This window comes from Oryctolagus cuniculus, chromosome 11, assembly GCF_051225735.1.
Source record: "Oryctolagus cuniculus isolate XC-2025 breed Fujian yellow rabbit chromosome 11, ASM5122573v1, whole genome shotgun sequence".
Taxonomy (NCBI): Eukaryota; Metazoa; Chordata; class Mammalia; order Lagomorpha; family Leporidae; genus Oryctolagus; species Oryctolagus cuniculus.
This window is the reverse complement of record NC_142877.1, coordinates 29,413,132-29,483,761: the sequence shown is the minus strand read 5'-3', so window position 1 is coordinate 29,483,761 and position 70,630 is coordinate 29,413,132. Positions and strand designations below refer to the sequence as shown.

General features: G+C 53.9%; 1 protein-coding gene and 1 long non-coding RNA gene across 2 annotated transcripts; one reads left to right on the top strand and one right to left on the bottom strand.

Moving 5' to 3' along the window:
• Positions 1 to 19,269: 19,269 nt before the first annotated feature.
• LOC149123398 (uncharacterized) lies at positions 19,270 to 42,536 on the bottom strand. Its single transcript, XR_016215892.1, has 2 exons — positions 42,126 to 42,536; positions 19,270 to 20,463 (listed from the first exon to the last, which is right to left on the bottom strand). It is a non-coding gene; the product is annotated as an uncharacterized LOC149123398 (long non-coding RNA).
• On the top strand, positions 38,760 to 57,164 carry ADRA1D (adrenoceptor alpha 1D). The gene is given in 2 exon segments (NM_001082678.2): positions 38,760 to 40,029; positions 56,560 to 57,164. Coding segments are annotated over 2 exon segments (1,731 nt in total). The 5' UTR covers positions 38,760 to 38,903.
• The last annotated feature ends 13,466 nt before the right edge of the window (positions 57,165 to 70,630 follow it).

Sequence of the window (70,630 nt, the reverse complement as noted above, 5' to 3'; positions counted from 1 at the left end):
ATGCAAAGCAGAGCAGAGCAGGGGGAAGGGCATGAGATGGGTCTGAGAGCAAACCAAGAACAGGCATTCCTGGTGACCAGGAGACCGCCTGGGGGTCAGAATGCTCCAATCCCTACACTTTCTATGTCATGATTGTTTTAACAATTTATTTATTTGAAAGGCAGTTACAGAAAGAGGGGGAGAGAGAGAAGAGCGAGGTTCTATCCACTGGTTCACACCCCTTTTGTCTGCAACATCAGGGGATGGGCCAGGCCTTAGCCAAGTGCCTGGAACTCCACCCAGCAGAGTGTCAGGGACCCAAGCACTTGGCTGGTCTTCCACTACTTTCCCAGGTGCATTAGCAGGGAGCTGGATGGGAAGTGGAGCCACTAGCCCTCCAACTGGGTGCTCATATGGGATGCAAGCATCGCAAGCGGCACCTTAACCCACTGCACCACAACTCCAGCCCCTATTTTATGATTTTAAAGATTTTATTTATTTATTTGAGAGGTAGAGTTACAGACAGTGAGAGGGAGAGACAGAGAGAAATGTCTTCTGTCCACTGGTTAATTCCCAAATTGCCACAGCAGCCGGAGCTACGCCAATCTGAAGCCAGGAGCCAGGAGCTTCTTCTGGGTCTCCCACATGGGTGCTGGGGCCCAAGGACTTGGACCATCTTCCACTGCCTTCCCAGGCCAACACAAAGGCCACCATCTGCCCAGGACAGCTTTTTGAATGCAGTGTGCAGCCTGAAATTGGGGCACTAGAATTTTCACTTCTCTGAAGTCCCTCATGCCTGGTCTCTTATCACTGGAAAGGGGGATGTGATGCAGCATATCAGGTGAACTTGCAGCCAGAGAGCTTGGTCGATATTATTACAGAAAAACCAATAAAAGCGAGGAGTGGCAAGGCTCCAAACAGAAACAGCAACAAGGAAATGGAAATGCTAACTACCTGGTTTGATCCGTTTACATTGTACCCATGTGCTGAAGAATTACACTATGCCCTATAAAAATGTGCAAGTAGTACACGTTAGTCAAAAAAATGTTTTAGGGGCAGGCATTGTGGTGCAGTGGGTTAAGCTACCGCTTGCATCACCAGCATCCTATATCAGAGTGCTGGTTCAAATCCCAGATACTCTGTGCTACTGATTCAGTTTCCTGCTAAAGTGCCTGGGAAGGCAGCAGGTGTTGGTCCAAGTTGTTGTGTTTCTCTCTCTCTCTCTGACTTATTTATTACAGAGGCAGAGTGAAAGAGATAAAGAGAGAAAGAGATATTGAGATATCTTCCATTTGAGGGTTCACTCTCCAAATGGCTGCAACAGCTAGAGATTGGCCAGACTGAAGCCAGGAGCCAGGAACTTAATCCAAGTTTCCCATGTGGGTGATAGGGGTTCAAGCTCTTGGGTCACCTTCCACTGCTTTCTCAGGTGTGTTAGCAGGGAGATGGATGGGAAACAGAGCAGCCAGGACTCACACCAGCACTCTAATATGGGACGCTGGCATCCCAGGTGGCCGCTTAACCTGCTTAACCTATGCCGGCCCTGGAGCCTCCTTTATCTGCCAGCAAACTTGGCTCAGCCCCACGGGCCACCATCAGGGCATTCCCCACCTCCTACCACCTGCAGACCCCACTTCTGAAGCCCCAGAGCTGTCAAAAATTGCCTTTCTGCCTCTCTCCCTTCTTGCTGCCTGCCGTGCTGGTCCGTGGCCTAAGAACTGCCATTCTTCTGTCTGGTTCCCTCATTCAGCCCTGCTCGTTGAGAACTGATACAGACACTGCAGCTCTTCCTTCTGCCCTACCATGAGAATGTGGCGGCCCAGCCAAACAGGAGCTGTGAACTATTACCCAAGGCTGTTAGGGAGTGAGAATGTCTTGATAAGTTCCTCTTTCCATCCTTGCCTGGAAATGAAAGACCTCAGTCAAGGAAATGATTGTAAGGCTTCAAGCATAGAAGAGATTGGTGTTTTGTTTTTTGTTTTTTGTTTTTTTTTGGGGGGGGGGGTGGTGAGGAGGTACCTCTGGAGTTGGCCAGTGGTTCTAGAATTTGAACGATGCCGGAAGTCCAGCTCCTTTTTAAACTTGCACGTGTACAGATGCTCCTCTGGGACCCAGGCCCATCAGGCCAGGGACACTAAGTTGGAGGACTCTGCAGGGAAGTAGGCAGGATGGGGATCAGATGGCCCACCTCTCTGCCAGCTGATTAACTTGCAATTAGTGTGAAAATTCCATTTCCTCAATTCTTACTAAGTTGTTTCTCAGATTAAAATCCAGTCAAGGCTAGTTGAAAAATATTTTTTTATGATCCCAGAGCAGGCAAGTGCCTCTAAGTGGATAGCCAGGAAAAATTATTATCTTCATATGCTGCTTGCAAGCCAAGGGAATGCCTGGGCTCTGAATGCTTCCTCATTCAGGAAGAAAAAAGGCATGGATAAGCCATGTGTTGACTCATAAGCCATGGTTATGAGAAAAGACTTGAAACCAGGCAACAAGACCCTGTGGACCAGTTTGAGATGGCCACCATCAATGACTAATCTCTATTACCATCAGAGCCGGGGTGAGGGGACTTCCTCCATCCCATCACCACCATCCTGACGGAGGCCTCCTACTTGTCGCTGTCACCTCTGTGAGTTTCACCTTTGTCGTGGTCAGCACCATCAACAATCAGCAGCAGCGTCCGTGATGTCCCTCATCCCACTCCACGCTGAAGCTCAGCTCAACATCACCTTCCTCAATCTTTTCAGGCACAGCTGTCTGCTCCAAAATGGTATGCTTGGGGAGAGGGGTCCGCATTACCTGCCGCTTTGTCTCTGCCACCAAGCCGGGAGCTTCTCAAGAACTAAACTGGCTTTCAATCTTCGTCTCCCTGGCCCCCAGCAAGAGCACAGAATATAGCAGGTTTTTAATCACTCGCAGAATAAAAGACTGAGAATGGATTTCAATAACATGGGCTTGAGAGTTTCTCAGGCATGGCAAGCCAAGACACTGTGGCAAAAAAAAAAATGACCCACATGAAAGATCTCTGTGAGTGAGATCCCAGGAAAAGAACAGGCCATCAAATAAGGAGGTACCTTTCTCTGAAGGGAGGAGAGAACTTCCACTTTGATTATGGCCTTGTCTAAATAAGGTCGGAGTTGTGAACTCAAGAGGCTTCCACAGCCTTAGCAGCTCATGACAAGAGACTCGGGTGATTACTGACGTCACAAATAAAAGTGTCAATTGTTAAATCAACAACGGGAGCCACTGTACACTTATTCCCCATGTAGGATCTCTGTCCTTAATGTGTTGTACTATGCGAATTAACGGTAAAACTTGTCTTCAAACAGTACTTTATACTTTGTGTGTCTGTGTAGGTGCAAACTGTTGATATCTTTACTTCGTATGTATTAAGTTGATCTTCTGTATATAAAGATAATTGAAAATGAATCTTGATGAAGAATGGGATGGGAGAGGGAGTGGGAGATGGGATGTTGTGGGTGGGAAGGAGGTTAAGGGAGAAAAAACCACTATAATCCAAAGGTTTTACTTTCGAAATTTAAGTTTTAAAAAAAATCAGTAACATGGGCTGCTTCAGACTTCTACGTGCCTCATCTATGCAGCTCTAAGTAAACCCTTCCTCCCTTCCTCCCCATATCCCTACCACAGCTGCAGTCCTCGGACAAACCAGGTGCCTATGTCTTTCTGTATCTTCCTAACCCAGAAAGCGGTCAGTTCAAGGTATGGTCTATCTGGATTAATGGAAAAAAAGAGGGATTTGAGGATAAACACCAATAAGGCTTGAGAGTAGGCTGGATTGAAAGGAATGAAGATGAAGGTGAGCAGGTGACCAGAAGGTTGCTGTTGACACAGAAGGGCCAGGTAGTCCAAAGGAGACTCCAGCATGGGTGGGAGCAGGGAGGAGTTCAGGTGGGGCCAAATTGGCCTTAAGAGGTCAGCAGTGTTCAGGCAGAGTTCCAATAGGTCAGTGGACACACAAGACATGGACCCAAGAAAAGCGGTGTGCCCAGAGCTGCTCAGGTAGAGTTTGGAGTCACCTACATTGAGACGAAAATTGAGGGCACTGGAGCTGGCACCGTGGCACACTAGGTTAATCCTCTGCCTGCAGCACTGGCATCCCAAATGGGCGCCGGTTCTAGTCCCGGTTGCTCCTCTTCTAGTCCAGCTCTCTGCTGTGGCCCAGGAGGGCAATGGAGGATGGCCCAAGTGCTTGGGCCCCTGTACCCACATGGTAGACCAGGAAGAGGCACCTGGCTCCTGGCTTCGGATCGGCACAGCTCCGGCCGTAGCAGCCATTTGGAGAGTGAACCAACAGAAGGAAGACCTTTCTCTCTGTCTCTCTCTCACTGTCTGTAACTCTACCTGTCAAATAAATAAATAAAATCTTTTTTAAAAAAATTGAGGGCATACAATTTTATTCACATGAGAGTTCTGAGGACAAAAGAGTGGGCACAAGGGAGTAGCAGGCCCTGGGATGGGCTTTGGGGGTACCATCTCATATGGAGGGGAAGGTCATGGAGGTGGGGACCCCAGGAAAAGTTGACACAGAAGTGCCATATGAGAGCCTGAAGCAAAAGAGAAATATCAGTCTGATCCTGCCTTTAAAAAATTTTTATACTTTGTTCATCATGAATTTCTGTATTAATTTTCATTTTTAAAAAGTATTTCATTAAAATATTATTTGAGAGACAGGCTAGGATATAACTGTCCATTAATGGCCTTCTCAGCATCTGGAAATCAGAAGGCAACTGAGTGCTGGCACCGCAGCTCACTAGGCTAATCCTCTGCCTTGAGGCACCGGTACACTGGGTTCTAGTCCCGGTCGGCGCGCTGGATTCTGTCCCAGTTGCCCCTCTTCCAGGCCAGCTCTCTGCTGTGGCCCGGGAGGGCAGTGGAGGACGGCCCAAGTACTTGGGCCCTGCACCCACATGGGAGACCAGGAGAAGCACCTGGCTCCTGCCTTCGGATCAGCGCGCTGGCTGCGGCGGCCATTAGAGGGTGAACCAACGGCAAAAAGGAAGACCTTTCTCTCTCTCTCTCTCTCTCTCACTGTCCACTCTGCCTGTAAAAAAAAAAAAAAAAAAAAAAAAGAAGAAGAAGAAGGCAACTGAGCCTGAGCCTGAGCCTGCTGTGGGTTGGATGAGTTTCCTGGAGGCCAGGTACTGGAAACTTAATCTCCAGTTTTATGTGCTGCTGGTATTTGGAGATGAGGCCTTGGGAGGCTGAATGAGATCATTCAGAGAAAGAGCGGGAACCTCACGATGGCATGAGTGGCTTAGTAGGAAGAGGAAGAGAGTCCCAAGCCAGCAACCTTGCTCTGTCTCCTCATGTGACACCCTCCAACATCTTATGATGCAGCAGGGAGGCCCTCACCAGAAGCCAAGCAGTGCCAGAGCCATGCTCTTGGACCCCACAGCCTCCATAGCCAGGAGCTCAATTACAAATTTTCTGTGAATGACCCAGTTGGTGATGTTCAGTTGCAGCAACAGAAAGCACAGGGTCCAGCCATCTTGGGTTCAAATCCCAGCTCTGGAGTGTCTTGAGTATGCAATCTCAGTCACCCCACTTCCCTGACCAGTATCCTCACCTGCAACAGGAAACCTTTCTGGCAAAGTTGTCGTTGTGCCTGTCCTACACAGGTGATTCCTAAAGATCTGTCCCCACCCCCAAGCATGCAAAGCAGTGAGGACAACTCAGGAAGTTGGACCAGGAGGAAGATTCAGCTGAGGGGAAAGTCGGGGTGGGAGGAGTGTGGGTCCAGCCAGAAACCAGACTCCACTCCACGTGGACACCTCATTACTGTCCACACTTCATATATTGCATTACACTCTGGTTTTTTAATATCTGCAACTTCCTTCCATGTGTATAGGGTGGGGAATCTAGACCTTGATTTCCACCAGGCAGAGCAAGCCTGGTGCTCCAAGCAGGCTGGAGCCCTGCCACACTCTGACCCAGCCCATTCTCCCACCCTCGTCCCCAGGAACCACCATCATAACCCCTTTGATCAGCGTCTGCATGGTGACAGCAGAGCCGCTCCCACGTGGCTCCCCAAGCGCTGGGGCGAGGCCAGCAGGGGCGGGCGGTCCTGCCACAACTCCCTCCTCAGCCCTCTCTCTTCAGGAGCCTCCCAGTCCACAGCGTTTGCTCCCTGGTGGAAAATGTCCATGTTTGGTGTCTGCCCAAAGGAGAATCTCTATGGAAAGTTTGCGAAAGATTCCCTCTGGCTGGGAATGTGAAAAAAGCCTGTGCCTTTCCCATTTGGAAAAAAAGGAAAGAACACACTGGAGACGTGGTTATTTTTGTCTCAGATTCAAAAGGAGCTGATTTGGACACTGCTTGCTTGGCCTCCATTCCCATCGCTTTGTTTGCAAAGGCAATGGAACCAGCCTCCCAGAGGTGACGCCGACCCTGAAAGCCGTCTCGCCTCAAGAATCCATTTTTTTTTTTTACTCTTTTATTGAGGTATAGCTCACAGACAATAAAGTGCCCAGATCTTGGAACAGCACTGTGGTGCAATGAGTTAAACCACCACCTGTGAAGCTGACATCCCATATCAGAGCGCTGCTTTGAGTCCAACTACTCCATGTCTGATCCAGCTCCCTGTTAATGTACCTGGGAAGATAGTGAATGATGGCCCACCATGTGGGAGACCTAGATAGAGTTCCTAGCTCCTGGCTTTGACTTGACACAGCCCCGACTGTTGCAGGCATTTGGAGAGTGAACAAGTGGAAGTACGATTCTCTCTGTCTCCGCCCCCCCCCTTTCTTTCAAATTTATTTTTTGAGTATCTTTTTTAAAAAGTAGAGTGTGTACATCATAAGAATACTATGTATGCAGTCTGAAGACCTTCTACACAGGTGTATAACCACAAAACCACCACCCAGATCAACCAGAAAACCACATAACTACCACCCAGATCAAACAGATAACTACATAACCACCACCCTGTTCAAGCCAGGAAACCTTGTGCCCCAGAAGCCTCCTTTGAACACCATCCCGGTCAGCATCCACCCCGAAGCTAAGCACAGCAGTCTTGCTGGTTCTTAAATTTCACATAAGTAGAATCATGCGGTACATATGATTTACACCGAGTTCCTTTCGCTCAACATTACATTGATGCGACTCATCCATGTTGCTGCAAATGGCCTTCCTTCACTCGTGCAGTCACAACAAAATACTGCAGACTGGGTGGCCAGGACGGCAATTTTGGGGGCTGGAAGTCCAAGGCCAAGGTATCAGCAGGGTTCATTTCTCCTGAGGCCTTCCCCCGAGGTATGTACACAGCCGCCCTCTCCCTGTGTCGTCACACTGTTCATGCCCTCATCTCCTCTTCCTCCCAAGGACACCAGTTGTGTTGGATGAAGACTCACCCAATGGCCTTGTTTTACCTTAATTCCCCCTGTAAAAGCCCTCTCCAGGTTCAGTCGTGTTCTGAGATACTAGGGGTAAAGGCTTCAATGTATGAATGGCGGCGAGTGCAGGGGAGTGGGGAGGAGAGAGGACAGAACTCAGTCCATGATATATATAATACAAAATCAGGAGCTTTTTCAAAGCTATGTTTAATTTATTCATTTGTTTGAAAGAAAGAGAGAGAGACTGTGTGTGTGCTCTCCCATCTACTGCTTCACTCTCAAATGCCTACAGAATTCGGGGCTGGGTCAGGCCAAAGAGAGGAGCAAGAAAGTCAATCCAAGTTATCAACATGAGTAGCTCGAACCCAAGTATTTGAGCCATTACCTGCTGCTTCCCAGGGTGCATGTCAGCAAGTAGCTGGAGGCATCCCAGGAAACACCTATTTTTTCAGTTGCTGGATTAGATTTCCCTATGTGACTCTACCACAATTTATTTATTCATTCTCTCATTGCTAAGCATTTTAATCACTTCTAGTTCAGGACTATTGAAATATTGCTGTTAACCACAGCTCAAGGACACACGTTTTAATGAATGCTCACACTCACTCTCGTGCATATACACCCAGGAGGGGAATTGCTGCACGAAGCAACATGGGTCTGTGTAGCTCTAGTGGATCCTGCCAAATAGTTTTCTAAAGCAATTGCACAACATAGCTGCACACTCCCATGGCAGCCTATGAGAGATCTGCTTGCCCCACATCTTTGCAACTCTGGAATTATCACTCCCTTTTATTTTAGACTCTCAGAGAACTTGAACCTGGTTTCAGAGCAAATCCCTCTGCAGAAGCTACACTCCTGGGAACTGTGAAGAGCGTTCATCCTACACATCCCTGGACAACCCCAACTACCTTTGTGCCAAGAGCTCTGGCATCTGCCTGCACCCTGCTCCCGATCAGGGAGGAAAATCCCTGTCTTGGGATCTTTAGTGGGAAGGCTCCTGGGAGTGAGACTGGCACAGGGATGGCCCAGATCTGTTCTGAGGTACTAGGGATAACGGCTTCAATGTACGAATGGTGTCAGGGGTAGGGAAGAGGGGAGGAGAGAGGACAGAACTCAGTCATTGATATATATATATATATATATATATATATATATATATATATATATATATAACACAAAATCAGGAGCTTTTTCAAAGCTATGTAACATAGGCCGGAAGCAGCTGGCCATGGAGAAAATGAAGGCTATAACTGTACCTGCCCAAGACTGTTGAGGAGAGCCCACTGGGAGCTTGTGCAGTGCTTCCTGGATGCCAGTTCTGGTCAGCCCTTGGGGAGACAGAAATCTTTAGCATCCTTCACGTGCAGCCCCGGCAAGGAGACTTCTCAGAGCAGATCCTCCAAAGCCGCCATCCCTCTGAAGGTCATGGATTCAGGAAAGACCCTCCACCCCTCCGTCTCCTCTCTTACCCTACCACTGCTGGTGCTGGGAACCCACACACACAGAGGTCACTGCCCTGGGTCACAACATTTCCTGGCATCTGCAAACCTCCAAGTCTGTCCAGGTTCAATGGGAAGAGGAAGATAAACATGGCTTATCCAGGTCCCCAAGTGTGAATCCAGCTCCTCGGAGCCAATAGCACAAGGGCCTATCTGGAACATCATAAAGCAAATCCTTATCTTACTCCTTAAACCAAAATAAAATCCATTTGAAGAAAATATGTAAGCGCAAAAAAGAAACCATAAAAGTAGCAGGAGAAAAAAATGGTGAATGTATTTATAATCCCACAGTGCACAGTCCCTTCTAAATAAGACTAAAATCCCAGCAGCCATCAAGGAAATGACTGACACAAACGGCGACATAAAAATCATAACCTTCTGAGGGATGAAAAACGCCACCAAGAAAGCCAAAAGATAAGTAGCAGACTGGGGCCAAACTTCGCCGTACATATGTCACAGGGCTAATTCTCCAAATTCACCCAAAAAATGCCTATCAGAACCAGCCCCATAGAGAAAAAAAAACGCAGAAAGCGGTAAGATCAGAAGGTTACAACAGAAAAAAATGCTACGCCCAATATATATAAATAATGTTCTACCTTAATCTTAAATAAATAAATGCAAATTAAAGCAATGGGACACTTTTTTAAAACCATGCGTTCGTAGGCGCCACTACAATGATGGGCTGGGGAAAAGCACGCGTGTGCACTGCTCATGGGTGCAGAACTGACGGAATCCTTCTGGAGGGCAACTTAGTGGCACCACCACATCGTACGATTCCTGCGGCATTCGATTCAATCATCCCACTGTTGACAAGCAAGCCTCCAGAAACACTGCCAAAAGTGTCTGATACAAATGTTCAAAATGTACATTACACCTCTGCTTTGTGGTAGCACGAAATTAGAAGCAATCTATAGTTCAGCCAATAAGAAAGTATCTCCACTGGCACTGAGTATGGTGTGCCCATGGAAACAAAGTAATAAGGCAGACTTACGTGTATGACATAAATAAATCTCAAAAATATATCAAGTGAAGAACGCAATTCACTGAACAGTGAGAGGGCTTTTGTCCACATAAAAAGGCCGAGCGTACATAGAAATGCTTTTATCTACAAATACCCAGACATCTGAGTAACAGCAGTTTCCACTATAAAGATGTTTAATTACCTCACATAGCAGGAAACCTGAAGACTCTGAAGATTCCCGCGTTGCGAACGAAGTAAGGACCCGTATTTCTACTTCTCCATTTTCAGGCTGTTTCATGTCTTTTGGTCACTTCCTGTTCAAAGATGGCTGCTTCTGCTCTAGGCACCATATTTACATTTAGGGTAGAAAGGCAGTGGGATATTTAACGGCAATTAATGCTCTGCTTGCGCCCGTCTCTTACATCTCATTGGCCACATCCACGTCACAGCAAGATTTTCTGAGAATGTGAGTACTGGCAAAAAAGGAGCATATATCATGCATGATCAGCTCTGCTATTACTTTAGCCAGTCAAGATCTGTCTTCAGAGGCTGAGCACACTGCCACTCTAAACAAGCAGCAGGGATTATCTGGTGTTAACCTGCATTTTGTTAGAATAACAATAAATTAACTGTAAAAATGTTTAAGATGAATGGGTGAAGGAACCAGCAAACAGACTAGCAGTGTGTCATCTAGTTAGCTGTACTGAGAGCCAAAGACAGATGACGACTTAAGCTAATGACCCCAATTGGGGCTATCTCAAGAGTCTACCATGCGAGCAGACAGAACACCAATTCCCAGAGGGCATGGAACCTGTCTTAAGCTTCCAGAGCACTCATGGAGGCCTCACAGGACCCAGAATTGAACGGTAGCCTGCCCTGTTTGGGGGCCCACATGGGAATTCCCCTAGGACCCGTATGCTGCTCTGATCAGGGTGCTCACGTGCTCAGGTGAGTCCTCCCCCACTCAAGCTACGGCCTGGCACTCCTTGCTGGAGAAAGGGGTGGTCCCGCAAAATGCCCCAGACCAAGGCAGGATCTGGGTTCTTGCTGGCCTCTCCACTCGCTAGCAGTAGGGACTCAGTCTCCTCGTCTGTAAAATGGAGCAAGTAGGTCCAGACACTCAGACATCTTCCTGGTCTTTAGGGCAGCATTTCCACCCACCCCAGCTCTTGTGGGATTCGCTTTCAGAGATTCTGGGGTCTAGCACACTCGGATTCAAATTCCTACCACCGCATTTCAGGCTCTGTGGACTTGAAGAAGCTATGTAGTCCCTCTGGATTCCTTTACTCTTCTAGGTAACTGGAAAGAGAAGGCATTGCCAGGGGTGGGGTGGGGGGGCTCGCCTGGTTTCAACTCCTACGTGGAGTCCCAAATGGCCTCCATGTTGCCATGCCCAGTGGGCACTGCTTTGTCCTTATCTTATGTCCTTGCAACATCTGACAGTGACCCTCACCTCCTCCTCTTCTCTTCGAGGCACACCCCCACCCCACTCTACTTTGGCCCCAGTCTCTCTTGGTTTTCTCTGGTCACTGCTTCTCATTCTCACGTATGAAACTGACTTCTCCAGTCGCTCTTTAAATGCCAGTGTTTAGAAACTCATGAAAAGCTTCACTCAAAGCAAGAGGGATGCAAATTAAAACAATTAGAGATCATTTTTCACCCATTAGCGCAGCCAGACATGAAGACTTTGGCAAGAAGCTGTGGGCAATGAGGTAAGGAAATGGACACCACGTGCCTGTACAAGTGTGCACAGTAAAACCTCTTTAGAGGACAATTTGGCAAGATCAAAATTTTAAATTCCTGAGAGGACTTAATCTAACAGTTTTGTTTATAAGAATCTGTACTCAAGATAAAAATCTACTAGACACATACCCAGTGCCCATTCTCTTTCTTTACAACAGAACCTGATTTTGTTGGCAGAGCAATGAGTCAAACTGGAAAACATTTCTCAGCCTCCCTGGAGAGAGAGGCAATTGTTTGACACAGGTCTGGTCAATGAGATGTAAGCAACACTTACTTGAAAAGCTTTCAAGAAGTCTTAGAAGGGTAACAGCCTCAACTGGGGAAGGCACTCATTGTGTACGGACATGGTGGATGGATCTAAAGAACCATCTTGTAACCACAAGAAAAATGACATACAGCACTTACCTTGTATGATGCAATAGTCACTAAACCAATGTCTGTATTTGCCTACCCCAGATCTCTCATTACATGAGAAAATATAAATCTCTATTTTTGTTCAAATCCCTGTTGTTTCAGTTTTCTTTTTCATCCAGCCAAAATTCACCCCTAAATGATATTTGTATATACAAGGATTTTTTTTGCAGTATTGTTTATACAGTAAAAGCCTGCAAACAGATTGAATTTCTACGTGTCTGGTACTGGTTAATTCAGTTGTGAGATATGCATATGATGGAATATTATACATGTGTATAAAAAGAGGAAGTAGATTCTTAGTACTGATAAGGAATGACCTCCAAGACATTTAGTCATATTTTAGAAGAAAGATGCAGAAAGGTAAACGTTGTGTGCTGACATTTATGTAAAATTTCTTTTTGGGCTTAGGACATCTCCAGAAAATGTCTGCAACCAGGCTGGGGGTGTGAGGGATCAGAAGAGAGGGAACTCATGCCACTGTCTGCCCTCTCCTAGAGTTTAAGTGTTAACATGTGTGTCTTTTATCCTCCCAAAAGGTTGCTCATTAAAATGGCATTGCTTTCTCAAAAGAGAGACAGAGAGGGGTAAGAAGGAAGACCAACCACTTCCAGGACCCATTCTTCTCACTGGATGACCCCATTCGATGACTTCCACCACCACAGATATGTTTAAGGGACCCAAACTTGACCATGTGGCCAGGAGCTCTGGTGAACACCACACTTAACTGTCTGACCACCCACTAGCATCACCACGTGGAGGATCTCCAGGCACCCAACTCAGCGTGTCCAAAGCCCCAATCTTGACCTTCCCCACCATACACACACACACACACTGTGCTCTCGGTAAACGCAGCCGGCACTGCCCACTCCACAGCCCTGCCAGCTGCGAGAGGAGGAACCACTTCAAGCCCTGCTTCCCTCCCTCTGCCTCAATGCCCCTCCCCTTGACTTCCCTGGAGCCTACACCAGTCCGAACCCTCTGGATGCCCAAACCTGTACTCAGTTCCCTTCCTCGCCCGTCTGCAGCACGCAACGCACCTGCCAATTCTTGTTCTCTGCTAAGCTGGGATTCCCATGAGAAGATGGGCCTAATCTGTGTCTTCCTCTGCAGAATTCTTCACATCAGTAACTGGACCTAGGACTAGGAGTCCCGCAATTTCAAAAGCCAAGAGCAGTGGTCACCATCTCACCTCCCACATCCAATCTGTTGAACTTCCTGAAACCATTCACTGGTCTCCAGGCCACTGTTCTAATTCAGCTCTCAAGGGGACTCCTTAAATCCACTGGTATAGAGGTGCAATATTTAAAGTTATAATCTTGCCATTTCCCCCAGCAGATAAACAGATGTATGTATAGGTGGATCCATGGATCAATGTGTGGAAGAATGGACTGATAGACAGAGAGGTAGTGAGGAGACAGATGATAGATAATAGATGATAGATTTATAGATGCTTGATAGATTTATAGATAGAAGATTGATAGAACTGTAGATAGATGAGAGATGCCAGTGAGAGAGAGAGAGGATCGATGGAGCAAATAAGTATTGCCAAGTCTCCCGAGTGATGAGACCCCAGTACACACTCCGCGTTTCCTCAAAGCCCTCCTGCCTCACACCTCTGAACCCGTCTCAAAACCTTGACCTAAGCAACATGGAAGCATTCAACAATGGCATTGCTTCAAGTCTCTGCCTGCACACACATTCCTTCCTCTACATGGAATACTGTCACCACTTCCCACTCCACCCCATTCATTTCCCCTTTAGTTAAGGTTTTCAGACACAGGTCACAGGTTACCTCCTCCAGGAAGCACCCTGGGACTACACCCAGCCTGACAGGGAGGCCCTTCCTCTTAGTGTCTCCCCTCTGGACTGGGAGCTCTTGGAAAGAAGAGCTATGTCTCTTGATTTATGACCCTGGTGGCGAGAAAATGGTGCCTAATATGTGGGAGGCTCCAGGAACTATCTGTTGAATGATGAAATAAATGAATGAATCAATGGATTCTTCCTGAAATAAAATGAGAAGTCTGAGTTACCTGAGATCACACCAGGGACACAGGTGCCCAACCAATTCCGTCTCTTCCTCGCTCCCACTCTCTGCGATCCAATTTCCCCAAGTCTTCCCAGCCATGGAATGCCCTCCACAGGAAAGACGTACAGGTGGCTGACGCTTGGCTCCACCCACTCAGGAAGGTCACCCCCTGCCCTGCTTGCTTGGTGATTCCCAAGAGTCCCCAGAGGGTCCCCAGAGGGTCTCAGACTAGCAGTAGGCCGGCTGCTGTAGCCCGTCACATCTGCTCCGGTTCCGCCCCAGCCGCACGTCCAGGACTCACAGGACAGCTCTGTGGGCCCTGGCCCCTTAACTCACGCCAGCAGTCCCTCGCTCCACCACGCAGGACATGAGCCTGGGGCAGGGCCGATGCGTGGGGGGGGGGGGGGTGCCCCAACCACACTGCCCAGCCACTGTGCCTTCCCAGCTCCACTTCTCACATCCACGGAGGCTCCTCTCAGCCCCTTTCCCTCCTTCCTGCCTACCCCCGCCCCCCAGCTCACTCCCACTCTCCCAGTGCATTTCGGCCTCTGGGGCTTGGCCTGGGCTCCTGGGGCCCTGGAGGCACAGCTGGGCGCTGGATCCCCACAGCTGTCAGGAAGGAGGGCGGAGCCGACACAGTGCATTTCCCACCGCTGCCTCCCTCTAAATCTGAACCGTGACCAAGGGAATAAAAACAGAAGAGAGACGAAAAACCATCAGGACAGGACGTCCTTTTCAGCTGCCTCTCTGATTCTGTCAGGAGCTTGGGCCAAAAGAGGCTTTAATTGGTCAAACTATGTGTTTTTCGCTGAAAGAAAATGCCATCAAATGAAATATGATTCACATTTGGCACAGCGCGGTGGGGGAAGGGGCCTCTCGCTTTGTCAGGCTTTCAAAGGGAAACTGGGGCGGGGGAGGGGAAGGAGGGCTCAGCACCCCGGGTCTCAGGGCCACAAGGAGCCTGTGTCCCGAGTGGGGCCCTGGTGACCAGAGCTGTTGGCCTCAGGTTCCGGGCTGCCTGCACCCTGAGCCTGTGGGAGAGGGCAGGGCACATGCAGCCCGGGAGCTGGGGGCCCCGGGCACGTGGAGGAAGCCCCAGCGGCCAGTGGAGGCTGCCGGGACGGCAGCAGCTGCACTCCCGGCCCTCCGTGGGCTCCCTCGCCAGCCCCCCATTAGGTGGTCACCTGCAGTCCCTCCAAGCTGGCGAGCGGCTCCCTGGCTCCCAGGAGATGAGCGTTAGAAGAGAGGTAAGCTGAGGTGACCAACACAGCGTTGTCCAATCAGCGCTGCTGGGCACACATTCAGGTCCCACTGCAGGGGCCCGCGCTGTGGCATAGTAGGCTAGGCCTCTGCCTGCGGCGCCGGCATCCCATATGGGCTCCGGTTTGTGCCCTGGTCGCTCCTCTTCCGATGCAGCTCTCTGCTGTGGCCTGGGAAAGCAGTGGACGATGGCCCAATTGCTTGGGCCCCAGCACCCATGTGGGAGACCTGGGAGAAGCTCCTGGCTCCTGGCTTCGGATTGGCGCAGCTCTGGCTGTTGCGGCCATTTGGGGAGTGAACCAACAGATGGAAGATCTCTCTCTCTCTCTCTCTCTCACTCTACCTCTCAAATAAATCAATCAACCTTAAAAAAAAAAAAAAATGCGCCCTGGCTAACTTCCTGGCTGCCAGAGAGGCTTCCTGGTGGCCAGCGCCTGGAGCCATCCTGGCTCCAGGTCTGGAAGACCCGGATGGAATCTCTGCCCAGAAGGCTCCAGTCAGGTGAGCAGGGAGTGAGGGAGAGGACGCTGGGAATCCACCGTCTGCACCTGCTGAGGAGGTCAGGGAAGGAGGGCAGGAGTGGGTGGACAGCAGGCAGCCGAGGGGAAGCCACAGAAGCAGGAGAGAAGCATCTGGAAGTGGAGACCGTAAGTTCCCGGTTCTCCCACTCCTGCACTGGCGGCTGGGTGGATGGGTTCAAGGTTAGACGTGTTTGGGATGATATTGGTGGAGAGACGAGCAGCTAAGGATCTTAAGGCCCCTCAACAGGGAGAAGAACCAGACCCGCTCGTTCTCAGCCCCCAGTGCCTGGGAGGGCCCGCGGGCGGCAGGAGCGCAGAGGAGGAGGAATTTGCGTTGTGAGTGAAATCTGGAAGAACTCAACGCAAGCTTTATTCTTGGTGGAAGTGACAGATCACTCAAGGCTAGATGGTCAAGGGGGGTTTCTAGAAAGAAACTAACAACGCGAGGACTTCTGGCAACCGGACTGCCGCAGGTAGACAGTGAGAGAGGGCAGCCGGGTGGGGAGGGGGAGGGGGAAGGGTGCGTCAGCGAGACCCTGTGGAGGCCTTGCCTCGCACCACAGCTCCTGGGGAACAACTACAAAGAAGAATTCATTAGGATTGTCTTTGCAGTGATATTAGGGAAAATAATCATTTGGTTGCTTGAATAAGTACGGCCCCCTATCATTAGGTGAAACTATTGGAAGATAATGAAGCACTTTGCATTTGTTATAAAGAAAGGAAGGAGAGAGAGAGAAAGTCAGCATAATGTTCTCTTTCTCTCAGGCCAGAAATGCAAACAAATAAATTACCATTAGGAGAAGCCTGGGAGAGGGGAAGGGGAGGGCAAGGCAGACTGAGAAAAAGGGAGAGGCTTGGGACTGCAACCCAGTCCATCAACCTCCCAGCAAGTCACAAAAGCCTCAAGATCAGGGTGGACCTGAGCAATCAAGAAGGGCTTCCTGGAGGAGGCGGGATGTGAGCAAGTCTCCTGTGAAAGCACACACATTTATCCTGAGGCCTTCAAAGTGGTGCTGGGGCGAACAGTTCTCACATCCGTGAGCAGAGAGAGCTGTGTCCCAGGAAGGGGCAGTGGTGGGGGGAGTTCCCTTGGGAACAAAGTGGATGGGAATGGGGGCTGGGACAGAGTGCCTGGGGCTAGGACAAATGGGCGGGGTCAGATGTGGTGGTCTGCTGCAGGTCCCAGGGCTGGCCGAGATCTCAGGCCCCACTAGTGTCCAATGCCCGGATGTTAGCTTTCCCCTCCAGAGCCTGAGTCCTTGAACCCCAGCTGGCCCTACCTGAGGGATGCCAGGCCCCTGACTTTAGGCCTCGCCAGGCATCCTCCGTCTGTCTGTCTGTCTGTCTGTCTGTCTCTCTCCCAGTGCAGACAGAACCCTAGCTGAGAAAGGCCGAGTCTGGTCAGGTACACCTGAGTCTCTCCATCCTCCACGGAGCAGCGGAAGCCACACTCCCAGTCCTATCTGGGTCCCTTTGGGGTGTAACAAGGCACATGCGCAGGGATGCTCAATGGGAATGATCCCCCATTGGGAGGGTTTATGATGATGATTATTCATGTCTGATTTTGCCACCTCGGTGGAGCCCCAGCTCGAGTCTGTGCCTACGTGATGCCAGAGCAGCCAGTCAGACCCATCAGAAAGCCACTCAACTGAGAGGGGAAAAGTGCCAGCGAGGCTGTTGTGTGCTAGCAGGAAAAGCAAGCCAGGGGCAGGTCAATGGGGTTTCTGAGTGCGTGCGGTGGGTTGTTCTAGGTGCTGTTTGAGTCTCTCTAGGGTTTTTACCTCTCATAACCACAATAATAATAATAATAATAATAGACAATGGAAAAATCAAAGCCCTCCATGGCTTCCCAGGAATGGGCATGGCCTCCGGATGCCGCGCTCAGGGGAAGAAGGGGAAGATGGAAGCTCTCGTAGGAGAGGGCCCCGTTTCTCTGGGCCCCCTCGCTTACTGCAGGTCTGGGGCCAGCAGGTCGTCATCGGCTGGGGAATCGCCTTCAGAAGCTGCCGGGGTGGCTGAGGGAAAGAAGGGAAGACACATGGGTCATCAGCCCGACCAGCTCGGGCTCCTGGAGCCCAGGCCCAGACTCCCCTGGTCTGGACCCAGCAGATGGGGTCCCGGGTATGGGAGTTGGCATCTGGGGAGAGAGAAGATTCTGTGATAAGAAGATGTTTTTCAAAAAGCAATGTCCCAAGAGGGTTGCTTCCAAGTGGCAGAGGACAAACTCAAGCCAGTTAATTTGCTCCCTGTGAGCAGTTCCACTGGGCGATTTGCTGGAGGAAAAGATGGAATCTCGTTTTAAGAAGAGGGTTGGCCGTCATCCATGGTCTTATTTATGCAAGCCTCCCTAACACATCATTCTCATCAGAAAGTATCTGGCTCTAACATGAGGTTTCTGGACGGAAACGGGAATGCGCATGAGTGGAAAACCACACTGCGTCCTGAATTTAATTCTATCAGGCAACAGGTCTGTCCCCAGCATCTGTGCATTCCCAGGCCATTGCTAGAGGCAGGTGGGAGGGGGAGGGGGAGGAGAAGGGATGTCCCAGAGGACATGAGCAACAAGCATGGGAAGGGCTAGATGAGGCCACGCCACTGGGTCACAGGATCTCAGAGTGATGTGGGCTGGAGCCACTGGGTCACAGGAGCTCAGAGCTGGTGTGGGCTGGAGCCACTGGGTCTCGAGATAGACTGTGGAAAGAGACTTGAGGAAACATTGAGCAGCTCCATCCAAATACAAGGGTACATCAGAAAGCACTTGGAAAATGGAATTGAAAAGTTGGTTTGTTTTTGGTGCAAAAAACTTGGAAATCCGTGTATACGCAAGGTCTTCAAAAAGTTCACAGAAAATACGGCTGCTGAAAAGACTAGGGATGGGCCAGGCTCTTTGATACTGTTCTATTGGAACGTGGTTGCTCTTTTGACGGACAATTCTCATCTCGGAAAGCACTGTGTTTGTTATGCCTTGGGTGGGGGCTTCCTCTCCTTCTGCTGGGTCCCATGCTTTCTCTTCAGGAGCCACCATTCTCCCTTCCCATTACTTACTTTCTTTCTTTTTTTTTTTTTTTTTTTTTTTGACAGGCAGAATTAGACAGTGAGGGAGAGAGACAGAGAGAAAGGTCTTCCTTCCGCTGGTTCACCCCCAAATGGCCACCACGGCTGGCACACCGCACCAATCCAAAGCCAGGAGCCAGGTGCTTCCTCCTGGTCTCCCATGCGGGTGCAGGGCCCAAGCACTTGGGCCATCCTCCACTGCCTTCCCAGGCCACAGCGGAGAGCTGGACTGGAAGAGGAGCAACCAGGACAGAATCCAGCACCCCAACCGGGACTAGAACCCGGGGTGCCGGCACCGCAGGCGGAGGATTAGCCAAGTGAGCCATGGCACCGGCCCCTTCCCATCACTTTCATCCTTGACCTGCTGCATGGCATCCTGGGAGATTTCTTAAATTGTTATCCACCACCACTAATTTTACTTTTTAGAATGTCACTTAGGTTCTTTAATACTCTTAACACGTAGTTTTTAAAATCTTACAATGATGCATTGCATTTTATTTGAAAAGTATAGTGGCAGAAAGAGAGAGACAGCAAGAGGAAGAGAGAGAGAGAGATCTTTGATCTGCTGGTTCACTCCCCAAATGGCCACAATAGCTGGGGCTGGGCCAGGCCAAAGCTAGGAGCCCAGATCTCCATCTGGGTCTCCCAGGTGGGTGGCAGGGACCCAGGTACTTGGGACATTTTCTGTTGCTTTCCCAGGTGCATTAGCAGGGAGCAGGATTGGAAGTGGAGCAGCAAGGAATTGAATGAGCTCTCCAGGATGGATGCCAGCAATGCAGACAGTGACTTAACCTGCTAGGCCACAATGCCAGCTCCCAGTTATTTTTATTCATTTGAGAGACAGATCAAGCAAGAGTCAAAGAGATGGGGGGAGCCCCCATACACAAGTTCACTCCTCAGATGTCTGTCACAGCTGGAGGCAGGGTGAGGGGTGTTGAAGCCAGGAGCCAGGAACTCAGTCCAGGTCTTTCATATGGGTGGCAGGAACCCAGTCACTTGAACCCTGCCTCCCAGAGTGCGCATTAGCCAGAAGCTGGAGCCAGGAATCAAACCCAGGTACTACAGTGTGGGACACCAGTGTTCTAACCATTGATTTAACTGCCAAGCCAACCACCTACCCCTTAACACATATCTTAACTCTGCTGTTCATTTTGTTGTCTCACTTGAATAAATAGATAAAACATTTATGGGACCCAGAATTCAGAATGGGAAAAGACAAATGATGGGGGGCAGGGGGACGGGAGATCTCTTCCAAACCTGCCCCCGAGCCATTTCCCTCCACAGAGGCAGGCGTGTTAGTTGAGAGGCTCTTGGAATCCCTCTGGAGGAAATACACACATACACTTCTAGACATCCATCCCTTCGTATGTGTTTTAGTGGATGGTGCTATGTCTGGCAAATGAATACGTTTCTGTACTTCCTCCAACCTCATGGTGTCAGTTATGACACTGATGCAAACAACAGATGGTCCCCAACCCAGAATAGCCTGCGAGGATGTTTTCCGTGACAAAATGCAGCTCAGCACAACCAGCAGGAACCCAGATGCCTTCAATCTTTCTGTGCCATCAGCCCCAGCATGTTGACGTGTCAGTCTGAGTTGCCTCCTGGTTCCAAGGTGGCTGCTGGATTCCAAACATTACACCAGAAACGATGATTTCTAGAAACAAAAAAACATAGATATCTTTTCTTTGTATCTTTTTAAAATTTTATTTTATATATTTGAAAACCAGAGTAACAGAGAGGACTAAGAGAGAAAGATCTACCGTCCCCTGGTTCACTCCCCATATGACTACAATGGACAATATAGGGCCAGGCCAAAACCAGGAGCCAGGAACTCCATCGTAGTCTCCCACATGGGTGGCAGGGGGCCAAGCACTTGGGCCATCTTCTTCTGCTTTCCCAGGCACATGACAGGGAGCTGGATCAGAAGCAGAGCTTCTAGAACCTAAGCCAGCACGCCAATGTGAAATGCTGGCCTTGCAGCTCTACCTGCTGAGCCACAACACTGGACCTCTGTGTCTTTTTTTGAAGAGTGAGAAAAAAAATTTCCCAGAAGCCCCCAGTAGAATCATCTTACTTCTCATTGAGCAGAACTTTATCACTTGCTTATACCTGAACCAAATAAGGATAGAAATACAGAATTTCCATGATGGCTTTAACCAATCAGGATTCACTCCCTAGGGCTAGAGAAAGGGTAAGTCCAAGGCTTGAAGACAGCTAATCCACCTCCAGCCTCTTTCAGGAAGGAGGACTGGGGTCGGTGGGAAGCAGTTGGGTCAACAGTCAACCAAGTCTACCCCACACATCCTCGTTCATGGCAGCTACCTCCTGTCCTCCACCAGCCGCTGGTGCTCGGCTCGGCACTTCTCTAGGCTTCCTTTCTGGTTTGCAAACCATGCCTCAGCCTGCCCCCGAAACCTGGCACCTGGCACCACTGAGAAGCATGCACTCCTGCTCTGTGGGACTCCTCTCAGAACACCCACTCACCTCCCACCTTCCATCTAGCTGTCGCCTGGGACACTCCCTCTCCAGGTTCTCAGGCTCAGGAGTGGTCCCCTTTGCACGCTGAAAGGACAGATCCTGCCGGCGCCGTGGTTCACTAGGCTAATCCTCCGCCTTGCGGCGCCGGCACACCAGGTTCTAGTCCCGGTCGGGGCACCAGATTCTGTCCCAGTTGCCCCTCTTCCAGGCCAGCTCTCTGCTGTGGCCCGGGAGTGCAGTGGAGGATGGCCCAAGCACTTGGGCCCTGCACCTGCATGGGAGACCAGGATAAGTACCTGGCTCCTGCCATTGGATCAGCACAGTGCGCCGGCTACAGCGCGCCGGCCGCGGCGGCCATTGGAGGGTGAACCAACGGCAAAAAAGGAAGACCTTTCTCTCTGTCTCTCTCTCTCTCACTGTCCACTCTGCCTGTCAAAAAATAAAATAAAATAAAAAAAAGAAAGAAAGGACAGATCCTCAAAGACTCGTGTTGTAAGGCTTTGCCACCCTTTCCTCACCACTCCTCACTTACTGAGAATCCAGCATCTAGCGTGGTCCTTCATTCCCAGTTCTTGTGATTTTGACATCCACTGGTACAGCTCTATTCAAAACTTTAGTGATTTTTACAACTCTTTTCTCCTCTTCTCTGTAACCAGCCATCCCCAAGGTCACACTTTGGATTTGGGCGTCTCACAGTTGATCTCTGGGTAAAAGCTCTCTAACTTGTCAACATCCAGGAAAATCTACATGCACGCTTGCTCTTGGATGCAGCAATCTCACTTCCAGAAATCTGTCCTAACAGTGAACAGTGCACTAATGAAAATACAAAGGGCTGGATGAATACAGCAGTGTTTCTAACAGTGAAAGACTGGAAACCACCCAAATACCCAACAATAGGGAAGTGGTTAAATTAGTCACTGTTCATCTACACAATGCAGTATTACACTGCTATAAAAAGCAACGAGGAAAATCTCTATATGCAATTGAAAGTGTTTTCCAAAATATCTTAAGTTTAAAACAAAGCAAGGTGCAAAATAAATAATGAATATAGCAAACTAAAACAGCAAAGGAAAGTAAACCAAAGGCCATTAGGGTGGAGACCCCCTGATGGGATCCTGGTGGCTCCCTAAGAGGGAGTCACAAAGATTGGCCTAGTGGTTAAGACTCCTGCTAACACAACAGTCAAGAATTCCATGTCCCAGGAGTGCCCAGGTTCGATTCCCAGCCGCGGCTCACTAGGCTAATCCTCCACCTAGCTGAGCCGGCACACAGGGTTCTAGTCCCGGTCGGGGCGCCGGATTCTGTCCCAGTTGCCCCTCTTCCAGGCCAGCTCTCTGCTGTGGCCAGGGAGTGCAGTGGAGGATGGCCCAAGTGCTTGGGCCCTGCACCCCATGGGAGACCAGGATAAGCACCTGGCTCCTGTCATCGGATCTTTGTGGTGTGCTGGCCGCGGCGGCCATTGGAGGGTGAACCAACGGCAAAGGAAGACCTTTCTCTCTGTCTCTCTCTCTCACTGTACACTCTGCCTGTCAAAAAAAAAAAAAAAAAAAAAAAAAAAAAAAAAAAAAAAAAAAAAAAAAAAAAACTAAGTGGTAGGTAACAGTTGGAGAAAACAGGAAGCCAACCAAAAAGTTGAAAAGGAGAAACTGGGGAATGAGATTCTCTAGGGGCTATGCAGGTCTCTGGGATCGTCCTGGGAGTAGGCACATGTAGGCATGCGGCCTGCGGAGCTGAGAAGTAAGGCCCTGTTGTGGAAGGCCACCCACCTCCGGATGTGGATAGGGTGGCCCAAACCTGCTATGATGTTTCCCTCCTGAGATGAGAAATGAGACAGAGGTTCCACAGTGGGTCATCTCTTTAGCTTTCCCAGTGTGAGTTTTCTCTGAGACGAGTCTCCTGCCCAAGTCCTCTCTTAACTGTCCGACCCTTTCTTGTCTCCTTGCTCTGACGTGGGGCCCAAGAGTCACAGCTCTGGGGACAATTTCCTCTACAAACTCCTCTCACAGGGACCCATCTCTGGGATTCCACAGCCAGGTCACTGAAAGTCTCAGCCATGACTTCAGTTTTCACGCCTTGCCATAAGACATTTCAATCCCGGGCCAGTTCGAAGGGTGAGAAATGCTGTCTCATTCTTGCCTTCACTGGCTTTCTTTGATTAGTGATAAAACTGAGCATCTCTTCTTAATGCTTGTTGGCTTTTCAGGTTCCCTCTTCGGCCTGTGTGTTCCTTCTTAAATACACCTTAGTCTGGCTTTTCTTCCAATGTGAATTGCAAATAGCTCTTGTGAAAGTGTAACAGAGTGGGGGCTGGCATTGTGGCTTAGCAGGTAAAACTACCGCCTTCGGCGCCAGCATCCCATATGTGCTGGTTCGAGTCCTGCCTGCTCCACTTCCATTCCAGCTCCCTGCTAATGCTCCTGGGAAAGCAATGGAAGATGGCCCAAGTGCTTGCCCCCCCCACCCCCCAACACACACATGTAGGAGACCTGGAAGAAGCTCCAGGCTCCTGGCTTCAGCCTGGCCCAGTCCTAGCCATTGCACCCATTTAGGGAGTGAACCAGCTAATAGAAGATCCTCTCTCTTTCTCTTTCCCTCTCTCTCTCTGGAACTCTACCTTTCAAATGAATTTAAAAGAAAGAAAAAGTGTAACAAAGTATACTGGGAGTAGGTAACTAAATGGGGTATAATAGGATGCAGACCAAACCTCACCAATCACAGACTGTAGGGGAGGTGGACCTCATTATGGTTAATGAAACACTAGACTCTCTTAACACAATGCTTTGTAGCACTCACCCGTGTAGAGCGTGCTGTTACACTCCCCTGTGTTAGATCAAGCCACCAGTTCTCCTTCAGCATGTTTCTCAAGAAACTGCAGTGACGGTTAACAGCTGTGAAAAACATCCTGTTAGTAGACCCGCTACCAGTTTCGGTGTTCGGCTGGTTACTCCCGAGCCCCTGGCTCTAATTCCTGATGAGTTGGTCATGTTCTCCCAAGCACAGCTTCCCCTTCTGCACGCCTTAAAAACCCTGAGCCATCCTCAGCAGGGAGGACAGCAGCTCTTGAGACACCTGTCTTCTACCTCCTCGTCCTGTGGATAGAAGAAACTTTCTCTTTCCTTTATACTCATTATTCTGACTTGGCACCATTGACAAGGACCAGACTTTCAGTAACAAAAGTCTCCAGGGACCTCCATGTTATCAAATCAAAGGATGATGTCCTGGGCATCCTTCAATGTTTTTGACCCTACCTTCCTTTATTATTTTAATTATTATATTAACATTATAGTTGTTATCATTATATTGGGTATTGACTCAACATGTCGATTTGGGGAAGATACATTCAGTCCCTAGTAGTGTGCAAGGCTGCTGCAGTGGAGAGTTGCCGAGCATTTGTGAGAGCTTGGAAGAGAAAGAGAGCAACAGGCAGCCCCCATCTTCTGGTTTATTACCCAAATACCCACAACAGCCAGGACTGAGCCAGGCCAAAGCCAGGAGCCCCAAACTCAGTCTGGGTCTCCCCTGTAAGTGGCATGGTCCTAACTATTTGAGCCATCACTTGCCACCTCCCAGGGTATGCATTAACAGGAAGCTGGAATTAGGAGCAGAGCTTGGACTCGAACCCAGGTACTCGGCGAGAGATGCAGACATGCTAAGCGCAACTGCTAAGCCAAACACCCAGCCCCATCCTTCCAGGGTTCCACCTCCCTCTCCAGCAGGTCCGCTTTTGCTCCTTTGCTTGCCCTTCCTCCTCCATCCTGCGCCCCCAGGGCATTCTTCTCTCTGTCTGTGCTCTCTTGCCTGGTGATTTTACCCACTTCAAGGCTGTCTGTGTCCTGTCCACTCCTAGACTACTGTCCCTCAGCACTCCAGCCTGAGTATCAAAACGCTTCCTCAGCACCTTAACACCTGAGAGCATTTCAAACTTGATGCATCCCAAACTCAGCTCCTAACTTTCCCTAAAAAAATCTTCCTCCCCACCCCCATGTTTCCCCATGACATCAAACAGCACCCCACCACCACTCAGCCAGTTATATAAAGTCAGAAAAGTGGGAGTCATCCTTGATACCCTCCTTCCTCAATATTGCTCTACATCCTGTTCCATCAGTGCACCTCCAAAACACATCTCAAATCCATCCATTTCACTCCCTCTCTAAGCCACCATCAGCTTCCGCCTGGAACAAAGCTCTGGCCTCTGACTCTGACATGCAGACGTTCTGAGACGGTCCCACCTGCTCCTTGAGCACCCGCACCAGCTCCTGTCTTGTGGTCTTCACCTCTCCTGGCTCCTTCTTGTCACTGATGTCACAGCTCAGATGTAACCTCCCCAGAGAAGGATTCTCCAACTATGCATCTCAAGAAACCTGCCTCTACGCTGTGTCCACCTGTTTGGCTTCCTTCATAGCACTCATTGCCAGATGAATTTACCTTGTTTGTTGGTGTCCTTGTGTCTCTCCATTAAAGAAGGGCCCTTCCTGGCTGTGGTCACCACCCCCCTCCCCAAATCTGAGAGGAGTTAGTGACATACAGCAGTTGCTTCATGCAGGTTTAATGAATGAAGGAGTTCCTCTTTCCATCCTTACCACTCTCAGCCTGGCACCCAACAGGATAGGTTAAAAAAAAAGCAGACAACAGGGCTAGTGCTGTGGCATAGCAGATTAAGCCACTGCCTGCAGTGCTGGCATCTCATATCAGCGCCAGTTGGAGACTTGACTGCTCCACTTCTCATCCAGCTCCCTGCTAATGGGCCTGGGAAAGCAGTGGAAAAAGGCCCAAGTGCTTGGGCCCCTGCGCCCACGTGGGAGACCCAGATGAAGCTCCTGGCTTCTGGCCTTGGCCTGGCCCAGCTCTAGCTGTTGCGGCCATTTGGCGATTGAACCAGTGGATAGAAAACTCTGCCTTTCAAATAAATAAATAAATTTTTAAATACAATTAAAAAGTAAAAACAGACATCAAAGTGAGTTGCTGCTCCTCGTTGGACACTTTTCTCTATTGCATGAGATGTTTACAATGGATGTGGATCATTTTTATTAAAACAACCTTAATTACTGTCAGCTCTCTATAGCCACAGGTGCCCCATGCACAGATTCTATCAACTGTGGATAGGAAATATTTGAAGGGAAAAAATTTACATCAGTACTGAACGTGTACAGATTTTTTTTTTGTCATTATTCCCTACACAACAGAGTGAAGCAACTATTTACATAGAATTCACATTAAATTAGGTATCACACCTCATCTAGAGATGACCTGAGGTACATGGGAGGGTGTGTGTAGGTTAGAGGCAAGTCTACGGCATCTGTAGAAGGGAGCTGAGCATCCTTGGGTTTTGGCTGATGAAGGGGCTCTGGAACCAAATCCCCACGGATACTGAGGGTTGACTCCACGTTCGTAAAAAATAAAATAAAATTATTGATGAAATCCAAATTCAGTCATGGAATGCTCTTTCCTAAAATCTCTCCTTGACCGCTTACAGTGTTTGGAATTCAACCCAGGCACCTTTCTGCCTCCCATGTGACCCCTGCTTCTTCTGTAACTGCACCTATGCCTTCGGTCCTCACCCTCTGCTCTAAGCTCGCCAGGAGCCAAGAATGCTGAGAATCTCCCACATACTCTTCTTCTGCCCGAGGTACGTTTGTCTGCTCTTTCTAAATTTGGCTTTTCCTCAAAACAACCATCTCTGTTGACAGCCATGCTCTCAGGAGGTGCTGCCCTCAACATTCTGGTCGGAGGAACCAGGCAGGAAGAGGAGGAAGGAATAAGTGAAGCTGGAACGTTTTCTCACGATTTCTGGGGAGCCCTGCCTTGTACCTCCACCCTTTACCTGTCAATCCAGTACGCCCACTTTCCCTTGATGCACCTGTGTCTCATCCAGAACCAGGAAGGTGGAGATACCACGATGGCCTCATGGAAGTTAAGCTCCATGAAGAGGCACCATGAAGCTCCCAGAAAGCCTAGCACACACTGAACCCCACTCCATTGTGTATTTAGTTAGGGCAGCATCCTCTACCTCGTATAGGGGATATGAGAGCAGCCTTTTTCCCCTTCTTTTGTTCTTGGCTTCTGTACCATGCTGATTTGTCCTTCTCTGGCCTCCTCCCACACTCTCACCTAACAGGCAACTCTCGGGCCACTCATGACGGTATCTCTGTGTGTGAGATGGCCCACACTCATGTGTGAATGCATATTCACTCTCTTAAATAAATCCTGCTCTTACTTGTGTGCTGTATTTACATCTCTGCTTTGAATTCTCTCTGTGGTGGCAAGAACTTGGTATAAAAATTGAGATACTAGGCTGGTGCCGCGGCTCACTAGGCTAATCCTCTGCCTGCAGCGCCAGCACTCCAGGTTCTAGTCCCAGTCGGGGTGCTGGATTCTGTCCTGGTTGCTCCTCTTCCAGGCCAGCTCTCTGCTGTGGCTTGGGAAGGCAGTGGAGGATGGCCCAAGTGCTTGGGCCCTGCACCCTCATGGGAGACCAGGAGGAAGCACCTGGCTCCTGGCTTCGGATCGGCGCAGCGCACCAGCCGTGGCAGCCATTTGGGGAGTGAACCAACAGAAGGAAGACCTTTCTCTCTGTCTCTCTTTCACTGTCTAACTCTGCCTGTCAAAAATTAATTAATTAACTAATTAAATTTAAAAAATTGAGATACTTAGACTCATAACAACCCCACCTAGGTTATCAGGCCCTGCCATCATCCTGCCACAAGGACTCCTTGCACTGGATTCATTGCACTTTTTTAAAAAATATTTATTTATTTATTTGAAAGGCAAAATTATAGAGAGGCAGAGGCAGAGGCAGAGAGAGAGAGAGAGAGAGAGGTCTTCCATCCACTGGTTCACTCCCCAGATGGCCACAATGACCAGAGCTGGGCCTATCTGAAGCCAGGAGCCACAAGCTTCTCCCAGGTCTCCCACATGGATGCAGGGACCCAAGGCCTTGGGCTGTCTTCAACTGCTTTCCCAGACCATAGCAGAGAGTTGGATCAGAAGAGGAGCATCCAGGTCTCTAACTGGCATCCATATAGGATACTGGCACTGCAGACGTCGGCTTTACCCACTACTCCACAGCGCTGGCTCCTCATTGTACTTTTGCTCATCACGTCTCCCATAGTAGACGATAAGATCCATGAAAGTCAAGGCTGTGTCTTACTCCATATTTTAACCCCACTGCTCAGCAAAGTGCTTGATACATAGCTTACACTTACAATTAATATTTATTGAATGCATGAATGAAGAAATGGAAGGCGATATTCCACCCAACTGAGTAGACCGATGGTGTGGCAGGACAGTAAGTGAGGTTTTGTTGGCAAAATCGTGTGTCACATCCTCCAATCAATTTAGGTAACTGATGGCTGGAGATTAGGGATTACCTTTACTCCTACAGCAAACCTTTTAAGAAGAAAATGCACTCAATAGCACAAGGAGAGAAACAAAACCCCTAACATCCCCAGCATTGCCTTACCAACCTAGGAGACCCGTGACGTCACAGTATCTTAGTTCCTAACACAGTGGCAGGGGGCAGTCCTGGCTTGTTGGAGGATGTGACTCTCAAGGCACCTTCCTGTGCAATTTGGATGATGCCTTCAGCACACAGCAGGGAGAGCCTTGAGGCTGTAATCTCATTTCCTCCCCAACCTTAGAATATACCTCAAAGTACTCCCCCAGGGGACCAGGTGCAGCTGGAGACAATCTCTTAATGGCAAAGGAGATGTTAAAGAAGAAGAGCAAATAGGAGCTTGTCAGATGTTAGCCTGGGGCTAACCAGCCCAGCATCACTGAGTCAGCCTTACATGGGTAACCTACCTTCAGAAAGAAGCTTCTAGCCAGCCCTGGCCGCTCACCTGTCCCCAGCCCAACCCCTCAGCTGAGTCCAGTCCACCTTCATTCTTTCCATAATCCAAACCTCACCCATAGCCTGACCCCTCAGGCTGGCTTCAGGTGGACCTCTACTCCCAGGCTCAATAGTCTTGTCCTTGAACGTACATCCAATTTTCTTACTCAGACTGTCATCTTTTTAGGTCCAGACACACACACACAAAAAATCTCTGCAGATGCTGAATAAACAAATGGACAATGGTGTGAAAAAGAGAAATTTTAATCTGCCAACAGATGGGCTGGGTGTTGGGGGAGCAGACCTCCGAGTATCAAGAACTACTGCCCTCCTGGGGATTGGGGTTTTTAAAGAGGCTGCAAGCAAGGGGGAGACAGGAATAAGAGGGAGAAAGGACAGGGACAGATGCATGTTGGCCTCTAGTCAGGTAAGGGGCTGGCTGGAGTCACAGTGGTTATCCAGTCCAGTCACATGTTTAGCTTGTGTCCAACTCTATGGTTGGTGTGATGGCCCAGTGGGCTTCAGCAGCCTGGGGCCACATGCAGATAGGAGGGACTTTAAGCCTGGACTGGAACTCTACTGCTCAAACCTAGAATTCCCGTAAATGAAACCCCATACTGGCCACCAAATTGTCATCTATTGGAGAAACAAATGACCCCATCAGTCTGGTGATTAGAATCTTGTAGACTGGCTGTGCTACTCTCTCAATTCAGTGAGTGACACCAAGGGAGGGTGGCTAGGAAGGAGACTGGAGCCTAATGGTATCTAGCATGTGCACTCAAGGCACTAGCCAGGGGCTCAGCTTCAATGGCTCAAGTAGTTGAGTCCCTGCCACTCATGTGGGAGACCTGGATGGAGTTCCTGGCTCCTGGCTTTGGCCTGGCCAAGCCCTGGCCATTGCAGCCATTTGAGGAGTGAACCAGCGGATGGAAGATTGTGCTCTCTCTTGCTCTGCTTTTCAAATAAATGTGATTTCTAGGTTAAACATAAAGAAATCAAAGACAATAGGGATATAAAGGAAGAGGTAAGTGGGATTTTTACATTCTTTTTTAAAAGATTTATTTATTTATTTACTTTGAAAGTCAGAGCTACAAAGAGAAAAAAAAGAGATTTTTCTATCTACTGATTCACACCCCAGATGGCTGCAATGGCAAGGGCTGGGCCAGGCAAAACCAGGAGCCAAGAGCTTCATCCAGGTCTCCCATGTCAGTATCAGGGACCCAAATACTTGGGCCACTTTCCACAGTTTTTTCCAGGCCATTAGAAGGGAGCTGGATTGGCAGTGAACCAGCCAGGACACGAACTGGCACCCATTTGTGATGCCAGCATCGCAGATGGCAGATCTACCTGCTACACCACAACACCACTTTTTACATACTCTTAAACTCCATGTGGGGCAGGGTGATTATCAGCATTTTATAAGTGGGGCAGTGGGAGGTCAGAGAGATGGAGTGACTAAGACAAACTGAGAAGACAAGCAGAGGATTGTAGGAGCCCAGGGACGAGGCCGGAAGGCAGGCCATCCTCACTTCCGACTATTTTCCTGGGACAGTTGGGATTTGTTTGCTTCCTCCATCCTTCCTTCCCTCTAGGGAATCATTATCAAGGGAAGTCCTCCTGGCTGCACTGTCCTCTTCAGAGACTGAACCTTGGCCCAAGACAAAGGAAATGGAAAATGGCTTTGGGCCATCTGAATCATGAGCTGTAAGGCTGACATCCCAGCAGGAGTTGTCTTGACTCCTTGATTGGAACTGGAGTCCCACAACCCTGCCCGGCCTCCCTGGCTGATTGTAATCCACTTCCTCTGAATGGATGAGTTATTTTAATGCTGTATTAGGAGAGCACCCTCGTTAGCATTTGCTGCTACATTGGGGGTGGGGGGGTTAGCAGTTTATCCCTGGAACTTTCTTTCCACCACAATAGAATATCCCCATGGGACATCTTTCTCACTTCCAGTTCCCCACCCCACAGCGGGTAGTCAATCTAATTTCAGAGGCCAGAGAAAGTTTCCATGGACATCACCTCTGCTAGAAAGTACTAACAAACACATTGTTCAGAAAGTACTAATAAACACATGGTTCGTGGAGTTAGCCGACCAAGATTATGTTACCGGAGAAGCAAAGGGTCCTTGTCTTCGTGCAAGAAAGAATTCAGGCATGAGACAGAGAGCAGTGGAAAGCAAAATAGCAGGGTTTATTAGGGTAGGGACATCCTTAAGAATGGATGGGCACCTCTCCAGACAGGACCTGAGGCTGGCACCGCGGCTCACTAGGCTAATCCTCTGCCTGCGGCGCCAGCACCCCGGGTTCTAGTCCCAGTTGGGGCGCCGGGTTCTGTCCCAGTTGCTCCTCTTCCAGTCCAGCTCTCTGCTGTGGCCCGGGAAGGCAGTGGAGGATGGCCCAAGTGCTTGGGCCCTGCACCCACATGGGAGAATAGGAGGAAGCATCTGGCTCCTGGCTTTGGATCGGCGCAGCGTGCTGGCCGCAGCAGCCATTGGGGAGTGAACCAACAGAAGGAAGACCTTTCTCTCTGTCTCTTTCTCTCACTGTCCACTCTGCCTGTCAAAAAAAAGAACAGATGGGCACCTCTCCAGACAGGACCTGAGAGAGAGTGCGTAGTGCACATTTAGGCTGGGGTTTTTAAGGGGATGCCTTACCGCCTCTTCTCCTTCTTCTCCTCCCAAAACAAAGGACTTGGTGGATGTAAATACAAAAAATTCCTTTCTGAGTTTTTCCCATTGAAGTTACCAGACAGGGGAAGCCTGACTGGCATCACCTCACCTTAGAGGAAGGATGTTTATCAGGTAGAAGGTAGAAGGGGCAGGACCCCCTGGAAGGTCATGAGGATCCAGGCAGGACTTTTGAAATGCAGATACTGGGCTGCACCTGGAAGGTTATCGGGATGACTTTGAGATGCGGATGCTGGACCACTGTAGTTGTCAATTCCTTAGGCCTTTGTCAAACACACACAAGCTCATTTCTGACTTCCTACCTAACAGTTATCAGGGTGGCATTTAAGGTTCTGCTACAGGCATGGGGTGGATCCCAGAGAGAAGGACTGCTTACGCTCCATGAAGGTTAAAGCAACACAGCTGAGCTCCCAATCCCACCTTAATTCTCCTACCGCATGCCCAGAGCTGAGTGAGTTGGAACTGTCACTTGCGTCAGCACATTCGCAAATGGGATTTCCAACCCTAACCTTTATTTAGCAAGCCATGTTGGAAATGTACACGTTAGGTCCAGTGTGGCAAGAACAGGCGTGTGAGAAATCATAGATGTGTCCACTGGGCCCAAGTAGAGGGTCAGAGCAGCTGATCTCTCTGCTCTTTTCACAATGCCTCCATCAGGCTAATACACAAATCGAGTCTTCCTGGGACTTTTGCTGTCCTGCTGCCCAGACAAGATGGACAGTTACCAAACCCATACCTTATCCCTGGGCACTTGGCTGAACCACATCCCCCCTTGCATCTAAGTGAGGGCGTGGGACTATTAGACACAAGTGTTGTGCTTGGCTCCTAAAATATCCAGAAAGTTCTCCCCACTCTCCCTTTGTTCTTCGGGCACCACTATAGACAATCCACAAGTCTCTAGGGACCTGGAGTGACTCCCAGGCTCAGAGTCACACAATGGGAGAAACTGAGATCCCGGAGTCCCACCGTGGAGCGGATCCGCTCAGGAAAGCCGCTCATCCAGGGACGTTCACGCTGGACTCCGAGTAGACAAGGAAGTTCCACTGGGCTCTGCCACTGAAATTTGGGGGTTGCTTATTCTAAGTTTTAACATCCCCCGACTAATCCTGGTCCTGAGAGTTTTTCACTCTGGTGGATCTTCCAAAATGTCCTACTCCTCACCTTATTTCCCGTCTTAAAGAAAAAAAAAAGAGAGAGAGAGAGAGAGAGACAAAAGAATTTCTTGTGGAGCGGAAGCAAATACAGCTGCAAAGCAAAGAATCCCTCCAAAGGTCCCCGAGAGCAGTGGGCTTCTGGCTAGGTTCTGAATATGAACATCATTCTGCTGCCACCCTGCATTTCCACTGCAACGGGAGAGAGAGTCACTGATTTCCAACTCTATTAATTTTAGGCAACTATTAGCATAAGCAGTCAAATCCTAAGTGGCCTCCAGTTGCCTCTGTTGACATAGGGATGGGGCTGGGAAGACGAACTACTCAATATCTCCCTTCTACAGAAACCACAGCCTTTCCCCAGGTACTTGCTAACCTATGACTGCAGACAGGTGCCAGCCCTGAGCACCAAACTCTGCTGTCCTGAAGGTTACGGAGGATGGCCTTGACTCCTCACCCCTAGACCCCGGGGCCCTTACTGACCATGATATATATCTGAGGAAGAATAGCACAATTAAGACCAGGAAGCTTCAGATTATGGGTGAGTTAGGGTTATGAGTCAGGGTATAGCCATGGCTAGGGTCAGGCCATGGTAAGGTTAAAGTTCAGGGCAGGGCTAATGATCAGCATAAAGTTGAAGAAAGGCTGCATGTCCATGTCCTCCATAAGGACTGACCCCAGAGAATGGCAGCTTTAACCATGTCTTCCAACAGCGTGCATGAATTAATACCCTGATGGGGCTCAGTACTCAGCTCCCTGCTGCTATTCGGGAGTGAAGGGGTCCTAGCAAAGAGTTCCTTTGGATCTGAACCGTCCTTGAAGGGCTCATTGAAAAGAATCGCTAGGACTCAGATATCTAACCCAGAGAAAACGTTTGTCATGACAATGGGAAGGCTCTCATCCTTGGCGGCGCTTTCTGCCCAAGGATGGTAGGCACTTGGCTTCATTCAACATGACATCCACAGAGCTCAGAACAGTTGCTGTCATACAGATGGTGTTTAGCTAATCTGTGTTAAATGAATGAATGAAATTTTCCCAGGCATGGTGGGGTAGGAGGGACTGGGTGTTGACCAACTGGGCTCCACAAACAGATCTATGTGTCACAAATGCCTTCTCCACTGACATTGTCTTTCCCCATCCTGCACAGGAGAGGGATCAACCAGTAACTCCTCAGCTCCCTCCTGGCCTCTTGTAAGCTCCCTTCAGGTCTTTGTAGGGACCAGAGGCCAGAGTGTTTCAGAGTTTATTGGCCCAGAAATTAACTTCTCAGTTATGAAACAATTCCTTTTCCTTTACTATCCCACTAAAGGGGTCTCATAAGAGAGAACAGGTGAATACAGGTGCTTAGTCTTCCAGCTTAAACTGGAAGATCCCATGTCTCAGGATCACAAAGGCCCTGAGGGCTGGCCTCCAGGGCTCACTGGTCTAACAATCTGCTCACATGGCTTCTGGAGCCCACAGTGCCATGAGGGTACCCCAGGGCCTAGAACACAGCAGGAGAGAGGGACCTAGAGGGTCGACTCAGCCAGAGCTCCTGCACAAATATCTTCTTGTGTTTCCCTGAAAACATCAGCTGAAGGAAGAGTTCACTTACTTTAATCTCTGATCTTGTCCAATCCCATTTGTCCCACGTTAGAAAGAGACAGTGAGGACCTGTAGAAGCTGACGTCAATGTTTGGGTCCCAGGTAAGAGTTCCCACTAACACTAGGCTGGGCCTTTGGCTGCTTGGGATGTCTACATTCCATACTGGAGTGCCTGGGTTCAAGCCCCAGCTCCACTCCAGATTCCAGGCAGCAGGTGGTGGCTCAAGACTTGAGTCCCTGAGACCTCGGCCGAGTTTGGACTCCTGATTTTGGCCTGGCCCAGCCTTGGCTGTTGTGGGCATTTGAGGAGTAGACAAGTAGACAGAAGATATCTCTCTGTCTTCCCCTTTTCAAATAAATCAAATAATTTTTTTTTCATAAAAGCAGTGCCTACCAAAGCTGTCAGTGACTTCCCTGATGCCCCAGGACAGGCTCTGTATTCAGAAGTTACACTTTGCCTGCCCAGGCATTGCCTGTAATGGGGACAGTGCAGTGGACGGTGGAGAGGGGGGAGGAGGGCGAGGAGTTCACATCCTATCACAATTGAGGTCACCACTGCCCTGCCCATTCTTCTGCCATCTGTGACAAATATTTTAACCAAAGCACTACACGGAGCAGTAGTGTATTGAGGGGTCGTACACACATCAGTTTCTGAAAACTCTCCAAGGCGTATGTAGAGAACTGTGGCCCCACCTCCACAGGTCGCGTCAGGGTAAGGAGCTGTGAGAACTGGAAGGTAAGTCTTGACCCAAAGGGCACTCAGGCCACCGCTGATACCTACTTCCTTCAGGAAGGCCCTGAGGGTGGCCAGAGCGGGACAGACTCCAGACCATAACGCAGTAACGGGCTGCGTTGCTGGGCCCTGAGATTCAGCGAGAGAAGATGTTAGCAGGAGACGATATCCCTCTGCATTATCTGTGTCTGAGTTTCTAGAAACACAAGTCTCATGTGAGAGCCGTCTCAGGTGCAACAGCCTCTGACTCACACCTACTCACTCGTAGCCCAAATAGATCCCAGGACCCCTTGTGGGTGAGTCTCAAAACTCCCCCCCCCCTTTTAAAGAAACAACAGCTCATGTTTGCTGGGGTTACCTCCCAAACTTTGAGTGCCTGCCTCCAACTAAAAAGAGAGGGAAGAAACAGGAAAGAGTCCAGCTCTACAGGACCAAGTATGTGATGAGCGCAACTAAAAGCATTACTGAGCCATCAAATAAATATTTTCAAGAGTAAAATGATCGCATTTAGGGAGATCCACATGGTAACAGACTGGACTGGCATTATTGGAGCAGAGATAAAAACCGGAGCAGCTCTGGAGACAAGGGATGGAGTCACAAAGTTAGTCCACATGGCTCAGACGGCGGGAGTCGGTGGAGGGAGGGAGGCAGTGGGGGGAGGGTAGGAGATCAGGTGTCTAGCCATGGCAAGTACCTGGGTGGTGGCTCCGTTTTCATATGGGAACAAAACAGGTCGGGGATCCGAGCGTGGGAGATGGTGAGTTTAATTTAGAGCATGTTTGATCTGAGAGGCCCATGAGGTGTCCTAGGGAGGCCTTGGGGCAGGTGGTACTGAGCACTACCCAGCCACTCGGTGCTGACCCTGCCTGCCCGCAGCTTGTACTCTCAGTCCCTTCCCGGATGTGAGCTGCTGGAACAGGAAACTCACAGGTGATCTCACTGCCCCGCCATGTCCCTCCTCCTTGAGCTCTGCAAGCTCCAGAACCCTCTTTCAGACCCCCTGAGTTCTGCCAAGGCCTACCATGGGGTAAGCATGCCACCCCCCATCTACCCCACGCTGCAGGAAGGGACATCTCCAGCCAGTTGTGCAATGGCTCTCTGAGAGAGCACAGCTCTCCATGTGACATGGGCCACGTAGTCCCCTAGCACCCCAGGTCTCAGGGTTTTTTTTTTTTTGTTTTTTTTTTTTTTTTTTTTTGACAGGCAGAGTGGACAGTGAGAGAGAGAGACAGAGAGAAAGGTCTTCCTTTGCCATTGGTTCACCCTCCAATGGCCACCGCACCGCGCTGATCCGATGGCAGGAGCCAGGAGCCAGGTGCTTTTCCTGGTCTCCTATGGGGTGCAGGGCCCAAGCACTTGGGCCATCCTCCACTGCACTCCCTGGCCACAGCAGAGAGCTGGCCTGGAAGAGGGGCAACCGGGACAGAATCTGGTGCCCCGACCGGGACTAGAACCCAGTGTGCCGGCGCCGCTAGGCGGAGGATTAGCCTAGTGAGCCGCGGCGCCGGCTAGGTCTCAGGTTTTACTTTGCCTCCTGTTCCCAGTCTTCCTTGCAAACAGACAATGGTCAGAAGCAGATAGACTCCACTAGGGTCACACCTGTCCCACACCAGGAAATGGCAGCCAGGTGTGGACACTGAGCCCACCACCCTGGCCCCAGTCCTCCCAAGTGAGGAACTCTAGCCTCCACTTCCCTCTGTGACTCCTTTTCAGAAAAGAAGCCCAATCCCAAGGCTTTGCTTGTATTCAGCTTCCGGCTAAGCCTTACCTACCACTCTGCTCTCATCGTAGCTCACGGTGTAAGTTCCCAAAGACGCACATGGAAGAGGGACGACTTCATGGGGAAACTCGGAGCCTGGGAGGAGCTGTTCTTTTCCTAGGAAGCTGTGACAACTGTGGCTTCCTGCACTGAAAGCCAGGAAGGGGGTTACCAGTCTTGCAATGTCTCTCCCATTTTCTGCTTTTGCTCCAAAGTCCCTTCTTATCCAGGTGTCAACCTGCCCCTGTGTCCAAAGCAGCCGGGGACACGGAGGCCATGGTTGTTGGTCTCCTCCCACACATCGTGTCCCTGGCATGACTCAAGCATCCTCATCCTGCTCCTACACAGCGGCAGATCCATCCTGCAGGTGCTCCTCCCTCTGCGACTCCGAGTGGCCAGTGCGGGGCCTGCCGCAGGAAAGCCTGTTTATGTTGCCTGAATGAATGACCCCTCCCCACGCCCTCCTGCCAGTCAGGGAGAGCCTCCTCACACCCTCCTCTCCACCTACCTGCACCTGCGCCTCAGACCTCTCTGTCCTCTGTCCTCCCTTCAAATCCTGCCCTGCCAAGCCCCATGTATCGACCAAACCCAGGTCCTGCTCAGGGACCCTAATGCATATTAACTCATCCAGTCCTCAGGTGGCCCATGAAGAATTGAGGCATAAAGCGGTCAAACAACTAATAGGGGGCAGAGCCTGGCTTTGGAGCCCGACTGTCTTTCGGCCCTCCCTCCCCCTTCACCACCCTGCCAAGTGGCCTTTCCCACTCTACCTCCCCAGAACGAGGCCGCTTATTGATAGAAGACTTATGTCCACATCTGAGACGCAGGAAAGCCACAGAGCACAGGTTGGTCGGTGTAGACCACTGTGACGTGCACAGCATTGAGGGTGGGGGGGACGGGGGCTGTAACTGGAGTCTCTGTGGTTGCTTCCCCTCCAAGCCCAGCCCAGGCTTCTGCCCCATTCCGGGGCTCTCTGCACGCCACTGCTCGGGGCAGAGGTGTCTGACAGCCTGCCCCGGCCAGTGGCCTGGGCGAAGGAAGGAGGTGCAGTGGATCCACCCAGGCAGTCCCAGGAGGCGCACCCGCTGCGGCCTGGGGCGGTCGAGACCTCGAGACGCACATCTCGGACGCTTGCTGCTCTCTGGCGGCCGGAGCCAGGAGTCCGGGGACCTGCGGGGTCGTGCCTTCTAAGCTCCGCGTGCCCAAGGGCACCAGCGACCGCCCCGAGAGCCTGGAGAGACGCATGCGGTTGAGGGCGAAGGGGAAGGGGTCCGGCGAGGCGCGGGAGGCAGCGCGAAGGGACTGGAGAGGGGACAGGGCGGGCACCGGCTCCCGCGCCGGGGCGTAGGTGGCTGCCGTGCGGTCGAAGCGCGCGGCCAACGCCGCAGTCCCCGCCGGTCCGCGGAGCGCCCGCTGGCCCGGCGCGCAGAGCCCCCTCTCCCGGGGAGCGTGGCGCCCCCTCCCTCGGCGCCGCCGCCCCCTCTTCCCCGCTCGCGCCGCTGCCCCTCCTCCGGCCCGCCCCCCGCGCCAGTCGCGAGCGCCGCAGTGGCCGCCGCCTGCACCGCCCGGCCCCGGAGCCACCGCTCTGCCCGCTGGCCTGGGCGCGCTCAGAGAGCGGCGCGCGTCGCCGGCCCCGGCTCTTCGGTCCGACTCCTCCGCGGGCCCTGGGGCGCCCCGACCGCCGCCAGCCCCCGGCCGCTGCGCTCTCTCCCGCTACCGCCGCGCTCCGCGTCCCAGAAACTCCGGCAGGACCCCGACGGGACCGGCGCGCCGGCCCGGACCCGCAGCCCCGCGCGGCTATGCCCGGTGCCCCCTTCCCTGCCGGTCGCTCGTCCTGCGCCGCAGCCCGGCCCCCGACGGCCTCGCGTTGAGATGACTTTCCGCGACCTCCTGAGCGTCACTTTCGAGGGACCCCGGCCGGACATCAGCGCCGGGGGCTCGGGCGCGGGCGGCGGCGCCGGCGCGGGCGCGGGCGCGGGCGACACGGCTTCCTCGGAGAGCCCGGCGGTGGGCGGCGTGCCGGGAGCGGCAGGGGGCGGCGGCGGCGGCAGCGTGGTGGGCGCGGGCAGCGGCGAGGACAACCGGAGTTCGGCGGGGGAGCCGGGGGGCGCGGGCGGCGGCGGCGAAGTGAACGGCACGGCGGCCGTCGGGGGCCTGGTAGTGAGCGCGCAGAGCGTAGGTGTGGGGGTCTTCCTGGCAGCCTTCATCCTCACGGCCGTGGCGGGCAACCTGCTTGTCATCCTCTCGGTGGCCTGCAACCGCCACCTACAGACCGTCACCAACTACTTCATCGTGAACCTGGCCGTGGCCGACCTGCTGCTGAGCGCCACGGTGCTGCCCTTCTCGGCCACCATGGAGGTTCTGGGCTTCTGGGCGTTCGGCCGGGCCTTCTGCGACGTGTGGGCCGCCGTGGACGTGCTGTGCTGCACCGCCTCCATCCTCAGCCTCTGCACCATCTCTGTGGACCGGTACGTGGGTGTGCGCCACTCGCTCAAATACCCGGCCATCATGACGGAGCGCAAGGCGGCCGCCATCCTGGCGCTGCTCTGGGCCGTGGCGCTGGTGGTGTCCATGGGGCCGCTGCTGGGCTGGAAGGAGCCGGTGCCCCCGGACGAGCGCTTCTGCGGTATCACCGAGGAGGTGGGCTACGCCGTCTTCTCCTCGCTGTGCTCCTTCTACCTGCCCATGGCGGTCATCGTGGTCATGTACTGCCGCGTGTACGTGGTCGCGCGCAGCACCACGCGCAGCCTGGAGGCGGGCGTCAAGCGCGAGCGCGGCAAGGCCTCCGAGGTGGTGCTGCGCATCCACTGTCGCGGTGCAGCCAGCGGCGCCGACGGGGCGCCCGGGACGCGCGGCGCCAAGGGCCACACGTTCCGCAGCTCGCTCTCCGTGCGCCTGCTCAAGTTCTCCCGCGAGAAGAAGGCGGCCAAGACGCTGGCCATCGTCGTGGGCGTCTTCGTGCTCTGCTGGTTCCCCTTCTTCTTCGTGCTGCCGCTCGGTGAGTGACCCCCTTGCTGGCTCCCTGAGCCAGGGGCTATGCGTGCCCGGCACCCGCACCCTGAACGTGGGACGCGGACTCAGCCCCTTCTCTGGGCTGTCACTTGTGGGAGAACCAGAGGCCCTTGGCGCCTGCGTGTTTCCTCTGAGAGGGCCCTAACTTTTGCCGTTCCCTCCTCTTTGCTATCCCAGCCCTGGGCTGGGGTTACCTTCCAGACCCCTCTGAATGTGAGAGGCCACGGACATCTATCTGTGTGTGGTTCAGCCGTGTACCCTATGGCTGCCTGGGGTGGGGGCACAGAGTGGGCGGGAGTCCAGCTGTCGTTCACTCGGGGGCCGCAAGCGCTGGCCTGTGTGTCCATCTGCAGACACCAGCAGCTCCTGCCTTCTCCCAGCACTTGCCCAGTTCTGAAGCCCAGGCCTCCCCGGAGGGCATCGGTGAGCAGGCTGGGCTCTCGCTTCCCGCCATCTCGGAGGGGCTGCGGGCAAGGAGCTGCAGGTGGGGAGAGGAGGAAAGGCAAGCCAGCGCGTGGGAAGTTGGGGTCATTCCTCGTCCTTTCTCACCGTTGCTCTACCCTTTGGCTCTTCCGGGGACTTTCCTAGTTCTTTCCCAAGCTGCCCGGAAGCCCTGGGAGGGGGCAGCTGTTCTCGACCTTCCTCCCACCCGTTGAGGCCAGGGGCTGGGGGCTGGACCAGCACAGGGCGAAGAAGGGGGACAGAAGTCACCAGGACTCAGTTGGCCCCTGGCTGCAACCTCAGCCAGCCGAAGCCCAGGCTGCCCTGGCCTGCCCCAGACATGGCTCCCTCCACATGGCATGGCCGAGTGGGGGAACGGCTGCAGCCCTCCTCCTGCTGCCCTGCCCGGCCTCCCGCACAGCAGCCGCAGTGACCCTAATCCATTATAAGTCGGATGCCACTGGCCTGCTAAACCTCCCAGTGCTTTCCCAACAAAATCCAGACTCTATACCGTGGCCCCTGAGACAGTGGCTCCCAAGTGTGCTATAGTCCAAACACACAGGGGCCATTATGAATATTTAATTAAGACTAATTAATTAAATATTCATAATATTGCCCTGCAGGAGTCAGGGCAATCCCAGACTTCTGCCCACCTGCCCCTGCTCACGGCTTCTTCCACCCCCTGTGCCCCTCTCTCCAGGTTCCTGGTCCAGCCTTTGCATGTGCTGTCCTCTCTGTCCTGACTGCTGACCCCTCCCAGCTAGTCCCCCCATCCTTTAGATCTCCCCACAGGTGTCCCCCTTCAGAGACTCCCTCCTGAACCTCTCAGTCTGAGCTGCCTCCCTGGAAGCACTAGATCATGAGCTGCAACCCCAGCTGTATGTAAGCGGTGCTTAGTTTGGTGTCTGGCTGCCACACTGACCCGGAAGCTCCACGAGAGCACAGCAGTGCCGGCTGTCATCCCAGGTCCCACAGCGCCCAGCACGGTCCCTGTCCTATAAGGAGCTTCCATGAGAACTACAGGCTCCAGCACCAGACAGCCTGGGTTTGATTCCCAGCTCTGCCTCTTCCTGGCTGGGTGACTCCAGGCAAGCCCTTTAACCTTTCTGTGCCTCTGCTTCTCATCTGTGAAACGGGAGTGGTGGTGATGGAAGAGAGCTCACTGGCTTCAGGGCTGGGGTGGGAATGCAGGGAGCTGTGATGTGCGTGTGTAACGGGGGTGCGTGGTGAGTGTCGTGTCAGCTGTTGCTTTGGTAGTAGGTAAGGAACGAATAAATCACCCTGTGAAAATCGCCCAGCCAAGGGCTGCAGGGTTGAGGGACAGGCTCCGAACAACCCACGTAGATGACCCTCTTGGAGGAGGGGGCACACAAGCAGACAGGAGAGAACTGGCTGCCTCCTGGATTGACAGCCACCACCAAGCCCGCTGTGTGCCTGTTCCAGGTGCCCTCATGCTCCCTGCAGCCCTGTGGTGCACCCCGGCCCCCTGGGGGAAAGCTCCCACCCGGGTGTAGAGTGCCTGTCTCTGCACCTCCCTTTTTCTCCCTTTTCTACTTCTAACTTCTTTTTGAATTTTATTTGCAGAATAGTGCACAGATAAGGAGAAAATAAGATAGCAAGCACCCATGTACCTGTACTCACCCACGAATGTTAGCAGTTTGCCGGATTTGCCTCCAATCCCTCTCTGTGTCTCTCTCTTTTCAAAGAAACGAAACACAGCAGCAACTCAGTGCTTCTTCCCCTCCCATCCTGGGTTCCCTGGCTCCCCAGAGGTGAATCCGGCCCTTCCCACTCCCGTGCATGTATTTATACGCTCACCACAAACATCTGTATCCATAACAACACACAACACTGGCTCACGTCTCTTTGGAATTTATATCAATGGCTCCATGCTGTGCAAATTAGTCTGCCATCGGCCTCTTGCAACCAGCCTCATGTCATTGAGATTTATCGATGCCCGGGCCATTTTAACAGCAGGACATTTGAGAGGATTCCATGGTGCGTGGACCCAGTCTCCTGCGGAGGGGTGGGTTTTTTCCTAAGTTTTCATGATTGCAGTCCAGACTGCAAAAGGCTACTGTTTTTCTGAGGCCTAGATCTACAAGTCCTTCTCTTCCAGGAAGTCAGCTCTAAGTTTCCATGACCTTCACCCCTTGCTGGCACACACTGCTCTTTCTCAGTCCCCGCTACTCTGTTGCCCCTCACGTATTTCATGGTCCCTGTGACTTCTCTGCCTGTGCTGCACTGCCCTACCTACACTCCCAGAGCCCCCTCCCTGGGCCCCCACAAAGGGTCCAGGGACCCTGGAGTCGCTGGGACGGGTGATGATCAGGATGGAGGCCCAGCAGGAAACAGAATGTTCCTGTCTGCCGCAGGGAGCTTGGAGGGGAGCGGGCGAGCAGAGCCTGACACATGGGAGCAGGAACGGCCTGAGGCTGAGCAGGAGGAAGTGGGCACTGGGCCCAGGCAGGGGGAGGTACCTGGGAGGAATGGGGACGTCCTGAGCAGCAAAGTAGGGGTCAAGGGGTGAGGCTCCCAAGGGGCGAGCAGTTCTCCGTGTGGAGGTGCTACATCTGTGCTGGAAGGGAGAGCTGGGTAGTGGGACTCAAGGACAGGGTGCCTGCAGGAGCAGGAGGTTCAGCCCCTGGAGAAAAAGGACAAAGAGAGGAGAGGGCCTGGGGCAGAGTACCTGCTTTGAAAGAGCTAGAAAGAGGCAGCGGTCGGGGGGGCGGGGGCAGGAATCAGCCGTTCAGGTGGTACCTCCCTCCTGCCAGTACCTGGTGGCCCCCAGAGGTGTGACCAGCACCAAGGATGGGGGGTGGGATGGAGGAGGAGCAGGGTGGGCATAGGCCTTGGAAATGAAGGCATCCAGTAAGGCCACCAGCCTGGGGGTGTTGAGCTTACCTGGGGTACTGGCACCTCCACATTCACCTCTCCACACACAGACCAAATTGGCTCCACAACAGCTCCAATCATGGCCAAGACAGCAACTGGGAGGTAGTCCTAGAAGTCCAGGGGGTATTGAGGGCCTTAAGAAAGGGCCCCAGTCCCAGAGCAACATTGGCATAGTGGCCAATGTCAAGCCAGGGAGAGAGACAGCACCACCAACAGGTGTCTTGCACCATCAGGGTCTCTGGGGGCCCAAATCACTGGCTGGCAGAGACTGGGACCCAGAAATGCTGGGGAGCCCAAGAGTCACTGCCTGCTTGTCTGCTGTCCCCTTGTCCCCAGGATGAGCCACTGAAGCACATGTGTTCCCCTGGGGCAGACAAGCATCACTGAGCAGGAACCTCAGACATGGCGCATCTGACCCTGCGATTTCCGCAGCCAGGGGAGACCCCTTGTCCCAGCAAGAGGGCACCTACCTGCCTGGCATTCCATGCCCCTGCCCAGTGGAGCCCTCTGCTCCCTGGCTCGCCTGGGCCAGGCCTGCCTAGTGCCTGTTGAGCGGCATGATCACTAGCAGCTCTCCCCTTTCAGTCTCCAAGTGCTTCCACTTTGGATGATCGGGTATGTGGGCACCAGCCCCAGGAGCTGCGGGGGAAGGGCTCTTGGCAGCCCTGCACATGACAGCCGTGCACACCCAGGCCGCACCCCAGCAAGCTGATGCAGGGCTGTGTGCCAGGGAAAATCACAGGAGATTGCCGATCATCCCTCCCTGCAGGCTGCGTTTAGTTCCGTGTCCAGAGGCACCCACACCTGCAGAGTGTGATTGGCAGCCGGGGACAGGTAGAGCCTACTGCCTATGGCTTCCCTGGATGACCTGAGACTTGGGGCATGCCCAGAGCTGCAGGCCTGGGACGAGGGGGCCAGCTGGAAAGGTGCCTGAGTACAGCCACTGTGCCGGGGACACTTGCTGCCAGAGTCCCCTGAACCCAGATATCTGGGCCAGGAATGCAGAGCGCCTCTCCCAAAGGGGGGAGGGGAAGAGGGAGAAGGGCAGGAAAACCCTGTCCCAGGCAAGCACCTGTGTGCACAAGCACTTCCTTCTTCCAGGTGCGTCCAGAGACCCGGCTCTCCTCCGTATCTTCTTAGCAGCGCTTGGCTTTAGGCTGCCTGGCAAGTGGCCCCAGCCATGCCCAGAGGTAGACCTCCCTCTCTCTGTCTCTGTCTGTCTGTCTGTCTGTCTCTCTCTCTCTCTCACACACACACACACACACACACACACACAGGACGGTCCACCTCTCCATCATTCTTGGCACCGCAGACCACAAGGCTTGTGCTTCTGCTATCTCTTCTCAAGGTGTGGGAGCTTCCCAGTGACTCAGAAGCCCCAGGACAGGCTAGCCGATGTCCCGGACCCCTCCCCCTAATCTGTGAGCCGCACAAGGCCCCTCTCGCACGCCATCAGCCTCTTCTGCATCATGAGACCTGCCTGCCGGGCCTCGCTACCCACCCTGGACTGAGTTCCGTGTCCCACATGCACCTCCACCACTCCGTGTACACTTCTGTCACCATGCACTGTAACTGGGGACATTCAGGCACGCAGCAGGAGGTGGGACGGCCAGGGGAACTGTGTGTGTAGGCACAGAGAGTGAGTGGCCTTGTCGGAGGGGTGCCCTTGATGTGAGAGACCTGGTGGTGTATGCATGTGCTGTGTGACACAAGGGCTCAGGAGGTGAGGCCGGACGCCCTGGGTAGCAGAGTGGATGAACAGGGTATTCACACAGCACACGGACTGCCACAGACAAGGAAAATGCACAACCCATCCATGCACACGACAGCGCAGATGAGCACCACAGCTATTCCACTGAGCAGAACAAGCCGGGTCTGAGGTTAAAGGTAAACTCAGCAAATGATTCTGTTGTATGAAGTCCACAAGCAGGCAAAGCTAGTCATGGGCAGTAACAGTCAGGATCGTTTTGCCCACGTGTCGGAGACCTTCTGGGGGACTAGAATGTTCTCTTCTTTGCTGAATGGTACTTGCATTGGTGTGTGCAAACAAGAGTCATCCAGCTGTGCACTTCAGATGTACATACACGAACCTGACTGTCTGTGGGGTATTCCCTCCTTAGAGTGGCAGAGAAGGTAGGATGCAGGCTGCAAGCCACGCTGAGGAATTGGCGGCCAGGTGTGGAGAGTGGCTTTGGTGGGCAAGGGTCAAAGGACTCATCTCCACAAGTTCCTGGAGACCCTGCAGGGGTCTGCAGGGGAGGAGGTGGGGTGCTTTGTGGCAGCTGCTGTGACAGCAAACCCGATGCAAAAGCCTGCAGGAGGGCTGGCATTGTGTCTCCTCTGTGCCTTTGTGGCACCTGGCACATGGGAGGCACTCAGTGAATGGGTGCGGAGGAAGGAGCGGCGGTACCCAGGGCCTCCTCACACCCTGCCGTGCCAGGGCCGTGGGCGGTGAAGCACGGCCCTCTCCGTTCATCTCGTTTTACTCTAGTGCAGTAGCACGGTGTTTTCTTATTGGCCTAATCTTCATGGAAGATGGAGCCTCTTAGTAAGAGGTTGAGTGCGCGTCCGCTGCAGTCACGTGGAGGCACAGCGCGGTACCGCACATCTCTAGAACCTGCTCATTCTGCTGAACTAAGCCCGTGGGCAAGTCCCCGTGCCCCTGCTGCAGCCCCGGGCAACCCCCATGCCGCCCTGATTCTGAGAGTTTGACTGCTTTAGAGACCTTGTAGGAATGGAACCTGCAATATTTGTCCTTATGTGACAGACATCGTAACAGCCCTCTGTTTAAAGTCAAGTGTCCCAACTAGTGATAGCTTGGGGGTGGCCCTCCATTTATGTGACCTAAAAATTTTTAAACGTAACAGTCAACATTATTGAGTGATTATATGAGTAAGCAATAAGTCTCCACACACATAGAAGTAGAGAAAACCACACAATGAGCCCCCATGTGCCTGGAGCCCTGCTTCAACCCAGCGTTGCACTTGGCCCATCCCAGTCCTGTCACTCCGGGTTGTGTTGAAGAAATCCCGGAAGTCACACTTCATCTGTAAAGTCTTTCAACACATATTTCTTGAAGATAAGAATTTTTTGAAAGACACAATCCATGATAACTCATCAAAGTAATTGCTTAGTATCATCAAATATCTACTTCCTGTTTGAATGTTGCCAACCGCTTCACACATGTTAAGCTGCTTTGTTTGGATCAGGATCCAGGAAAGGCACCTGTGCTGCCCGGGCTCCATTCACCTACTAGGTTGCTTTCATGGTGGAGCCTCCCTCCCGTGTTTTCCTTTCAATCTCTTTACTGCAAAATCCAGATCGTTTGCCCTAGATGTGTCCCAGTGTGGAGTTTACATCTCTCAGTGCCATCTGAGTGTCCCTCTGTTTGCTGTACTTCCTGTAAGCTGATTTCATGAGGTTCAGATCCCGGGGTCTGGGGCAGAATTCTTCTCTTCTGTGGCACCAGGACTGGCCAGGGCCCACAAGTTATCATCCTGCCCTGTCAGTACTAGGGAACGTTCCAGCCCTTCACCTACTGGTTGACCATGGCCTGGACCCATTTTGTCTCTGCGGCTTACAGTGGTGTTACTCTAATTCTCTCATTTCTTCTGCGTTTCTTCATTAGAGTCCTAACAAGAACTCACAAGTAACTTGGGTTGGAGCAGAATTAGGACGGGAGAGGCAGAAGGGTGCTCGGTGTTCCTCTTTTTCGATCAGGTCGCCAGCACCCGCGGCTGCCGTGACACTGAGGGCTTCTCAGTGCCATGATGGGGTTGGCGTGTTTTCAGACATCCCTGTCACTGCAGCACGTGACCGACATCCCTGCTCTCGGCTTGGCCGTGGCGCGTCCCTGACACCCCACGTCTCCAGCACCCTCACTTTCTGGTCTGATGAGACGTCGCGGGCTCGGCTTGTCCTTTGCCCCAGACCTAGAATTTGCCGTGTTCTGTTGGTTTTTCACAATGCATGGGGCAGTCTGGAGACCTCTCAGCTGTTCCCTGGTGCCGAGTCAGTCGCTGACTCAGGGCGTCCAGGGCTCTGCCTCCACCAGGCAGTCCCCCTTGCCCTCACCCACTCCTCCTCTTCTCTCTGGAACCTTTTCTCGCTTGCTTGCAAGAATGGTCCCTGCTACTTACCTATTAAAAGAACGTTCTCGTAGTAACCTTGATCAGACTTCCTTCTCCAGCTTCCAGTGTGTGTCAGTCCCGCTCAGGGTAGCTCCCTCCATCCGGGCCCTGCCCTCCCGGCTTAGGTACATTCTCCTGGGATCCCCCCTTGGCACTGTCACCCGTGCCTCCCAGATTCTCAGCCTCAGGGGCTCTTGTCAGTCCCCCTTCCATTCTGCCCCTTGTCTCTTTCGGCTCCTAACACCTCTCTTTCCCCTTCCCCTTCCACTCCTCCAGAGACCTTCCTCCCCTTAGATCTGTGCTTCCAGACAGGCATCCCACACCATAGCCCCCCACCCCCACCCCGGACCCAGTCACTAGGTCCCACTAGCCTCCTGGTCCCACTAGCCTCCTGGCCCCTGGCCAGCTCTCTGGCTGTTCTAGCCAATTACCATAGTGTGATGTCTCAAACCATTTGTTATCACCCAGTTCTGCAGTCAGAGCCCTGGCAGGGTTGTGCTCCTGCTGGAGATTGGGGGGGAGGGGCAGGGGGAGCCCCGTCCTTGCCTCTTCCAGCTTCCAGAGACCACCGTATTCCTTGGCTGGCGGCCCCCAGCACCTCCGTGCAGCCTGCACACAGCTCCCACCCCCATGTCCATCGCCACCTCCTCCCTGACTCTGACCCCAGCTCTCTTTCCCCTTGGGAGAACCCGTGTGAGTCCCTTGTCCCTGCCAGGGGGTAAAGATCCCCTCTCCACCTCAAGATCCTTAATTCCATTCCCACCTGCAAAGCCCAGTTTGTCACTGAAGGTGACATCGCAGGTCTGCACGGTCCACCTGCCAACCACGCTGGCTCCCTTTGCAGAGCTGACCTTTCTGCTCCGCCCTTGTCACCTCTTCCCCCGCGACAGCAGAGGGGTGTGCTGGGTGCACACCAGGAACCTGGGCGGCGGCCCCAGCCCATCCTTCCTCACCCCACCCCCCGTCAGCCACTCTGACCTCCTTGACATCCCTTCAGTCGTTTTTGTCCTTTCCTCAATCAACTGATTAACTGATCAGCAGCAGGTGTATCCCATGTGCCAGGCACTGCTCAAACTGCTTTACCCTCCTGATGATCCCATGAGGTACATACTATTTGCAGCCTCATTCTACAGATGAGGAAACTGAGGCATGGTTCATCAGTGTCCCTTCTCGCCTGGGTCAGAGGTCAGGCTGGAGCCAGGGTCAAGGGTCAGTCGGCAGCCATGTTCTCAGCTTAACCCCTCAGCTGCTGTGCGCATCCCCAGGGCTCACTGCCTTGCTCCCCTCCTGCCATGGATGCTGGGGACCCGACTACTTCCTGTGTGGCCCCACCCTCCCACAGACCCCAGCCTCTGAGGTCCCGGGCACATGTGCACCACATGTGAGCCCTGCCTCATCATGTGCCCAGGAGAGCAGGGGGCTGGGCCCTGAGTGCTGGGGGGGACCTGATAGTGCAGTGAGGGACTCCCCTGCCTGGGACCCCTGCACAGTGCTGCCCTGCTCAGACCCAGGGGACCCCAGAGTTGTGAGGTTCGTGTTAGGCTCAGGGTCCAGTTAGGCTGAGCTTGAGGGCCAGCAGTCAAAACTTAAGTCTTGGCCACTCAGAGCCTGGGCTGTGGCATGCCGGGGCCACAGATCCGGAGAAAAGTGGGTTCAGAAGTGACAAAGAGGAAGGAAGGGAAAGAAGGAGAAAGGGGGAGAAGAGAGAGAGGAGGAAAAAAAAGGGTTCGTGGGGGAGCTGGGCAGAGTCCGGTGCCAGCGTAGAGATGAGGCGGTACAGACAGGCCTGTGCCCCACCCCTCCCGCAGGAGCCCCCATGGCCCCAGGAGCCGCCCCTCCACCACATACACCCCTATAGCTACAGATTTTATCTCTTGCCACTGTCTTTTACCCCTGCTGTGCTCCAGCCTCCCTAAATTCCTGGTTGTCCTTGCAACTGGTCAAGGGCCCTGCTGCCTCAGGACCTTTGCTCATGCCCTTCTGTCTACCCAGGGTTTCTCAGGGATGGTTCACTCCCCAGCAGGGGCTCCAGGTCTCCGGTCATGTGTGCGTTACTCAAAAGGTTTGTCTGACCCTTTATACAGCAGCAAAGAGGTCTGCCAGGGGGACCAGGGTCCCAGCCTCTCTCAGGGAAGGGGATGTTGTACTCCAAGGTCTAACTGAGCTGGGAGAAAAGGAGGGAGGGAGGGAGAGAGGGGGTCTGGTACTGGGGATGCCTTCTCTGCTGGGAATGTGGGGAACCTGCCTGTCTACACTCCTCCATGGCTGACTGTGAATACAAAAGTCACAGGTGGAGAAGGGCGGGGAGGGGGCACTCGGGTGAGCCTGCCCTTTCATGGTCAGCTACACGTGATGAGCCAGGCTGGCTGTGAATTCGGACCGCCCGCCAAGAACAAGTTCCCTTCTGGTGATGCCAAAAGAGCACTGTTGCTCACGCGGCCTGTGCCCCTGGCCTCCGAGCTGTCTGTCCTTGGCACGGTGTGGCCAGTTTTCCCAGACACAGCCATGGCCCTCCCTGCCTTAGCCAACATCTCAGCAGCTCCTCCTGGGCCTGACCATTCCTGTTCCATTGGACAGGATAATCCAGGCTGCAGCCAACCCTAGCCTGGGCTTCCCCTACAACACATGGACCAGGCTGGCCGCCAACATGCTGCCTTGCTAGCTAACATGGGAAAGCAGGTTAGACCCCTGACAGCCACCCCAGCGTAAGGAATGGGGGGAGCTGGCAGGTGCAGCCAAGCCCACTGCGTGGATTCTCACCACGTGAGAAAACGAGGCAAGAGCAGTGTTTACCCTGTGAGGGCTTCTCCTTGTAGGCCGCACCTCCTCCCCACTCCCAGCCGCCTGTTAAGTGGGGAGAAATCGACATGGATGGGCCTGCTCCTGCCCTGCCTTACCCAGCAGCGAGCAGAACTTCAATGGCACTGAGGTCTAATCCCTGAGTCGAAGATTTGGGACCAAGCACAAGGGCTTGAAGACTCATCTGTGCACTCAACAGAGTCTCAGGTTCCCTGGACACAGAGCGTGAGAAGGGCTTGTTTCTACATGGGATTTATTGTGGGAGGGCTCTCGGAAGGCCCCCAAGAGGGAGGAATGTAGCCTCAGATGCAGTCTGGCCTCAGGCTGGCCCCATGGGGTCCCTGGAGCAAGGGAGCCAGCACAGAATGAGACCTGTCCTGTCCACCCATCAGCTTGTCATTGGCTGCAGGCTGCCCCCTGAGGGGCAGGGGTCTCCCCAGGTTAAAGCGGTCCCCATTGGCCCAGGGCAGGCTTTCCAGTGAAGGGGGCAGTGGTGAGTCTTTGGCAGCCAACTGCCCCAGCAGCTGGGGCTGAGGCACCCAGGTGGGACCCCAAGAGCACCAGCGTTAAGTCTGCAAGGGGACTTTAGAGCAGAGGCTCGAGGGTGGCGAAGGAGATGGCTCAGCAGCTATCCGGGCTCCTCCCAGGAGCTGGGGCAGTTTAATGCTCTCTCCAGGGAGCAGGCCATCAACCTGGCCTTCTGAGTGCTGCCGGGTACCCTTGAGGCCACAGGGAAGGCAATGAATGCCATACAGCAGAGCACAGGGCGCCCAAGGCCCACACTCACCAAAAACCACTACCACCACCTGCCCAGACCGTGGGAGTGGGCTTAATCAGACAAAGCCCCTTGCAGCAGGGGAGGCCAGGCCAAACATGAAGGGGGGGGGTCCCCTGTGGGGAGAGCAGGAGGGCTGCCCTCCCCACTGGAGAGCCACGTGACAGCAGACGGGCGTGGGCCTGCCACTCCTGGGGCTGCCACTGGGAGGAAGAAAGCCAGTGGCTATGGCTCCGGACCCCAGGGCCCCCAGAAGGCCAGGGAAAGTTCAGGTTCTGTCTGTAGTGATGTGCTGGGAAGGGCAAGAGCTTGAGGGCCATACCGACTCAGACGCGTGTCCTGACGTTGCCACATGGCCACGCTGCCCGGGATGTCCCGGGGCTTCCGTGAGAAGTCCGTCAAGGGCCCGGCATGGGACTAGGTGGTGCCGAGCTCTCAGGAATTCCTCAGCTCCAGCTGGAGAAGTTCAGAGAGCTGCTGCAGAAAGTGGGGAGCAGGCAGGGGAGGGGAGCTGAGATGGCGGGAAACAGGGCAAGGAGCCCCGCGTGCTCGGGGCTGGCTCAGTGGCTCCGGGTTAGCACCTGGCTGGATGAGGCCAGCGTGAGTCTGGAACACGTGGGCAGGGCAGGCCCGAGGAGAAGGTGGCTGTAGTGCTAGTGCGTGGCCCCCCAGCTGCTGTGCGGAGATCAGGCTGTGGGGACACAAGGACAGGGGCAGGGGACCGCGTAGGACACTGCCTGGGAGACGAGGGTGGTGGTGCGGAGTCGGGGGGACTTAGGGCTCTGCAGGAGTTGGTGGTGGATGAGATGCAGGCTGTGATAGAAGGAAGAATCCTGGAATGTGCCAGGCACCTCCCGTGTGCCACACGCGGTGTGGGCAGCTTGGGCAGCAAACAGTTGCCCTCAGGGTTCTTAGCAGTGCGATGTGCTGGGGGGAGGGCGAGGCAGTACAAATGACTTGGCTGGGTCAGGACAGGGAGGTGCAAGGAAGGCATCCAGGAGGAGGTGCCAGTGGGGCTGGCACTACCAGGAGGCAAAGTGAGGGCATTCTGGGGAGATCGTGTGCCAAACAGCCAGAGGCAAGAGCAGGGAGCCAGTGTGCCGCGGAGGCCCGTTGGCCCCTTGGCTACTGCACATGCAGGCAAAAGTAAGGCTGCACAGGGACCCTCGGGCCACGAGACAGAAGGGGGTGAGGCTGGGGGCTGGAGAGGTGGGCGGCCAAGGGAGCAGCACACGGGAGCCCCCCTCGCAAGCAGTGGCACAGCCGGACTTGATTTCAGCGAGAAAGGCTGTGGACGGTGTGGGGCGGGAGCAAGGGACCTCCCTAGGGAAGAGAAGGAGGCTGCTGGGCACTGGGAGAGTGTGGCCTTGGCCCCAGCACCTCCATCTGCCCACTGAGGCTTTCCCGAGGCTGGGGTAGAGGAGCTGGCAAAGATGTGCAAAGGGTGAGGAGGTGAGGCAGCTGGCCGATCCAGAAGCATAACTCAGAGTGACGGGCAGACAGGAACACTGGTCATAGCGGACAAGGGCTTTGTGCATCGACGCCCTCCAATGGTACAGCAGTGATACAGGGACTGTGCCGTGAGCCCCAGTCCTACACTCATGGTGCACAATGGGGAGGGATATGCCCGCAGCTCCCTCTGAGACCCCTGCAAGAAACCATGGGCTGATAAAGAGAGGAGCAGCAGGGAGAGGGAGGCAGGGAGGTACAGGTGTAGACTGGGCACCCAGGCAGAGGTGGGGGTGAGGCTCACCCCTGCTGCCTGCGAGAGGAACAGAGGGAGCGGGAGCGTCTGTTGGGAGCTGTTGAGTGTGGTCTGAGGAGCCCCGGCCCAGCGTCTCTGCTCTAGGCACAGTGTGGGCAGTGAGCAAATCAAGTTGTGGCCGCTGCTGCTGCCCACTCACACCCCCAGACCTCCCATGCACATGGGCCAGCTTCCACCTGAACACTTGCCTACATCCTGGCCAGGGGCTGCTCTGCCACCAACATCCCTGCCGTCCTCCAGGTAGGAGGCCGGCAGCCCAGCGGATGACTAATGGGAACAGGTGTGAAAAACACCCGCTGGTGGGAGCCCTCTGAGATCCGTGCTCGTCTCCCCGAGCTCGCCAGTGGGGTTATGCCCCAGTCGTGTCGCGCTGGGGATGATGAACTTGACAACACACCTGTCCTTGGCTTCCTTCTCTTCCCTCTTCTGCCCATTCCACCCCGGGTGTCTCACTGATGCCCCCAAATTAACAGCTTGTGTTTGAACGCTTGTCACAGAGTCTGCTTCTGGGAGAGCCCAAGGAAAAGCAAACCTCGGCAGGATACAGGAGGGAAACCGTGGGCCCAGAGAACTGAGGCTAAACCCCAGCTCCTTCCTGTGCACGGAGCTCCCAGCTCACCGCAGACTCCTGCCCAAGCCTCCTGAGCACAAACAGAATATGAACGCTACAGCAAGACCCCAGCCCCGCTGCTCACCCATCCTGATCAACGCAGGCTGGTACCACTGTCCTCTGGCCAGCTTCAGGCTCACCCCTGGAAAGCACAGTCCACGGATTTGTCATCCTGGGCTAAATATAAAAGGCTCGGAGCCTGAGTCACAGGGCTATTTTCAGCGCTCCATCTCGCTTTGCACCGTTGAGGGGTGCTGTTCTGGAGGGCCACCTTCTGGAGGCTGAAGTCCATCAAGCCTGCTGGCCCCCACATCCCAGAAAGCACCTTGGGCCCTCGAACCCGTCGGCTCTCAGCCACTGTGTCTGGCCACTGTCCAGGCCCCAGCCCAGGGCCGAAGGCGCCTCTCTCTGGGAGGATGCAGAAGTGGGGAGGAGCGGGCAGAGAACAGACACGGGTATTTAGCGGGAGCCTGCTGAGTGCTGGGCTCTGGAAGAGAAAGAGGGGACGTTGATGGCCAAATAAGTGCTCAGGGCGCTGTGAGCGGGAGTGGAAACAGCTGTGCTATGGGATGTGTGTGACTGTGCCCTTCCTCCCAGGGTCCCTCTGTGGTGGGATGGAGGGTTGCAGGAGTCCCCAGGTCCTCGGTAGGGGACCCTGCTCCTCTTTCTTTTGGAGAACGGGGAAGAGAGAGAAGATGGCATGATTTGTCAAGGCCCGTCCCACACCCCGGCCTGCTTGGTCTCACAGGCCCCTGTGGCCCCCCACCAGGATCCAGCTTCCTGGCCGCCTGTTGCCCTCCATCCACTGCTGACCAGGATGAGAAAGATGGCCTCTGCTTCCCTGGTTGTGCCTTGGCGTCTGGCCGTGAGGTCTCTGGTGGGGATGTCAGGGAGAGGTTTGTGAGCGAAGGGCATAGCACAGACCCCAGGGCTCCGACCCCCACCCGCCTGGAACTCTCCTAGTTCAAAGCTACCCCCAAAGCCCTTTCCACCCAGGTGCAATGGTACAGCGCCACCACCCAACATTCCCACATGGGCACTATGTTCACTGTGGCCTGACTCCAGCCCCCATCTCTCATCTGCTTAAAAGTATCCGTGGCTCCCACTATCCACAGGGTAAAAGCTGAGCTTCCCAGCCTTTAAGGTCCTCCCCCATCTGTCTCGAGTGAGGTTTTCTGAGTTTATCCTACGGGGAAGTCCCAGCCCACACTTGGCAGCTTCTTGCCTCCTTGTACCTCCCCCCTGGAACGTCCTCATCCCGCTGCCTCTGGTCCAGCCTCTGAGATGCCGGGGAGCTGAGCCTGAGTCCACCTCCCTACACGCACATATTGGGTACCACTGTCACCTACCTGTGTTTCCATGGTATTTTATTCCCGTTGCTACCCAGGAAGCCAGGGCCATGGTTAATGCCTCCTGTGGATGAGAGGCCAGCCCACTGCCTGGCCTGGGGCAAGCTTTGGTCAATGTTTAATTCTGGCTGTGGGTGTTTGGTCTGTCAGTTAAGCTGCCGATGGGACTGTCACAGCCCACATGGGAGAATCTGGATTTGAGTTCTGGCTCTGCTCCCAACTCTAGCTTCCTGTTAATGCAGACCCTGGGAGGAGGCAGGTGTTGGCTCAAGCAGCTGAGTCCACCCACGTGAGAGATGTGGATCAAGTTCCTGGCTTTGGCCTCGGCCCAGCCCCAGCCCCAGCTGTTGCAGGCATTTGGGGAGTGAACCAACAGATGGAAGCATCTCTATCCCTCATAAATAAATAAATATATATTAAAAATTTAATCCTGGGGTTCTTCCCCCTCTTGCTGCTAGGGACAACTTAGGCACCTGGCAAAGTCTATAAATTCCTTCTCAAAGTATTTTCTTTTTTATTTTTTTAAAAAAGATTACTTACTTTTACTTATTTGATATATTTTTTTTTAAAATTTTTTTGACAGGCAGAGTGGACAGTGAGAGAGAGAGACAGAGAGAAAGGTCTTCCTTTTGCCGTTGGTTCACCCTCCAATGGCTGCCGGCCAGTGCATCGCACTGATCCAAAGCCAGGAGCCAGGTGCTTCTCCTGGTCTCCCATGCAGGTGCAGGGCCCAGGCACTTGGGCCATCCTCCACTGCACTCCCTGGCCACAGCAGAGAGCTGGCCTGGAAGAGGGGCAACCGGGACAGAATCCGGCGCCCCGACCGGGACTAGAACCCGGTGTGCGGGCGCCGCAAGGCGGAGGATTAGCCTGTTGAGCCGCGGCGCCGGCCACTTTTACTTATTTGAAAGGCGAAGAGAGAACCTTCCACATGCTAGTTAACTACCCAAAATGTCCACAGCAGCCAGGGCTGGCTAGGCTGCAGTCAGGAGCCCGGGACTCAGTCCAGGTCTCTCACACGGGTGGCAGGGGCCCGAGCACCGGAGCCCTCACCTGCTGCCTTCCAGGGTTCGCATGAGCAGGAAACTGGAGTGAGAAGTCGGGACATGAACTCAGATACTCAGGAGATGCCGGCGTCCCCAGGGGCATCGTAGCTGCTGTGCCAGACTTCTGCCCCTTGGAGTCACGCTTTCAAAAGCAATAAACAAAATACAGAGGATGCAAATGAAGCTGATTTTACCAGAAAAGTTGTCAAAATATTTTGACACGGCACCGGTGACTTAGTAATAAATGGCCTTCTATGCTAAGACATTAAACAAGACCCATTCTAATGCCAGGCATTTCCAAATAGCTTAGAGAATATTCCAGAAAAGCTGCCGTGACAGGACAACATCCGCGGGAAGTGCTGAGGCTAGGCTGAGTCATTCAGAACCGCGAGATGGCACCAGTTTTGATCCACAGAAATGCCTCCTCACATGGCTTTGTCTAACTCTGCTTTGTTGCCTGCACTCACCGAAGAAAATGCCCCGTTTCTTCGGGTAGAAGCGCGTTAACACGGAGGTGACTGCTTTCCCGCATGCAAGTTCATCGAATTGCACCAGCCTTGGCAGCCGTCAGCTAATGGCTCAGCCAGCCCCCCCCCCCGCCCCCACCTCCCCCGAGGCTGGCGAGGGTCGCGCCACCCCCATCCCCCACCCCCGGGGCCTCCCCGACTGCAAGCTGCTCACAGGCCTGGCTCTCTCTTCCCTGCAGGCTCCCTGTTCCCGCAGCTGAAGCCGTCCGAGGGCGTTTTCAAGGTCATCTTCTGGCTGGGCTACTTCAACAGCTGCGTGAACCCACTCATCTACCCCTGCTCCAGCCGCGAGTTCAAGCGCGCCTTCCTCCGCCTGCTGCGCTGCCAGTGCCGGCGCCGCCGCCGCCGCCGCCCGCTCTGGCGCGTCTACGGCCACCACTGGCGGGCCTCGGCCGGAGGCGGCCCGCACCCCGACTGCGCCCTCAGCGCGGGCGCCGCGCTCCCCGGAGCCGCCCTGGCCCTCACCGCGCCGCCGGCCCCCAGCTCCGCCGCCGCGCCCGAGGAGCAGGCTGCGGGCGCCGGCCGTCGAAAGCCGCCCTGCGCCTTCCGCGAGTGGCGGCTGCTGGGGCCCCTGCGGCGGCCCACCACGCAGCTGCGGGCCAAGGTCTCCAGCCTGTCGCACAAGATCCGCGCCGGCGGCGCGCAGCGCGCGGAGGCCGCGTGCGCTCTGCGCTCGGAGGTGGAGGCCGTGGCGCTGAGCGTCGCCCGCGATGTGGCCGAGGACAACACCTGCCAGGCCTACGAGTTGGCCGACTACCGCAACCTCCGCGAGACTGACATTTAAGGCCCGCTCTCCCTTCCCATCCCTACCCCGCACACCTCCCCACCCCCAGCCAGACGAAGCAGGATGAGACGCGCAGCGTTCCGGGGAGGGTGGCGGGTGGGTCGGAGACCCAGCTGCTGAAGGGGGGCTGCGCGTGGCGTCCCCGAGGCACTGGGGCGGGGCGTGGGACTGGGAATTGTGAGGCCCCCAGCTGGACACAGGTGCCCGGGGCACTTCTTGCCTAAGAAGGCGGGTCGTTTATGCCGGCCCTGCTTGAGAAACACCGCGCCAAGCGCCATTCCATAGCCTCTGGGTAGACAGCGCCGAGCATGGCCAGGCTAGCCTCCTGCAGCCCCTCTTCAGGAGGAAGAGGCACAGAGCCTGGCTGCCCGCATTGTCTCCTCCCAGGAAAAGCCAGAAGGGCCAGGATCCCTCCTCGGAGGACGAAGCTTCTTGCGGCGGCCCTGGAGGAGCCCAGGGGACCCGCGGCCACCACCCACGATTCTGGCAGCAGCTGGAGAGGCCGGCTGGCTGCTGCTCCCCGTACCCTTCACGCACTCCCTGTCACCTCCCTCATGGCCGCCCCCCAAGGGCCCTACTGTTTACACTCTGTGCATAGCTCCCTGTGCCTGTCCGTGCCCATCACTTCTTGCTGGGATTCCGAGCCACCAACGTGGGAGAGCTTGGTTTGTCATTTGGAGACATATTTATTGGTAAGATTACTTCTATTTTGTCCAGACTGTGCAAATTGTCCCTCTTTAGCCAATAACCTATAAAGAACTTTTTTTTTTCTAAAATCCTTCAAGTACTAAATGTCCACGACAGGATAGATTGGATCTACTTTGTGCCTTTCTAGATTCCATTTAGCTGTCTCTTTAATTGATGGCTGCTGTCCTTTGGGACTTTCCTTATGACCAAAATACCTGGTTTTATTGGCCTTTAATATTCCCGTGATTCGTCCTGGGAAACAAACAGCGGTCATAAGCATGAATGTCCCTGGTCAGTCTCGCCAGATGCATCCATTTGGGAGTGGGGAGTGTCCAGCCCACAGGCGGAATAAAGCCCCACAAAATCATGTGGTCCAGCCCTGCCAAGGCAACCACAGGCGGGACTCAGAATTCAGTAAATCTGTAACAGGCTAATTTTTAAGTTGACAATTTTGTATGGTCCGCGAATGAAGTTATAAATATCGAAACGGTCCCCGGCAGACAAGAAGGCTCCCCACGCCTTGTAAGTGCTTGCAGCTTCACTGGAAAAGATACCCAAGCCCAAAGTGGCAGGTGCGCGGGGCTAGGACAAGAACCCCAGCTTGGGAACCACGCCTGTTAGCTCTGAGCAAACTGTCCTAGGCCCACGGTGCTGCAGGCACTTGGGTCTTAAGGAGCCCTCAGCTACGTCCAAGCTGCCTGGGAACAATGACTGCGGCTCCGTGTAACCCGGGAGGGAGAGCTGGCTACACAGCACCCTGGGGTTGCTGGGGGGGGGGGGGTGTCTGAAACTGGGAGAGCCCCTTGCTGGGGCCAGTATGGGCCAGTACACTGAGCCAAAAGCTCCCATCCAGTACTGTGAGGTAGCCTGTTTGAAAGGGTGTCACAATTTCAACTTTGTCTCCCCAGTTTTACAAGGTTAAAAAGGCAGGTGATACCAGGGCGTGGACGCAGGCATTTCACCCCCTGGGTCCAGGTGTGCAGGCCAGGCTGCCCCCAGGGCACGGGAAGGGCAGTTCACACGGTAATGGGAACATGCTGCACACCCCAAAGAGGGCGCCAGTGTGCGCACATTGCCCCCCCCCCCTCCCCCACGGAGGTTAGGGACAGTCTGTAGTGTTTTCTCACAAAGGTAAGAGTCCCTGGTCCTATCAGAGGGTCAGCGAGGGGGCAGGGCCTGGTGTCAAAGGGTTGCACACTGGCCTCCCGGGGCAGGGCTGAACCAGACCTGTTCACAGCAGGTGTGGAGTTGAGAGGTCTCAGAGCAGGTGTGGAGTTGAGAGAGTCTCACAGCAAGTGTGGAGTTGAGAGGGTCTCACAGCAGGTGTGGAGTTGAGAGGGTCTCTGAAGTGGACCTACATTGGCTCCCACGTGCCAGGGCCGTGGAGCCCATGGGAGATCCACAGTGAGGCCAAGGGGAGCAGGGTGGGCAGAAGCCTTCACTGGGAGGATTTGGGGACCTCTCTGGCCTTCCTTGCAGGCCGACACAGCTGGTGGGAAGACAGGGAGCTTACTCAGGACTTGCTCCAGGCCTAAGTAGCCATACACAAAACATGTGTGACGTTCAAGCCTCCAGGCACAGGGACCCTCTGCACATGACTTCTTCCTCCTGTACCCTCCTTGCCCCCACACTGATTACTGAGCTTGTGGGAGGTGCAAGAGGGTGCAGAGCCCCCAAAAAAGACCCAATCCCAGCAGGCACACCTGGGGACCTTGTCCTCATCAATACAGCCCTGTGCTGCTGACCCTGGTCTTGGGTCATGGCAAAGGATCATAGAAGGGCCAAAAAGCCTGGAGGGAGAAGGGAGGCTTTTGCAAGTGATTTGGGGGCCATCTGGAGGAAGTGCATGCCCTGTGGCATTTCCTGGGTCCTCAGGTGCCTCTGCACCCCCACGTCCCCACCCTTGGCTCCCCATCTCCACACTCAGTCCATGCATCTGGTTACAAGGTCCCTGGGGGCTGCAATAAACAGGGAGTAGGAACTCCTTTGCATGGACCTCGGGGGCAGCGGGGGAGGGAGTGAGGCCTGAAGGAGTTGGTGAGATGTGATAGGGACAGAAGCAAGCGAGGACCTTGGCATCCACCCGAGTGCCCCCCCCCCTTAGGAAGCCTGGTTCCCACTTCCCACTCAAGCACTGCGACTCCAGTCTGCCTGCCCTCCATGCCCTGCTTCCCACACTCTGGGACAAGGGCCACTTCTGCAAGTCCCCTGGGACCCTCTATGTCCCTGGTCCCCTCCCCTCTGACTCTGCAGAATGGATGGGCACTGACGGCCACCTCTTGCTTCCTGGAATGTTTGGTTCCCACCCCGGGGGTCTGTTGTGCACTGTGGACCCCTCTCCTATCCCACCACACGTTCCTCTCCCGGCCCATTGGGGTTCCCCAGGGTCCTACTCCTCCCTTCCTCAGGGTCCCCGTCATCTCATCTGCCCCCCGTCCTCCTGGTGGCCACTTGCACACAAGTGACTCCCAGGGACTGGCTCTGGCTCCACATGTCTGTGTTAGCCTGCCCCCTAGGGGGCCCCCAGACACCCCAGATGCATGCCCTACTCACCTGCTGCCCCGGCCTCTGCACTCTGTGACTTCTGGAGTTGTCCTCATCCTCCAGAGACACCCTTCACAGGTGTTCCGCCCCTGGGGGCTGGCACCCAGGTCCTGGTGAGCTAGACCCACTGACCGAGGTCACGCCATGCCCCGGGGCCTTCTACGGGACCTGCAGCCCACCCAGCCTCCCACCTGGAGCGCAGCCCCTGCAGGCTCCCCCAGCCACGTGCCAGTTCCTGGTGCCTCCCATTTCGGGTGCTGACAGATCCTGAGGCAGGGCTGGGAACCTGGGTCGCGCTCCCCTCAGTGACCTGTCAGGGTTCCACTCCTCAGAGCCCTCCTGACCCCGTTTCTGTTCCCACCCTCTGACACCCCCAGGGGGTCACTTGTTCACCGGCCACTTGGAAAGAATTTCCTCTCCCCCCGCCCCTTGTGGCTCCAGGAAAGCACAAAACCAGATGCTTGCAATCCAAAGTCGGTCCCACAGTCTCTGCCTGGAACAGCTCTCTGGGGCTTCCAGGTGGTGCGGGGGAGAGGGGCTGGGGGAGGGGGCCTTTGCTCAGCCCTCCTGTGGGGTGGGGCTCACCTTTCTTTGCTCTCCACCACCCTTGTTCTTTGAGGGGAGCAGGGAAATGAGGGAAATGCTGAAAAGGACCCCGGCCCACATTCTGCCCTCTGTTCTGAGCGGAACTGAGCAGAAACAGCCGAGTAAGTTTGGAGTCCAGGCAAAACCCTGGCACCGGGGCTGCAGCAGGCGGGGCTCTCAGAGCAGGGGGCCCCAGGCACGGCTGCCACCGATCCGTGTGGGGGCTGCATCCGGGACTCACCATTGCCCAGGACTCTGCCAATCTGTGTCCCACCAGAAACCAAAGAAGGACCTCAATCACCAAGAGGGAGAATCAGATGGGTCCCACCCGCCCCGAGGTCATGGGTCACTGGGCAGCCAGTGGATTGGCTAACGTTGGGTCAGGTCTGAACGGTGGGGGCCAGCAAATGGGAGTGGGGTGGGTCACATGGCACAAACACTGCTGTGGGGGCACCAGCGTCTGTCCGGGGGGCAGGTGTGATGGTTGACGTCTTGAGCACACTGCATCAGTTAAGAACACAGCTACAAGCTACCAGGGAGCCAACCGGCGGCCGCGGAGACCTGGGCGTACCTCTGGCCCTCCCGAGGAGTTTCAGGGTAGGAGGGCTGCTGCTGCTGCCCACCGAGGACCCAGGCTCTTTCGCTCCACTTCACAATCTTGTGATGTGTTGGTTTTGTCCTCTTGGCTGCCCCCAGAATGATCAGCGCCTCCATAATGCACACTCTTGTCCAAGGCAAAGAACAAAGGAGAGGGATCGGGCTGCAGCTTCTGCCTCCTTCTATCAAAATGGCAAACGCTTGCCCGGAATCACCCCTTCCCCAGCACCCCTGGGTCAGGTGCCCATCCTGTGTGGGAGACTGGTGTGATGGCTTTAGAGCAGGGACACAAGAACTGTGGCCCAAGTTCAGCCCACCCCACCCCCCGCCCTGTCTGATTAGGTACGGCCCACACACCAAGAATGCACCTGTCATCTTTGTGTGGGTAGGAGGGAAAGTCCAAAGAGTAACATCTCAGAGCCACTACCTAATCTCCTCAGGCTTGCCTCTTTGTCCACAAAGCCCACTCTGCTCTCCTGTTTGGTACTGGAGAGGCCTGCTGGGCTCTGCTTTAGGGCAGGAAGGACCATAGCCTCCTGTGGGCTCAGTGCCATCCTGAACAAAATCAGGATTCTAACAGCAAAAAAAGCAGAGAGTGGAAAGTGGGCAGGCAGCCCTGGGTGTCTGCTGCAAATTAACACACCTCCAGCTGGGATCCAATACCCGGCCAACAAGCAGCATAAGCAGAGCCCCTCACCCCTCACCAGGATCCTGGCACAGAGGGGCTACACCTTCCCAAGCTGACCGAATGTCTAGTGGATTGGTCCATTTTATATCACTATAGTGACATGCCTGAGCGGGGCGCTTATACAAGAGAGAGGTTTCCTTAGCTCACAGTTTGGGACGCTTGAGTTCCCATCATCACAGTGCCAGCCCTCGCGAGGCCGCTTGGAGGATGGCAATGGGGAGATGGGTGGTGAGACTGGAAGCCAGGGCCAGTGGGAGGGGCCGGTCTTTTGAACTTCCTGTGGGTGAGGCCCCACCACCTCCCACACCTCCACACTGGCGGTGAAGCTCCCAACACATGAACCCTTGGCAGACAGACCTGATCCTGATCCCTACCTGCAGGATTTTGCAAGAGGCCTGTGGACAGGAAAGGGGAACACCAGGAAGTATCTGGCTTACTAGGGCTCAGAGGCTCAGTGGGGTTTTATGTGCCAGGTGCTGGTCTGGAAAGCAGGTCTCAAGTAAGCTGCCATAGACTGCCCGGGTCGCTAGGGAGTCACGTTCGAAAGGCCAGGGCCAGCAGGCGAATTTGTAAGGGGAGATAGAACTTAATGACCACACAAGCCAACGTCCTCGTGATAGCATGTGAACCTGACGGGGAGCTGAACTGTGGTCTGCAAGCCACTTGGTGAGCTCGAAGGCCAGGCCAGGGCGTAATGGACAGGGTTATTTGCTTAGCACACTAAGCACGCGGCTCCATCCCTGGCCAAGTTCCCGCCTTCCCGCACACCTGCCTCTGTCCAGCCTCCCATCAAGCTAACTCCTGCCTCTCCCCCAGCCTTCTGTCTTGCACTGTGCTTTCAAGCTCCTGTGCTTGTCTCTGATTTCGTCTCTCATGAGCCCGTTTCAGAGTGGAGTCCTCAGAAGACAGATTGAGAGCTTTCATGTCAAAGGTCAAGGGGACACCTGTGGTCACCCCTCATGGACAAGCCCCCAAGTGTGGGATGCATGGGCCTCATCCAGACTAGACAGGTAGTGTCCCCCTGACCTTAGCCACGAACTGCACCTGCACAGGTGGGGCCTAGGTGCCTGCTGGTGCCATTGAACCAGTCAGCGTCCTCCAAATAACAGCAAATGGCCAGCCCGGTGAGGTCACTGAGTAATGCACACATTTGATGCTATTTACTGAGCACCTACTGTGTACCTGGTAGGTGGGGATACACACATGCACAGAAAGGAAAAAGAGCTCTGCCTTCATGGAGTGCTTGTTCCAGAACACCAGGACACCCACTGCCAGGCAACAGACAAGATAAACAAAATAAATGGTAGGTTAGATGGTGATAAGCAAAAGGGAAATTGTTGGGGACAGGGGAGATTGCAGTGTTAGAGCTGGTCTTGTGCTAAGAGAGTAAGCCGTACAAGTCTCTGGGGAAGAATATTCCAGATTGGGGGATAGCAGGTGCAACAATGGAGCTGACACTGCGGCGAAGCAGGTTAAGTCTCCACTTGTGATGCCAGCATCCCATATCAGAGTGCTGCTTCAAGGTCTGGCTGCTCTACTTCCAATCCAACTCCCTGCTAATGCACCCGGGAAAGCAACAGAAGATGCCCCAAGTGCCTGGGTCCTTGCCACCCATGTGGGACACCAGATGGAGCTCTGGGATCCTGGCTTTGTCCTGGCCCAGCCCAGCCATTGCAACCCTGGAGAGTGAACCAGGATGTGAAAGGAAAAAATCAATCTATCTCTCTCTCTCTCTCCTTTCTTTCTCTTCTCCTTCCCCCCACCCTCTCTCACTCTGCCTTCCAAATAAATAATTAAATCTTTTTTAAAAGAAACTTGGAAAAAAGAAACCTACAAGTGAGAAAGGGGGAGCAGAGTAGATCCAAGGCCACTTGGAGGACTGTCCCACACTGGGCACGCTACAACCCAGAGCACAGAATTGGCGGGGAAAGGAAGGAGATATTGCAGAAGAAGCTATAATCTTATTTTTTAATTCATTCTGCATTAGCTAAAGGCACGTCCTGCGCTGTAAGGTGGTTTACGTGTCTGTTTGCCGGGTTGTTTGAATTCAGAAAAGTTCAAACACACAATGGCAGACGTGCACCAAGTGCCTCAAGTCAGTAGTATTTCTGTATGGCCAGCAGATGGCGCCAGAGGACGCGGGTCCTCCCGAGACTGGCGGCGAGAGCTACTCACCACCTTTTCCTGGGCAACCTGAGAATCCCACCAGTAACCGCTAGGGTGAGGGTCATGAGGACACGGGGACAGAGAGTGTAGAGAACGCAGCCGACAGCTGGAGGAAGGCGGGTGGTGGGCAGAGCACTGGGATGTGGGTGGGGGCGTGGAGCAGGCAGGACGTGGCACGGTCAGTGCATCTGGGACAGGGGGCGCACAGGCGGAGAGGAAAGCGTCGCCTCCCACGGAACGGAGACTGACTGGTCGTGTGGTTCCCATGTTGCCTGTGAAGCAGGAGACCCTGACGCCTGGGGCCAGCGAGGGGCGGGGTTGGGGCAGGGAGCAGCTGACCAGGGAAGCCGCGCGGGGGTTGCCAGGCAGCATTGAGGGTGCATCTCTGGGTTGGCACCATTTATTTTGGTTTCTTTGTCGAGCGCGTTCATTCTGCAAATATGTATTGATAATCTACTATTTATGCCAGGCACTATGTTGGGGGAAGGTACATTCTAGTGGGCAGAGGGGTGGATAGACAAACACACCAATAAGCAAATGATAATAATCACATCGTGGAAAGAGAATGACTGTGAACAGGCAGGAGACGGCTCCGAAATGGGTGGCCAGGGAAGTGACAGATCTGAAAGCAGTGAGGCGAGAGCCTTGCAAATATCTGGGAGGGAGGAGGGAGACATTCCAGAGAGAACAGCCAGGGCCCAGGCGAGGGGGCAGGGGCAGGAGGTGAGAGCACAGTCGTGGGATGGCTGTCATTGGAGACCAGGAGGTGGCACGGCTGGACCCACACTTTTGAAAGGCTCCCACTGGCAGCTCCCACTGTGTGCTGAGAACAGGTTGAAAGGCCAGGCGTGGAAGAAGGGTCACCATGGCAACGGGGCGGTGGGAGGAGAGGTCGGAGGTGAGCATATCCAGGGCTGTTTTGTAGGTCAAGCCCACGAGATCGCTGATGGCACATTTGATGATCAGATGTGGAGTGTGGCAGACAAGGAGCGGGTGATGACTCAGGGGTTTGCCCGGAGTCAAGGGTGATACCACTTAGTCATGGGGGGGGGGGAAGGGATGGGGTAGATCAGACTTGGGAGGGAGCTGATAGAGAGTTGTGCATTGGACGTGTTAAGAGCACGGAAAGACCCTTAGGTTAGGTTATTTGGTTTGCTTCTCTTCACTTTATTTTGGATAGCAGGTGCATCTCTGTTTTTCTCCAGGGGCTACTGTCGCTGGTCCACACAGAGCTGTGGTGTGATTCTTAATAGGGCCTGTGTTATCTGGCTTTACCTGAGCAGGAAGCAAGATATTTGGGGATATTGGAAAGAGATCAAGTAAAATCATAGACCAGAGCTGAAGCTCCACTTCTGGAACTGATCTAATTAGGACGGATCACAGATGACCGACGCCCAACCCACACTAAGCAAGAGAAGGGGGAGCCAAGGGCCCATGCAGCTGGAGAGGACGCTGCAGGAGCCCGCAGGGGAGGAGATGTACGACACAGGGTCCCCGTGGCCATGAACTGGCGATGGGGTGATGATGGTGGGACCCCGTGTGCCCCACAGATCTGAGACATAAAGGAATGCTTGGGTAAGGGATGAAATGGAGAGGGGGGCACCCAATTGGGCAGATCCACCATTGTACTCAGGATCAAAGATGAGCTCCAATTCCCTGGGTTCACAAAAACAACCCTCAAAAACAGTTTAGGAGCCAGCGTGGGGCTGGTGATTAAAACCCCAGCCTCCCACATCAAAGGACCTGAGTTCGAGCCCCAGCTCCAGCCCTGACTCCTACTTCTGCTGACGCTTAGGCAGCAGGCGCTGTCTCAAGTCACTGGGTCCCTGCCACCCACATGGGAGACCCAGACTGAGTTCCCGGCTCCTGGTTTCAGCCGGGCCCGCTGTTGTGGGCATTTGCAGAATGAACCAGTGGATGGGCGATCTCTTTCCCCTCTCTCTCAAGTAAATAAATACTTTTAATTAAAAAAAAATTCCCGAGTCTGCAAAAATAAAATAAGCCTGAACTTGGCCCTCCACGGGGGAGATCCAGGTCTGAATACACCTACAGAACTGGTGCCGAACAGCGCTTTCGTAGTCGGCTGTCTCCTGTGTGGCAGGGTGGTGCCCAACCCCTTCCCTCCTACGCTGAATACATAGGAGGTATGAGGTGAGATGCCCCGGTCACCACAGGAGGGCAGCGACTCCTCCCGCATGTGGGTGGTTTGACTGCTGTACACAAATCAGGAGGTGGCTCAACTCACAGCCCAGCTGCTCATTAGGGGAAAACACAGGCCCTGAAACTCTACCATTAAGTCTGGGAGACCGTCAATTAGACAAGGATGGAGCAGCAGCCGGCCTCGCTCTGCACCCCAGGGCTGCCGGAGGAGCAGGGCGAGTCCAGCCACAGGAGCTTCCCTCCTACACTTGCTTGGGGGCGGTGCAGACACTGCAGGTGGCTCCCGTGGGCAGTAACACACTGCTCCTTTGTCCCACCGCACTCCAGGCCCTTGGAGGGAAGGTGGCTGAGGCCTCCATCAAATCACAGCTCAGCGCCTGACTGTGCCTGTAGCTCAAGACACCACCCGCCCGGATTCTACACAGAACCCCACTCAGGGGAGAACTTGCTGCGTGAACTCCAACCAGGCGGCAGCAGTGATAGAGCAACGTGGCCATGGGTGTTGGCCCAAGCTTCCCACATTTGCCACCCTGCAGAGCCCTGTGGAGTTCAGTCAACGCCAAGCCTGCTTCGGAAACTTAGTCACGGCAGGGAACTCATCCTGTGTGCCCGGCACATCTTGTCTCGCCTCCCTTCTGAATAGTTCCTTGTTCATCTGCCTTGAATCTGTCTTTTGGCGCTGTCATTCCTAAGTGCTTGTGCCGTTATGCAATGGTGTGATGTAGAGAGAGCACACTGGGTGGGGGTGGGGGTTGGCTGCTTTGGCAGACCCCAGGGTCACCCCTCCTGCACCCACCCCCAGCTGGGTATCCCCAGGGCCCCTGGCAGGTTCGCTCCCTACCAAGCTCACATCTGCACAGCTGCACACATTCTGGAAACCTCTACCTCCTCTGCTCCCAGCTCTCTCACGTGGCTCCAGGGGCAGAGAGTTACCCGGGGACACGGGCACTGGATCTGGTGAATGGTGACGCCCTCTAGGAACTCCAGGCCAGTCCTTACCCCGGGGCAGCCAGTGGGACAGAGGCAGGTCCCTCCTCCCGTTAGCTGCTCTCAGGAGGCGAGGTCACAGCAGCCAGGGGGAATGAGCTGGGCCAGCACAGCTGTTTTCCGGGATGAGGGCTGGGGGCGGGGGCGGGGGCGGGGCGGCGTTTTTAGACTGCTTCAATTAAGTCGCACGCGCAAAGGTGCGTGAATCTGCAGCGTATACCTCAATGCATTTTTTTTTTTTTGACAGGCAGAGTGGACAGTGAGAAAGAGAGACAGAGAGAAAGGTCTTCCTTTGCCGTTGGTTCACCCTCCAATGGCCGCCGCGGCCGGCGCACCGTGCTGATCCAAAGGCAGGAGCCAGGTACTTCTGGTCTCCCATGGGGTGCAGGGCCCAAGTTCTTGGGCCATCCTCCACTGCACTCCCTGGCCACAGCAGAGAGCTGGCCTGGAAGAGGGGCAACCGGGGCAGAATCCGGCGCCCTGACTGGGACTAGAACCCAGTGTGCTGGTGCCGCAAGGCGGAGGATTAGCCTAGTGAGCCGCAGCACCGGCCCACCTCAATGCATTTTTGCCAACGTATGAGGGGCCCATAAAAAAGCCCATGACGAAGTTCAGTTGAAAGACAATGTTCTTGGCCGGCGCCGTGGCTCAATAGGCTAATCCTCCGCCTTGCGGCGCCGGCACACTGGGTTCTAGTCCCGGTCGGGGTGCCGGATTCTGTCCCAGTTGCCCCTCTTCCAGGCCATCTCTCTGCTATGGCCCGGGAGTGCAGTGGAGGATGGCCCAAGTGCTTGGGCCCTGCACCCATATGGGAAACCAGGAAAAGCACCTGGCTCCTGGCTTCGGATCAGCGCGGTGCACCAGCCACAGCGCACCAGCTGCGGCGGCCATTGGAGGGTGAACCAACGGCAAAAGGAAGACTTTTCTCTCTGTCTCTCTCTCTCTTTCACTGTCCACTCTGCCTGTCAAAAAAAAAAAAAAAAAAAGAAAGAAAGAAAGCAAGACAATTTCTTGGGGCTTGGCAGCTGTGGCGTAGTGGGTAAAGCCGTTGCCTGCAGTGCTGGCATCCCATATGGGCGCCTGTTAGAGTCCCAGCTGCTCCACTTCTGATCCAGCTCTCTGCTATGGCTGGGAAAGCAGTAGGGGATGGCCCAAGTGCTTGGGCCCCTGAACCCGCATGGGAGACCTGGAAGAAGCTCCTGGCTCCTGGCTTCAGATGAGCGCAGCTCTGGCCGTTGCAGCCAACTGGGGAGTGAACCAGCAGATGGAAGACCTCTCTCTCTCTCTCTGCCTCTCCTTCTCTCTCTGTGTAATTCTGATTTTCAAGTAAATAAATGAATCTTAAAAAAAAAAAAAAGACAAGGCTCTTTTGATCAGCAAACCTTGAAATTCATGCAGTTTTTCTCACCATACACATTTTCCAGCAACTTTTTGAAGACCTCTCATATGCATGGAGTTCCAAAAGAAAAAGGAAGGACCCAAATGAATTCTCTTAAAGATTCATTTATTTGAAAGAGTGACAGAGGGAGAGGAACACACACACACACACATCTCCCATCCACTGCTTCCCTCCTCCCAGCGTCACCACAGCCAGGAGCCAGGAACTCTGTCCTGGTCTCCCACAGGGTGGCAGCGCCCCCGTTCTTGGCCTGCTTTCCATGGCCTTCCCAGGGGGGTGAATCAGAAGCAGGGCAGCTGGGACTCAAACTGGCACTCGGGTGTGAGACATCAGTGTCACAGACCATGGTGTAACCCACTGTGCCACAACACTGGCCCCTAATCTCTTTCAATTCCGTTTTCCAGTAACTTTTTGAAATCCCCTTGTACACATTCATGCAGCCACCACTCAGGTCAAGATAAGGAACAGAGGGCCGGCTCTGTGGCGTAGTGGGTAAAGCCACCGCCTGCAGTGTCAGCATCCCATACGGGCACCAGTTTGAGTCCTGCTGCTCCACTTCCAATCCAGCTCTGTGCTATAGCCTGGGAAAGCAGTAGAAGATGAACCAACTCCTTGAGCCCCTGCACCCATGTGGGAGACCCAGAAGAAGCTCCTGGCTCCTGGCTTCGGATCGGTGCAGCTCCAGCCGTTGCAACCATCTGGGGAGTGAACCAGTGGATGGAGGACCTCTCTCTCTCTCTGTCTCTCTCTGCCTTTCAAATAAATAAATAAATCTTTAAAAATAAATAAAATTTTTAAAAGACACAGAATATTCATGTAGCCCCAGAATGTCCCGCCACCCCCCTCCCTGCCAGTCCCCCAACTCCATTTCTAACTGCAGAGTTTGGTAAGAGTATTGAACTTCATGCAAAGCTAGCAACCATACATTCTATAGTCTTGTGTTTGGCTTCTCTCATTCAACATAGTGTTTTGAGATTAACCCACGTTATTAAAAATACATGTACATCTCACTCCATAGGTTGAGTATCCCTCATCCAAATGCCGGGGAGGAGAAGTGTTTCAGACTTCAGGCTCTTTGGGGGATTGGGAAGGGGACCCAAGCCTAAACACGAAATTCACTTATGCTTCATATACACCTTACAGACAGGGATAGCTGGACGATGACTTTATCCAGCATTTTAATCCTGTGCACGACAGTCTCTGGTGTGGAACCTTCCCCCGGTGGCCTCTGGCTGATGCCAGAAAGTTTCAGGTTTCGGAGCACTGCTGCTTTTGGATTCTCCACCCGGACCGCTCAGCCTGGACTGTCACACTGTGCTCTGTTGTGCCAGCGCCTACAATCTCCCCATCCACTCCGCAGCTGAAGGGCGTTCGTGCCTGGTGACATAGCTCACCGAAGCAAGGAGCCAGGAACTCCATCGGCTGGCAGGAGCCCAGACGCTGGGCCCACCTTCGGCTGCTTGCCCAGCCCATCAGCAGGGAGCTGGATCGGAAGTGGAGCAGCCGGGACTCAGGATGCCCATATCACATCCCCTTCCACTCAACAAAGCAGCAGCCTCTGCTCCCACACCCACCCCTGCAGCTGGCGTCAGGTCCTGGGAACACGGCAGGGGGCTACACTCAGGAGAGCCCCCTCCCCCGCACCCCTGCCTA